Source organism: Callithrix jacchus, chromosome 5 (genome assembly GCF_049354715.1).
Source record: "Callithrix jacchus isolate 240 chromosome 5, calJac240_pri, whole genome shotgun sequence".
Lineage (NCBI taxonomy): Eukaryota > Metazoa > Chordata > Mammalia > Primates > Cebidae > Callithrix > Callithrix jacchus.
The window spans coordinates 32,375,998-32,448,086 of record NC_133506.1 but is presented as its reverse complement, the minus strand read 5'-3'; the positions used below and the strand labels follow the sequence as shown (position 1 = coordinate 32,448,086).

Below are 72,089 nucleotides of genomic sequence, written 5' to 3'. Positions count from 1 at the left end.
CCCCACTTTTTGTCCTGTCCCTTTTCTCCTGATGTCTTTTGGACTCTTTAAATACTTTTAAATTTTAATTTTAAAATATCCATGACTTATTAGATGTAGTGGTTGAATATTCCTTATCTGAATTCCTTGGGACTAGAAGTGTTTTGGATTTTAAATTTTTTTTATATTTTGGAATATTTACATATACATAAAGAGATCTCTTAAAGATATAACTGAAGTCTAAACACAAAATTCACCTATGTTTATGTACACCTCATACACATAACGCAAATAAAATTTTACATATTTTTAGCAATTTTGTGCACGAATCAAAGTTTGTATACATTGAACCATCAGAAAGCACACATGTCGCTATCTCAGCCATCGATGTGGATGAATTTCAGATCTTGGAATATTTTGGATTTTGGGGTTTATGGAGCAGAGATGCTCAACCTCTACCTGTTTTCATTGTTGATTATTTTATGTGTTAAAATATGTAAAAAAGGGTGAAGTTTTCAGCTGAATGAGATTTTTGAGTTTGGAAATTAAACTAAACAGGATTTTTCTTAAGTTCCAGGATACAGGTGCAGAATGTGCAGGTTTATTATATAGGTATATGTGTACCATGGTGCTTTGCTGCACCTATCAACCGTTCATCTAGGTTTTAAGCTTCACATGCACTAGCTATTTGTCCTAATGGTCTGCCCCTCTCACCCTCCCCCGACCCCCAACTGGCCCCAATGTGTGTTGTTCCCTCCCTGTGTCCATGCGTTCTCACTGTTCGACTCCCAATTATGAGTGAGAAAGTGTGGTGCTTGGTTTTCTGCTCCTGTTTTGAACTAGGCAGAATTTCTTAATAGCTTAAATTGCTCAGTGACATAGAAAATATCAAAGATTCTACCCAACAGGTGGGTAAGAATGAGTCCACGTAGCAACTTTGATAAAGTGAAGGGAAATAACAAACCATTTCTGATTGCTCCCTGCCACAGCCAGTGCATTCAACCTTTTTACTGTCCTTTTATTATTTTTTCATTGTTCTTACAGTCATTATTATTTTTCCCCAAGTGAAAAAATAAAAGTGGTGAAATTGATAGTGAGGAAACAAAGACTGACAGCTGCCCCTACACATGTGTTTCACTTTTGAGAAATATAGTCAACATGATGATTTTCACACAGGGCTAGGAGGCCTTCTGCCTCTGTTATAATTCCTGTTATGTTGTGGACAGAAAATAAATTTTTCTCTCCATGGGAACCTGTTAGAGATACTTGAGAACAATGTCAACTGTAGACCAAAACCTAATACAAGTGGAAATATTGTTTCATTTTTTTTTTTTTTTGCAGTATTCCTTTTCTAAGACCTGAGATAGGAGGATAAAAAAGGAAAGAACTATTGACATGTGCAACAACATGGCTGAATATCAAAAACATTTTCTTGACTAAAAGAAACCTTACATATGGAGTGATCACAATATGATTCTATTTCTATCAAACTTTAAAATCTGTGCTGAAAAAATATTTAAAAGTATATTTGGGTTCGGGACCGACTAAGAGGAGGCAAAACTGAACTTTCTAGTCTCTGCTGTGATCCAAAACCCATGCTATAAACTTTGTACACAGTATCTCATTTAATCCTCAAAATCACCCTAACAGGTAGTTACTGTCACTTCCCCTGCTTCAAACAGAACACAAAGCTCAGAGAATCTAGGTACTGTGTTCTTTTTTTTTTTTTGAGACGGAGTTTTGCTCATGCCACCCAGGCTGGAGTGCAATGGCGTGATCTCGGCTCACTGCAAACTCCGCCTTCTGGGTTCAGGCAATTCTCGTGCCTCAGCCTCCCAAGTAGCTGGGACTACAGGAACGCACCACCATGCCCAGCTAATTTTTTGTATCTTTAGTAGAGATGGGGTTTCACCATGTTGACCAGGATGGTCTCGATCTCTTGACTCGTGATCCACCTGCCTCAGCCTCCCAAAGTGCTGGGATTACAGGAGTGAGCCACCATGCCTGGCCTGGTACTGTGTTTTACACCTACTTAGAAGTCACCAATTCCTAAAGTACTTTAAAATGTTCTAAATAAAAATTAATAAAGTAGGCAAAAAAATAGCATGTAAATAGCATTTCTACAAATATCTCCTAAGACAATTTTCACATTGATGTCCAAAGACATTTACAAGAATATTTTCCACAACATTGTTTAAAATAATAGAAAACTGCAAGCAACCTAAATGTCCATGGAAGAGTTAGATTCTTTCTCTTATTTCCGTATAATGCAATTCTGTGCTGATGTAGAATTATAATATTCATTTATAAAAATTACATTCACCTTGTTCTCATGGATCCAAGGAGATATGTTAGAGAATATTTATTGCATTTGGGCATAAACATAAATACAAAGGAAATAGTAGGGGCTCTCTACAAGTAGTTATATATTGGAAGAGGAAGAAGAGAAAAATAAAAGAAATCATGAATTTTGTATATGCTTTGGTAGTGTCTGGTTTTGTATATAACTTGAATTTTTTCATAAATATATTTTACAGTCTGCATAATTACTAGGTAAGAAGACAAGTAAGTCCTTTAATAAAAGTCCTTCCAATTACTGCAACTGATTTCTACAGCCAGAATGTTCCCAGAACCTGAAAAGAGGAAGCACTATTAACTGGAAGGCAGAAATACTGACACTAGAGGGCCAGAGCTGGAGAGAATGGATCTAATGCAGCAAATCCATCAGCAGTTCTGATCGCCATCTTTGAGAAACCTGGCAATTTTCCGTGCTTAATAAATGAGTTAAATTGAAAACAAATCCATGACAGTTGTGCATGAAAAAGGTTACATGTGTCCTGAATAATAAAGTCTGTGCACAATATAAATTAAAACATACCATTTTACATTCATAAGATTGGCAAACAAAAAGTAAAAGCCTAGGAATATCAAGTGAAGCCAAACACAAAACAAGTTTCCCCACATTTCCTGTGGGAATACAAATTGTTACAACTACTTTAAACAATTGGAAATGCATAATGTAAAAATGAAGACAAGCCTCCCTACAATTTACCAATCCCTCTTCTGGGAACACAGTAAGAGAGATTCTTCCCAAGAAACCTGTAAACAAATGTATATGGCACTATGCATGTAATTGTACATCGTGTTATTTCCATATGATAAAGTATTATTCGGCAGGGAAAGTAAGTAGACCAGAGGTAGACATTTCAATATCAATAAGTTTTAGAAAAATAAAATTGAGTATAGGAAGCTGCAACTATAACTGTAATGCTTTCTTTTTCCAGGTAAATAAAGGGACACGTGGGGAGGGCAAGGGACAACAAAAACTAAACAATCTGAAACACGTGCAGAAAAATGCCCATATTTTAAAATTTTCCATTGCTTCTCATATTATTTTCTGTCTTTTCTATACGCTTGAAGTACTTGATAATAAAGAAAAATATAAAAGGCATAGGAAAAAGTATTCTGAGAAAATACATCGAAAGGTTTATGGTCATTAGATTTGGTAAGATTTTAAATGACCTTAATTTTCTTTGTTATATCTCTCTATATGTCCTAGTCAGACCATATTAAATGTGTATTTCATTTATGACAATAAAAATGTATTATTTTAAAACTCATATATATGCAGTTTTTTCTGACATATGATGAAACTCTACGAAACATAGATTCAGCAAAAATACTGAGAACAAGAACAAAAATAATGATACTAAGAGTTGTTGACTTTTGGATGGAGCTATGAGTGACTTTATATTTATCTCTATACTCGATTTTTCTATAGTGGGAAAATGAAATATTTGTGAAAGCTAGATTAAATAAAAAGCTATAGGTTTTAAATGAAAAGGAATTCAAATAATTTTCCAACATTATAAAATGTTCATATTCCTAAATATGAACTACTTTACAAAAGCACCAGTGATTTTAAAGAAACATTAGATGATTTTTAAAGGAAGTCAGTTATGGTACTGCAGTTTATAGTGATACTGAGTGTTTGCTAGCTCCACTAATCAGGATACTAAGTTAAATAGTATATAATATGCCATAAAGAAATTATATGAGCAGAGGTTACTGCAAAAGGAGCACACAACGATTTTAAGTGGGCTGGTGACCTGAATTTCTTCCAGTGAAAGGAAACATCAGAGTCATTTGATCAATGAAGTGCCTTTTTTTTTAAAGGGTATCCTTTTTAATTTTATTATTATTATGCTTTAAGTTTTGAGATACATGTGTAGAACATGTAGGTTTGTTACCCAGGTATACACATGCCATGGTGGTTTGCTGCACTCATAAAACCGTCATCTGCATTAGTTATTTCTCCTAATGCTATCCTTATCCTTCCCTTAGCCCCTGACCCCATGCCAGGTCCCGGTGTGTGATGTTCCCCTTCCTGTGTCCATGTATTCTCATTATTCAACTCTCACTTATGAGTGAGGACATGCAGTGTTTTGTTTTCTGTTCTTGTGTCAGTTTGCTGAGAATGATGGTTACCAGCTTCATCCATTACCTTCAAAAGACACGAACTCATACTTTTATGGCTACATAGTATTTCATGGTGCATATGTGCCACATTTTCTTCATCCAGTCTATTATTGATGGGCATTTGGGTTGGTCTCAAGTCTTTGCTATTGTGAACAGTGCTGCAATAAACATACATGTGCATGTATCTTTATAGTAGAATGATTTGTAATCAAAGGGTATTCTCTGTTTTTTTATCAAGAACAAAAATAAGTATCAACATCATTTCTTCAAGAATCCTAAAAAGTGTTATTAAACCATTTAACACAGATACTTGAGTTATGTGAATTCTTAAAGGAGAGTGGAAGGGAAGGGAGGTAATATGAGTCGGTTTAGTGCTTGGCGTGATCAAGCAAATATAGACCCCGCAGAGGTATATAACTTCTTTTTTATTATTTTTTTATTACATTTTAGGTTTTGGGGTCCATGAGCAGAACATGCAAGACAGTTGCGTAGGTACACACATGGCAGTGTGTTTTGCTTCCTTTCTCCCCTTCACCCACATTTGGCATTTCTCCCCAGGCTATCCCTCCCCACCTCCCCCTCCCACTGGCCCTCCCCTTTTCCCCCCAATAGACCCCAGTGTTTAGTACTCCCCTCCCTGTGTCCATGTGTTCTCATTTTTCATCACCCGCCTATGAGTGAGAATACGCGGTGTTTCATTTTCTGTTCTTGTGTCAGTTTGCTGAGGATGATGTTCTCCAGATTCATCCATGTCCCTACAAACGACACAAACTCATCATTTCTGATTGCTGCATAATATTCCATGGTGTGTATGTGCCACATTTTTCCAATCCAGTCTATTTTCAATGGGCATTTGGGTTGATTCCAGGTCTTTGCTATTGTAAACAGTGCTGCAATGAACATTCGTGTACATGTGTCCTTATAGTAGAATAATTTATAGTCTTTTGGATATATACCCAGTAATGGGATTGCTGGGTCAAATGGAATTTCTATTTCTAAGACCTTGAGGAATCGCCACACTGTCTTCCACAATGATTGAACTAATTTACACTCCCACCAACAGTGTAAAAGTGTTCCTTTTTCTCCACATCCTCTCCAGCATCTGTTGTCTCCAGATTTTTTAATGATCGCCATTCTAACTAGCGTGAGGTGGTATCTCAATGTGGTTTTGATTTGCATCTCTCTGATGACCAGTGACGATGAGCATTTTTTTATATGATTGTTGGCCTCATATATGTCTTCTTTCATAAAGTGTCTGTTCATATCCTTTGCCCACTTTTGAATGGGATTGTTTTTTTTTTTGTTTTGTTTTTTTTTTCTGTAAATCTGTATGAGTTCTTTGTAAATTCTGGATATCAGCCCTTTGTCAGATGGGTAAACTGCAAAAATGTTTTCCCATTCTGTTGGTTGCCGATTCACTCTAGTGACTGTTTCTTTTGCCGTGCAGAAGCTGTGGAGTTTCATTAGGTCCCATTTGTCTATTTTGGCTTTTGTTGCCAATGCTTTTGGTGTTTTGTTCATGAAGTCCTTGCCTACTCCTATGTCCTGGATAGTTTTGCCTAGATTTCCTTCTAGGGTTTTTATGGTGCCAGGTCTTATGTTTAAGTCTTTAATCCATCTGGAGTTAATTTTAGTGTAAGGTGTCAGGAAGGGGTCCAGTTTCTGCTTCCTGCACATGGCTAGCCAGTTTTCCCAACACCATTTGTTAAACAGGGAATCCTTTCCCCATTGCTGGTTTTTGTCAGGTTTATCAAAGATTGTATAGTTGTAGATATGTTGTGTTGCCTCCGGTGCCTCTGTTTTGTTCCATTGGTCTATATCTCTGTTTTGGTACCAGTAACATGCTGTTTTGATTACTCTAGCCTTGTAGTATAGTTTGAAATCCGGTAGTGTGATGCCCTCTGCTGTGTTCTTTTTGCTTAGAATTGACTTGGCTATGCGGGCTCTCTTTTGGTTCCATATGAAGTTCATGGTGGGTTTTTCCAGTTCTGTGAAGAAAGTCAATGGTAGCTTAATGGGGATAGCATTGATTCTGTAAATTACTTTGGGCTGTATAGCCATTTTCACGATATTAATTCTTCCTAACCATGAACATGGAATGTTTCTCCATCTGTTTGTGTCCTCTCTGATTTCGTTGAGCAGTGGTTTGTAGTTCTCCTTGAAGAGGTCCCTTACGTTCCTTGTGAGTTGTATTCCAAGTTATTTTATTCTTTTTGTAGCAATTGTGAATGGCAGTTCGTTCTTGATTTCGCTTTCTTTAAGTCTGTTATTGGTGTAGACGAACGCTTGTGATTTTTGCACATTGATTTTATATCCTGAGACTTTGCTGAAGTTGCTTATCAGTTTCAGGAGTTTTTGGGCTGAGGCAATGGGGTCTTCTAGGTATACTATCATGTCGTCTGCAAATAGAGACAATTTGGCTTCCACCTTTCCTATTTGAATACCCTTTATTTCTTTTTCTTGCCTGATTGCTCTGGCTAGAACTTCCAGTACTATATTGAATAGGAGTGGTGAAAGAGGGCATCCTTGTCTAGTGCCGGATTTCAAAGGGAATGCTTCCAGTTTTTGCCCATTCAGTATAATATTGACTGTTGGTTTGTCATAAATAGCTTTTATTACTTTGAGATACGTTCCATCGATACCGAGTTTATTGAGGGTTTTTAGCATAAAGGGCTGTTGAATTTTGTCAAATGCATTCTCTGCGTCAATTGAGATAATCATGTGGTTTTTGTTTTTGGTTCTGTTTATGTGGTGAATTACATTTATAGACTTGCGTATGTTGAATCAGCCTTGCATCCCTGGGATAAATCCTACTTGATCATGATGAATAAGTTTTTTGATTTGCTGTTGCAATCGGCTTGCCAATATTTTATTGAAGATTTTTGCATCTATGTTCATCATGGATATTGGCCTGAAGTTTTCTTTTCTTGTTGGGTCTCTGCCGGGTTTTGGTATCAGGATGATGTTGGTCTCATAAAATGATTTGGGAAGGATTCCCTCTTTTTGAATAATTTTGAATAGTTTTATAAGAAATGGTACCAGCTCCTCTTTGTGTGTCTGGTAGAATTCGGCTGTGAACCAATCTGGACCTGGGCTTTTTTGTGTGTGGTAGGCTCTTAATTGCTGCCTCGACTTCTGCCCTTGTTATTGGTCTATTCATAGTTTCAGCTTCCTCCTGATTTAGGCTTGGGAGGACACAGGAGTCCAGGAATTTATCCATTTCTTCCAGGTTTATTAGTTGATGTGCATAGAGTTGTTTGTAATATTCTCTGATGATGGTTTGAATCTCTGTGGAATCTGTGGTGATTTCCCCTTTATCATTTTTTATTGCATCTATTTGGTTGTTCTCTCTTTTCTTTTTTATTAATCTGGCTAGTGGTCTATTTTGTTGATCTTTTCAGAATACCAGCTCTTGGATTTATTGATTTTTTGAAGCATTTTTTGTGTCTCAATCTCCTTCAGTTCAACTCTGATCTTAGTTATTTCTTTTTCTGCTGGGTTTTGAGTTTTTTTGATCTTGCTTTTCTAGCTCTTTCAATTTTGATGATAGAGTGTCAATTTTGGATCTCTCCATTCTCCTCATATGGGCAATTATTGCTATATACTTTCCTCTAGAGACTGCTTTAAATGTGTCCCAGAGATTCTGGCATGTTGTGTCTTCATTCTCATTGGTTTCGAAGAACTTCTTTATTTCTGCCTTCATTTCATTGTTTACCCAGTCAACATTCAAGAGCCAGCTGCTCAGTTTCCATGAAGCTGTGCAGTTCTGGGTTAGTTTCTGAATTCTGAGTTCTAACTTGATTGCACTATGGTCTGAGAGGCTGTTTGTTATGATTTCAGTTGTTTTGCATTTGTTGAGCAGTGCTTTACTTCCAATTATGTGGTCAGTTTTTGAGTAGGTGTGATGTGGTGCTGAGAAGAATGTATATTCTGTGGATTTGGGGTGGAGAGTTCTGTAAATGTCTATCAGGTTTGCTTGCTCCAGGTCTGAGTTCAAGCCCTGGATATCCTTGTTGATTTTCTGTCTGGTTGATCTGTCTAATATTGACAGTGGAGTGTTAAAGCCTCCCACTATTATTGTGTGGGAGTCTAAGTCTCTTTGTAGGTCATTGAGAACTTGCCTTATGTATCTGGGTGCTCCTGCATTGGGTCCATATATGTTTAGGATCGTTAGCTCTTCTTGTTGTATCGATCCTTTTACCATTATGTAATGGCCTTCTTTGTCTCTTTTGATCTTTGTTGCTTTAAAGTCTATTTTATCAGAGATGAGAATTGCAACTCCTGCTTTTTTTTGCTCTCCATTTGCTTGGTAAATCTTCCTCCATCCCTTTATTTTGAGCCTTTGTGTATCCTTGCATGTGAGATTGGTTTCCTGGATACAGCACACTGATGGGTTTTGAATTTTTATCCAATTTGCCAGTCTGTGTCTTTTGATTGGTGCATTTAGTCCATTTACATTTAGGGTTAATATTGTTATGTGTGAATTTGATACTGCCATTTTGATGCTAAGTGGCCGTTTTGCCCATTAGTTGTTGTAGATTCTTCATTATGTTGATGCTCTTTAGCATTTAGTGTGATTTTAGAATGGCTGGTACTGTTTGTTCCTTTCTATGTGTAGTGCCTCTTTTAGGAGCTCTTGTAAAGCAGGCCTGGTGGTGACAAAATCTCTGAGTACTTGCTTGTTCGCAAAGGATTTTATTTTTCCTTCACTTCTGAAGCTCAGTTTGGCTGGATATGAAATTCTGGGTTGAAAGTTCTTTTCTTTAAGAATGTTGAATATTGGCCCCGACTCTCTTCTGGCTTGTACAGTTTCTGCCGAGAGATATGCTGTGAGTCTGATGGGCTTCTTTTTCTGGGTGACCCGACCTTTCTGTCTGACTGCCCTTAGTATTTTCTCTTTCATTTCAACCTTGTTGAATCTGATGATTATGTGCCTTGGGGTTGCTCTTCTTGCAGAATATCTTTGTGGGGTTCTCCGTATTTCCTGCATTTGAGTGTTGGCCTGTCTTGCTAGGTGGGGGAAATTTTCCTGGATGATGTCCTGAAGAGTATTTTCCAGCTTGGATTCATTCTCTTCGTCCCCTTCTGGTACACCTATCAAATGTAGGTTCGGTCTTTTCACATAGTCCCATATTTCTTGGAGACTTTGTTCATTCCTTTTTGCGCTTTTTTCTCTGATCTTGGTTTCTCGTTTTATTTCATTGAGTTGATCTTCGACTTCAAATATTCTTTCTTCTGCTTGGTTAATTCGGCTATTGAAACTTGTGCATGCTTCACGGAGTTCTTGTATTGTGTTTTTCAGCTCCTTTAATTCATTCATATTCCTCTCTAAGTTATCCATTCTTGTTATCATTTTCTCAAATCTTTTTTCATATCTTTTTTCAAGGTTCTTAGTTTATTTGCATTGATTTAATACATGTTCTTTTAGCTCACAAAAGTTTCTCATTATCCACCTTCTGAAGTCTAATTCTGTCATTTCGTCACAGTCATTCTCTGTCCAGCTTTGTTCCCTTGCTGGTGAGGAGTTTTGGTCCTTTCTAGGAGGTGAGGTGTTCTGGTTTCAGGTGTTTTCCTCCTTTTTGCACTGGTTTCTTTCCATCTTTGTGGATTTATCCACTTGTCGTCTGCGTAGTTGCTGACTTTTCGATTGGGTCTCTGAGTGGACATCCAGATTTTTGGTGATGAAATATTTCTGTTATTTGGTTTTTCTTCTACCAGTCTAGCCCCTTTGCTGTACGACTGCTGAGGTCCACTCCAGGCCCTGCTTGTCTGGTGTGCACCTATAGCAGCTGCAGAACAGCGAGGGATGCTACCAGTTTCTTTTTCTGCTATCTTTGTCCCAGGATGATGCCTGCCAAATGTCCATCTTTTGGATATGGAGGGGTCAGGGAGCTGCTTGAGGAGACAATCTGTACTTTATAGGAGCTCAATTGCTGAGCTGTGAGCTCTGTTGTTCATTCAAGGCTGTTGGGCTGCTATGTTTGATTCTGCTGCAACAGAGCTCATTAAAAAACCCTTTTTTTCTCAAATGCTCTGTCTTGGGGGGTTGGGACTTTAATTTTGGATGTCCGTTGGGGTGTCCTGGCCAGGTAGGAGGCAGTCTGGTCACTATTTGCCTGCCGAGGCTCCACCCTGTTGTTGTGAGTTTCGCCCTGTTGCTGCAGGCTCTGCTCTTCTGCTGCGGTCTCCGCCACAGGCTACGCCCTCCGGCGGAGTCTCTCTGTTGTAGCGGGTTGCCTCGGCAATGGCAGGCTGCATCAGCAGTGGGCGTGTATCTCAGTAGGGGCAAGTTGCCTCAGCAACAGCAGGCTGCGCAAGCAGTGGGCGTGTATCTCAGTAGGGGCAGGTTGCCTCGGTAATGGTGGACGCCCCTCCCCCACAGAGCGTCTCAGGGACCATCTCCACGGGGAGTGTTTGAAATCGCCGTTTTTTTCATCCCACTGCGCTACCCCAAACACTGTGTCCCTGAAATCCCCTGGGCTGGCCCACTGTCCAAGTCCCGTTCAGTCTCAAGTTCAGCCCTCTCAAGTCCTCTCAAGTCTCAGGTTGCTGGTTCAACAGGGCACCCAGACAAGCACACCCTGTGGAGAGCGCTGGGTAGGGCCAGCTGCCGCTAACCCGGCTGCCGGCTTCCCCAGGCTGAGCCTCAGCCTGGCGTCCCACATCTCCTTTATACTTGGGAATTTCCCCGTTCTGTGGGCAACAAAGATCAGTCTGAAAATGCAGCTCCAACTCACCTCTCCGCGGATTGACCGAAAGCTTCAATCCTGGGTTGTTCTCACAGCACCATCTTGAGTCCTCCAGTCAATGAAGTGCCTTTTATAAATCTTCAGGAAATCTCCTATGAAGCCTTTAAGAAGATGGATTTCTTATTACTTCTGATGTATGTTCCCACGAAATTTTTACCATTGCCACCATGGGCCTGCCCAGCCTAAGAGATGGAAACCGTGAGTCCAGCCCACTGATGCCCACCATCAGTAAGAAGATTCTTGCAGGCTGAGGAGGCCATGACCAGCCTGCTGACTGAAATCTATACTGTAAAAGGATGATGCTGCTCCAGCAATCCTGAAACCCTGCCCTAGGATCAATGCAAAGTGGTGTCAACCTTAGAATTTCAATATGCCTAGGCAGATAGTTATCTTTAAATATAAGAACAGTATCATTTTCTGGAGAAACCAAAAGAATCCAGAAAAATTCTACAGTTGTCTACTCTGCCCTTCCTCCCCATTCCGTCTTGTTAGTAACAGCCATATCCAGGCACAAAGATGTCCTAACTTCTACACCTGAGGTTGCCCACAATGCGTGCTAGGTGATGCATCTTATAGAGCACATATGCAAACAATTATGGGATCTGAACAACAATAACTCAGGCAGAAAAATCAGGAATTAGTGCCCATAAGTGAATCAGTGGGAAAAAAGGAGGCTTAGAGATTTTAAACAACTTTCCCCAGTAGCTGATAAGTTATGGTGGCCTTAGACAACCTGACAAGAGTGGTAGCAAAAAGGCTTCAAGGATTACTAATTGTTCTACTATAAGGTTTTAAAAAGGTTTCAAAGGCAAAGAAGAGCAAATGAAGCCATGAATTTTACAATCTACATATTTTTAGCCCTTTCTCTTTTTTGCTTTTCTTGGGTAAACTAATTAGACCCTGAAAACACATTCCCACCCACAATGTTGTCTCCATTGCTCTAGGGCCTCACCTCTGAGTACCCAGAGGAAATGCAGCTGACTCCTTATCTAGTTATTTAACCACCTTTTATACTCTGCCCTTTCGCTTTGCTTTCTCCATGCCAACATAAGACATACAAAGATTTTTCTGCCTCCAAGATTCTGCAGCTTTCTTCTCAGCTAGTTACCCCCAGCTAAAAATAACTGTTCCACATACTCAGAGATATATGGCAATCAAGCAACCAAGTTCCCCTTTTGCCAATGACATGTTTTTTAAAAAATATGTTCAATAAGAGGCTCTTTAAAAATTATTCACTTTTTTCTGACTTGCAAACGAAAACGAAAGGCAAATTATGGCTATATAAGCAACTGTTTGCACAGATCCCATTAATTTTCCATCCACAGGGCTATTGACCACTAGCTCTTTTCTCTTGTCATTTCGCTTACCAGGCAGAAATGATTACAAACTTAATTTCTTTGAGGGGTTATTTAGGTTAGAGAGGGCCTTTTCATTATGCAGAAGTCATAACGGCCACCAGAGACAGGAGAACAATAGCTCCCAGTGCTTCCACAATAGAGAGAGAGATAACTCAATGTCATATTCTGAAGAAATTCAAACCATCATTGATTTTTTCAGATGAAAAAATTGAGGCTCAAAGAGGTTAGGGGGTTAACCAAAGTCAGTCAGTGTTTTAGTTTGTAGCAGAGCTGAAAGCAGGCGCTAAGCATTGCAACACCTGGTGTCTCCCTTCTCCCCTCCATCCTGCTGTTAGTAGTGTCAGTGGCAAATACAAGCCAGTTCAAGGAAATGTGGCCTCAGGGAGGAGTACTAAGGACCAAGCACCAATGCATCTTGCCATTTACAACAAATTCCTTAATTACAAGGCTTCATTTATTCACAGAAGCTGCCTCTTTTGTACATAGCCAAACACACACATACACACACAAACACACACAGTGTGACAGAGATAATTTATCATTATCTGAACGCACTCAGGGTGGTCAATTTCAGCCAGAGTGAAGAACAGAGAAAGGCAGGGTCAAGGGCACTATAGAAATAGCTGTTCCTGCTTCACTTTTCAGCCCTCCGCCCCCTCCCATCAGCCCACTTTCATTACTTTTCTCTTTGATGCAAAATCTGGAAATCTTGATCAGGCAGCTCTGCTTATCAGTGGGTTCTTAATAACCCGCTTTTATCAAACTTCATCTGATGGACCCAAAATAATTTGATCTTAGCAAAAAGTACCCTTATCAGTCCTAAAATGACACTGCCCAAAAGTGAATAGTGTTAGCAGCCAACTCTCTAGAACCAGAAAGAAGTATGTTTAAATCCTCAATCCATCACTTTCTAGTCATGCTGTCATGTCCAACTCATTCTTATTAAACAATATCCCACTAAGCACACTAGACTGTAGAAATGCACACAGATAGGGCCTTATCTTTTCTGGCTTTATTCCTGCAAGGCAGCAGTGGACACTAACATATCTGTCACTTCAGTTAATGTAAAGGTTTAACTGGTATAAGTGCTGTGCAGGCAGGTCTCTGGAACAATGAGAGCACCCAGGAGAAGGCTTTGCTTTAGTTACGAAGGTCAGGAAAGGTTTCCCCTAGGGAGGGACTGAGATCAGAAGCATGAGTGGACAAAAGTTGTTAAAGAGACTGGATAAAGAAAAGGTGGCACATATACACTATGGAATACTATGCAGCCATAAAATGGATGAGTTAATGTCCTTTGCAGGGACATGGATGAAGCTGGAAACCATCATTCTCAGCAAACTAACACAAGAACAGAAAATCAAACACAGCATGTTCTCACTCATAATTGGGAGCTGAACAATGAGAACACATGGACACCAGGAGGGGAACATCACTTACCAGGGTCTGTCAGGAGGTAGGGGACTAGGGGAGGGTTAGCATTAGGAGAAATAGTTAATGTAGATGACAGGGCCATGGATGCAGCAAACCACCATTGCACGTGTATACCTATGTAAAAAACCTGCACCACACATGTACCCCAGAACTTAAAGTATAATAAAAATAAATTTTAATAATGCCATTTGTAGGTACATTTTCAGAGAAAATGGAAATGTTCATTTCCAGGGTGAATTCTCTGGAAACTTTCCAGCATGTGTCTTGTTCCTGTAGAAGAAAACCAAGGAAGGCAAACATAAAACTTGCTTCTACACGTGGTTTCTGTTTTCTCCCAAGTTGGTAATTAATTTCTCCCTCTTGTTTTATTTCTATTTCCACTCCTTCTCTTTCTTTTATATTTTATTTTACTTTCATTTCTGTGGTACCTAGTAGATATATGTATTATGGGGTACATGAGACGTTTTGATACAGGCATGCAATGTGGCATACTCTCCTTATTCTTGACTCTTTTGTTTCCACCCTTTTCCATTCTTATCTTTTAGAGGGAAAAAATGGTGAAATAATTTAAGAAAGAAAAAAATAATAATTTAAGAAAAGGAAGTCTACTATTTTGAAAAACACCAGAGGAAGAGAGTTTTGAATCCTAAATTCTTATCCCAGGAACTTCTTTGAAGAGTATATCCAACTTCTCATCTTTCTCTTCTGTCATTAATTATAATTTGAAGTTATTTTTAACCTATTATCCATTTTCCTCCCAAGGAATTGCTATAGAATACATGAATCTTAATCTTATATATTACAGTACGTTCCTGTCATGGAGGAAACAGCCTCTAGCTAGCTCCAGAACTTTCCATAGCAGAATGCCCAAAAGGAAATGTGCACTTGACGAGTCTCAAATTTTATTAATTGTTCTGAAGAGGTCTCAGTTGCCCAGTCTATGTGGTTTATTCCCACATTGAAAAACAAGGATCAGCCCCAGAGCTTAGAGTCTGTGGAGATACGTAGGCATTCCTGAGAGAAAAGGGAAGTGAAGACTTAACTGAGGAGATTTAGTAAATAAAGAATTAATTCTTCCTTCCAAGTTATTACATGGAGAGACTTTCTCCTACACTTCAAGCTCCTCCTTCGATCTTACCAAATCATGGGCCTGGTACTTTGAGAGGGAGAAGAACGGCTCTTTTATTATCTCCAAAATTAACATTTTCTTTTTTGTTTTTTCTTTAGAAAGGAAAGAAGAAAAGAAAGAGAAAAAAGTGAAGGAGAGGAAGAAAGAGGAAGAAAAAGAGGGAGAGAGAACGGGAATATTGCTTTATTCTAAAAGTGGGTCTTAATAATGGCAGATCAATATTTTGTGTATTTAAATTGGAGAATGTATATTTTGTGTATTTAAAATGGAGAGCTTTATAAATATTTATTAAGTTTACTTGTTCTGGATCTGAGTTCAAGTCCTGGTTGTCCTCATCAATTTTTTGTCTCGTTGAGTCTAAATCTCTTTATGGGTCTTATGTATCTGGGTGTTAAGATTGTTAGCTCTTATTGTTGCATTGATCCTTTTACCACTATATCTTTGTTGCTTTGAAATCTATTTTATCAGATGTGAGAATTGCAACTCCTGCTTTTTATTTATTTAATTTTGCTCTCCATTTGGTTGGTAAGTCTTTCTCCATCTCTTTGTTTTGAGTCTTTGTGTATCTTTGGATGTGAAATGGGTCTGGATGCAGCATACCATTAGGTTTTGGCTGTATCTTTTGATTGGGGGGTTTAGTTGACTTAAATTTAGGGTTACTGCCATTTGATGTTAACTGGCTATTTTATCTATTCATAGATATAAATTCTTCTTTATGTTGATGCTCTTTACTTTTTGGTATATTTTTAGAAAGGCTAATACTGGTTGTTCCTTTCTATGTATAATGCTTCTTTCAGAAGCTCTTGCAAAGCAGGCCTGGTGGTAATAAAATCTCTGAGTACTTGCTTGTTCATAAAATATTTTATTTTTCCTTCAATTTTGATGCTTAGTTTGGCAGGATATGAAATTCTGGGCTGAAAGTTCTGTTCTTTAAGGATGTTGAATATTGGCCCCCACTCTCTTCTGGCTTGTAGGGTTTCTGCTGAGAGATCTACTGTAAGTCTAATAGGCTTCCCTTTGTTGGTAACCTGACCTTTCTCTCTGGCTGCCCTTAGTATTTTCTCCTTCGTTTCAACCCTGGTGAATCTGATGATTATGTGCCTTGGGGTTGCTCTTCTTGAGGAATATCTTTGTGGTGTTCTCTGTATTACCAGTGGTTGAATATTGTCCTGCTTTGCTAGATTGGGATAGTTTTCCTGAATAATATCCTGAAGAGTATTTTCCAGCTTGGATTCATTCTCTCCATAACATTCAGGTACACCTATCAAACGTAAATTTGGTCTTTTCACATAGTCCCATATTTCTTGGAGACTTTGCTCATTTCTTTTTATCCTTTTTTCTCTATTTTTGTCTTCTCATTTTATTTCATTAAGTTAGTCTTCAAACTCTGATATCCTTTCTTCTGCTTGATCAATTCAGCTATTCAAACTTGTGCATATTTCACTAAGTTCTCATGTTGTGTTTTTCAACTCCGTTAGTTCATTTATATTCCTCTCTATATTGTCTATTCTTGTTAGCATTTCCTCAAACCTTTTTTTCAAAATTCTTAGTTTCTTTACATTGGGTTAGAACAAGTTCTTTTAACTCCCAGAACTTTCTTATCATCCACCTTCTGAAGCGTACTTCTGTTAATGAAACACAGTTCTTCTCCATCAGGGCTTGTTCTGTTGCTGATGAGGAACTGTAATCCCTTGTAGAGAAAGAAGGGTTCTGATTTTGGGTATTCTCAGCCGTTTTAGGCTAGTTTCTTCCCTTTGTTATAAATTTATCCATCTGTCATCTTTACAATTACCGTCTTTCTAATTAGGTTTCTGAGTGGACATCCAGTTTATTGATTCCCAGCACTGGAATCCGAGCAACCCACTTCACCGGCCAAAACAGCAGCGATAAGACTGATGATGCTCTTCTGCTTGGGAATCTCCAGTCTGGTTTCCTTCTTGAGTCTGTAATAAGTGACTCTGCCTTCTCGGAGCTCCAAACATCAGTCAGAAGGGGGACCAATTCTGTTTACTCTGCATGAAGAGCTGCAGCACTGAGGCACTGGCAAAACCACTGCGCTGGCCAAAAGAGTCACCCTGGTGACCCATGGGGCTCCTCCACTGGGAATCTTCTGGTCCATGAGCAACAAAAATTCGTCTGAAAGTGTGGCGTCCTCTCTTTCTCTGTGCTTTCACTGGGAGCTACAATCCCAAGCTGTTAGTGATCAGCCATCTTGGATCCTCTCTCCAAAATTAACATTTTCTACATGGAATTGTGAATGCTGGTTAATGACAAGGAAGGTCTTAGGCTGTAGGAGCACACAAAGGCAGCATTCAAAGTACAGGCATCAGAATGGATTTGCCAATTGCTTAGGTTATCCATACAGCATTACTTTTAAATTTTAAACCTAATAATACCTATCATTGTTGCATGTGGCCAAGAAGTTAGCACTTTACATTCTGCCTTATTTTGTATTTCCCCATAAACAGAACCTGAGTGAGGAATTTAGGAGGCTGTGACTGTGTGCAGGAGTGAAGGAACAGAGTGAGACAGGAAAGAGGAAAGGCCAGTAGAGGGCACATTTTCAAAGTTGCTGCAGAAAGCAAGCGACACAGATGAAGCTGGAAACCATCATTCTCAGCGAACTAACACACGAACAGAAAACCAAACACCGCATGTTCTCACTCATTAGTGGTAGTGGAACTATGAGAACACATGGACACAGGGAGGGGAACATCACACACCAGGGCCTGTTGGCAGTGGGGAGGAGGGTTAGGGAGGGAGAGGGGAAGGATAGCATTAGGAGAAATATCTAATATAGATGACAGTGTGATGAATGCAGCAAACCACCATGGCACGTGTATACCTATGTAACAAACCTGCACGTTCTGCACATGTACCCTAGAACTTAAAGTATAATAATTTTTTAAAAATAGAAGCTCAAAGAGGCTCTCAGTGGATGAGAAGTAGGATGCAGAATTCATCAATCCAAGTGTTGGATAGTTGTGCTATCCAGCATAGCCACAGCTGAGACCAGAGATGCACCTCAAGGATGGGAAGAACTGAAACGAAAGGGTCTGCTGCACATTGATACGTATCATAACACCCTTTGCTCCTTCCACCTCATGACTTCAGTGCAATCTCTACGGAGAGTAATTTACCACTACCTTTCAAAATTAAAAATACACTTGATCAAGAAGCTCAAAGTAGAGAGATTTGCCTAATGAATATTCTTGCACATATGTGAAATTCTACATGTACAATATTTATTGATGTGTGATTCATAAGGGCAAACAACTGGAAAAACACTGTTAATGAATATAGCACAGATCAAATAAATGATGATGTATTCATGGGACAATGGAGTTTGGGTGACAATTAGCTATACTTAACAACATGCATGAAAGTGTCACAAACAAATCAGAATGCACACAACTAAAAAGAAGTCTGCTGTAGAACATCTATCAAGCCCATAACAGTGACTGACAGCCATGAGTGGCAAACCACTTGGCAGTTATAAACAGTGAGACCTCTTTGAAGGCATACTGTTGATTCTACTTCCTACAGGTTTATTATAGATCATTGTTCCGTCAAGAAGTTCAAGCTGAAAGTTCAAGCACCATGCCCTTAATTCCTGCTAAAATCCTCTGCCCCAAGGATAAGGCAGCACACCTATAGCACAGGATACCATACTGATTTAAAGGATGTGCAGAAGGATAGACTCAACACATTAGGCTTATTATGCAGTTATTAGAAGAGTTGGGGTTTTTTTCCCTGTTCCAAACTCCATTTTATTGTAGGTAGTTCAGCAGTTGATTGAATTATAAAGCCAGAGTCCTGCATATGAATGGCCAGACCTCACAGAGTTAAACTAATTCCACAGCAGGATTGCTTCATCAAGCAAATGGATAAATCACACTCAGCAAGGTTTTGTCTTCCTCCTAATGACTTTCCTTGAGCTTTAATAGTCAAAGGAAAATCATGTACCAGCCAGAAGAAAAAGCTTCCAGAACCTGGAATCCTCCCTCATTAGAACCAAGAGCCTGGAGATCTGTGTCCAGATCCATCTGAAACAAACATCCCCATCTGGCCTCCTAGATTCTCTGCCTCTGAAGACAGAAAACTCACCAGCTCAAACAAGACACACTATATGCACCCAGGATTCCATGCCTAAAACCATGGCTTCCATTCAAGGTGAAAAAGCCCTTCCAGACATGGAGTGGCCTCTGCTCTCCAGGATAAGTGATTGATGCTGCAGGTCTCTCCTGCACCCACTCATGCAGCCCACTCTCTTTTGGCCTCCGCATGTGCTCAGTTTGGCAGGATGTCAACACAATGGGGTGCACCCAAAGCAATCACCATACTTTAGACTGTCAAATAAACAAAAAACAGGACGCTACCCAGCATCCAGTGAGAAATTCTGCATTTTTTTTTCCAGTGGAAAGAAGTATCTGCAGATAAAAGGAAAATCTCCCCTAACAGGGTTCATTCCAGAAATGAGGAGGATTCAGCACAGTGTAGGGGTGAGTCTCTGTTCATTAAAAGCATCCTTCTTCACATCCAAACACAGTGGCTTACACCTGTAATCCCAGTACTTTGGGAGGCTGAGGAGGCGGATCACCTGAGGTCAGGAATTCAAAATGAGCCTGGCCAACATGGAAAAACCCCATCTCTACTAAAAATATAAAAATTAGCCGGGCATGGCGGCAGGCACCTGTAATCCCAGCTACTCAGGAGGCCGAGGAAGGAGAATCCCTTGAACCCAGGCGGTGGAGTTCGCAGTGAGCCAAGATTGTGCCACTGCACTCCAGCCTGAGCAACAGAGTGAGATTCTGTCTGAAAAATATATACATCCTTTTTCAACTGGATATTTTGTGGACTGTGAACAACCCCATAAAGTTAATGTATTTGCCCCTGTCTTTTTCCAAACTAGCGTTTGGATCCGTGGTAGCTTAAAACCAAGCATATGATAAGAAGACTCATTAATCACAGGGGCAAGGACTAAGGGAAACTTTCAAAGAATTGGGCATCATTCAGCTCTGTTGGCAGGGGTTGAATTTGATGATAAAAATTGTTGCTGTCTTAGTCCCTAGTGATCGTGGAGATCAGAGAGTTATGGGGAGTTCAGGGGCTCCCAAGGAAGGTGAAGGAGTTTATGGGGAAATAACGATTCAGTGGCTGGAGCAGACAGGAGAGGTAGATGTGCTGTACCTCTGTACAGCTGTACCTCCAAACAGGTACAGCTGTTTGGAGCATCAGTCTTCAGATAGGCTCCTCCTGTTTTCTTGGTTTGTCATTGAACTTTGCTCATGGCTGAAACAGCCACAGGAATCCTGAGAAAAGTCCAAGGTGAAGAAACACCAGGTTTGTCATTTCTTGGTTAGGTTTTGTAGCTAATGGAATGACAAACCTAAGAAGCTCTTTTTAAATGGTATTTTTATTTTATAAATAAAATGCTCTCTAAATTGGAAGAGTCATATTTCTCTTGCATTACCATTCTTATTTTCTGTTTTTCATTAATAAATATTTCAGATGGGCAAAATACCCCCATCCTAACCCCCTTATCATCCCTTCCTTTTCTACATTCTCCAAGAAAAACAGTCCTTGTTCGTTTTACCCACTAATGTTTCTTTTTATACTTTAGTTACAGATAAAGAGATACCATTAATATAAATACATATATATGCTAAACATACCTAGTATTTTTGCATGCTCTTAACTTTTTAAAATGTACATTATTTCTGAATTTGCTATTTATCCATATGGATGTAAGGCCCTAATTTAATTCAGCTGCCATTTAATAATCCATGTTATGAATCTGCCACCATTATGGATCAAGTCTCCTGTCAGCAGATATTTGTTTCCAATTCTGCACAATTTTAATACTGGTGCAGTAAACATCCATGAACATCCTTGGACTTGTGTCCTTATGCACATGTGAAAAGGTTGTGACATGCTCTTAATAAAACAGAACATCTTAGAGATATTTTTGGTGCTGATACATGTTGTTAGAGCTCATTCTTCTAACATTTGAACAGATTGTAGCTTGAAAAAAAAACGAAAATATATTGAACCAAGTTTCTTGCTGGACATTTAGATTGGCTTCTCTCTTGGTATTGTGTTGTTAATAACAGGCTCACAGGCCTCCTTGGACACGTGTGAGTTTCTCCAGAGTATGCACCTAAAATCGTGACTGCTCCATGAAAGGGTGGGTGTGCCTCCAACTTTCCACTTACTGCCTGACTGCTCTTCAGCTGCGCTGATTTGACAACCACCAGCAGTGCCTGGGGAACTCCATTTCTCTACCGCTTCATGATCTTTCAATATGGTCACTCATAAGATTTTGCAAACTTATGGATTCCAAAATGATATCTCATTTGTTTTCACTTGCATAATTCTTATGAAATTCAGCACCTTTTAATATATTTATTGACCATTTGGCTTTTATCTTCCATCAATTGTGTGCTCATAGCCTTTGTTCTTTTTTCTTCTGGGTGACCATTCAGAGAATATGGTTCCAGTCATTTTCATATTCTTTTTTTTTTTTTTTTTTGAGACAGAGTCTTGCTTTGTTGCCAATGCTGGAATGCAATGGCATAATCTTGGCTCACTGCAACTGCTGCCTCCTGGGTTCAAGCAATTCTGCTGTCTCAGCCTTCCAAGTAGCTGGAATTACAGGCATGCGCTATCACATCCAGCTACTTTTTGTATTTTTAGTAGAGATGGGGTTTCTCCAAGTTAGCCAGGCTGGTTTTGAACTCCTGACACTCAGGAGATCCACCCATCTTGGTCTACCAACGTGCTGGGATTATAGGCATGAGCCTCCACCCCTGGCCCCATATTCTATTTATTTTAGGAGAAGACAGTTCATTGAAAGTTTAACTAGCAAAAGGCTAATATGTAAATGATAAATAAATTGTCTTGCAAGTAAAATAATTTTTAAAACCCAGTAGATAAATAAAATGAATTTACGCCTGCTTCTCAAAGCTTTGGAGACTCTGTCATGATGACTACATTATAGGTGAGAGATATCCCCAAGGGATGTGGACTCAGCTTGCATTGGAAATCCAGGACTGCTTCATGACCCCTGAGCTAAGGAAAGAAGGAGGGAACTGACATTAGCCAATATTGACCTTTCATCTGAAGTTTAATGAATATCACCTCATTTAGTCCTTGCAATGAAACTGTAAGATAGGTATGATTTTCCCTTTCTCTCCTTGAGGATAAGGAAATATAGACTCAAGGAGATTAAATGTCTAGCCTGAGGTTAAGGAGCTTGAAATTAATGAGAGAGACAGAATTTGGAGGTTTGTCTGTCACCAAAACGCAGGAACTCTCTACCACACAAGAGAAGCACAGTTCTCACTGATAAAGTAGTTTGAAGAGAAGATTCATATTGGGGGAAGTTTATAAACCTTAACCGGAAGAGGGCAGGGGTGGTGACTCATGCCTGTCATTTCAGCACTTTGGGAGGCCGAAGCAGGCAGATCACCTGAGGCCAGGAGTTCAAGACCAACCTGGCCAACTTGGCAAAACTCCATCTCTACTAAAAATACAAAATTTAGCTGGGTGTGGTGGTGCATGCCTGTAATCGTAGCTATTAAGGAGGCTGAGGCAGGAGAATTGCTTGAATCTGGGAGGCAGAGGTTGCAGTGAACCGAGATCACATCATTGAACCTGCAACAGAGCGAGACTCCATTAAAAAAAAAAAGTTAGCCATTCTTTTGGAAATAATTATTTGTGGAGGTTAGAGTTTTGTTCAATCTCTTCTGAAACCTAAGCAGTAGGGATCTTCAGAGGCACACTTTCTTCTCTATACATCTCCAGGAGGAAACTGTGGCAACCAAATATTATGCATCCTTCAGATAATTTAGATGCATCCTATTTTTCCCCCCCTTAGACTACTTGTTCTCCTGCTAAGTAAAGAGTGGTTATTTTTTCAGGAAGCAATATCAGTTGCTTCCTCAGGGGTCTGATGATTTGACAAGGCATGGTAAGAGGCAGAGATAAATCAGGCTTTGAGAGAATATAAAACACGTTTTAGTTTCTAAAGTCCTAGAGCTTATTCTGAAAAAGTTTAAATGAAACACATTCCATGAATATATTATACATTTATTTTACTAATGCTTTATTTCCCAATTATAATTGTCAGGTAATTACAGAAGGAACCCACACTTAGCCCTGACAGTTCACAGTTGTGGGAGCCTGCGGGAATTTCTAAGACGGTTTTCATAGCTCTTAAGATGTCTTGAATCCAGAAAGTCTGCCCATGAGTTTTAGGGGCAAGGTAGATTTTTTTTAAGACAGAGTCTCGCTCTGTTGCCAGGCTGGAGTGCAGTGAAGCAATATCAGCCCACTGCAACCTCTGCTTCCCGGGTTCAAGCTATTCTCCTGCCTCAGCCTGAGTAGCTGGGACTACAGGCAAACACCATCATGCCCTGCTGATTTTTGTGTTTAGTACAAACGGGGTTTCACTATGTTGGCCAGGCTGGTCTTGAACTCCTGACCTCGTGACCCACCCAACTCAGCCTCCCAAGACAGTTTTTTTTTTTAACGGAATTGGGGGATGGCCAAGGTCCTCATCATTGCACATGATCAGCTTGAAGTGATTTCAGCCAAAGCTCTGCTGGACAGTTCCCACAGCACCCTCTCTCCTTCCACACATATTCCCCCACTTTCTGGCTTGAATTGTTTCTGAAGCCAAGGCAGCCTGCTCAGCCTTTGTATGGAGCCAGGAATACAAGAGGGTTAATGCCTCTGGAAGTGACTCTCCTCCAGCAGAGGAGTCAGTCAGTAGATAAATGCCCCAATCTTTGGGGATTCGAAGAAAAAATGTAAAGGGTGCTCTACCTCCCATTTGCCAACAGAAGTACCCAGTTCAACAATGCATCTTTTCCTGGCTTTTCTTCCGTTCCTCCCTCACTCTCCTCACTCTTAATTCTTCTTCATGTGAGCACCTCCCAAATAAATTACTTACACCCAAATCCTTACCTCGGGTTCTGTTTTTGAAAAAAATTAGAGCAATATCCTCAAGATCTCATAGATACCTATGTATTATTTTAAATTTACTTTTTCCTCCAGGAAGTCTTCTCTGACCTTTTCTAAATATAAAAAAAAAGAATTAAGTAAACCCCTCTTTTATTACACTCTATTTATATTGGCTGTTTATCCATATCCATCACTAGACTGTGGGCTTCTTAAAGATAGGATCTGTCCTCATCATAGGCCTGGTTCTAGCACAGTATTTGGCCATGGCAAGCACTCAGTAAATATCTCAGGAGCAAACAGAAGCAGTACGTGTAGGTATTGGGCTAGGTACTTCTTAGTCGCATACCAAGGTGAACAATATTCACAACATTCCCTATGGTCAAAAGAATTCGGTGTACTGAAAAATGACAGACAAGGAAGTAGACAAATTGCAAAGCAGTATGTTTTGAGCTCCAATGAAGGCATGAAATCAGCATTGCCTAAGCTCTGTCTTTATGATCAGGAAAAAATTCTCTGAAAAGATATCTGAGCAAAAACTTGAAAAAAACCAGGTATATCATAATTTTTTTAAAAACATGGCTGGGTGCAGTGGCTCACGTCTGTAATCACAACATTTTGGAAGGCCAAGGCAGGTGTGTCATCTGAGGTCAAGAGTGTGAGAACAGCCTGGACAAAATGACAAAATCCATCTCTACTAAAAATACAAAATAATAATAATAATAATAGCCAGGCATGGTGACCATGCCTGTAGTCCCAGCTACTCAGGAGCTGAGTCAGGGGAATTACTTGAACCTGGAGGAAGAGGTTGCAGTGAACTGAGATTGCGCCACTACACTGCAGTCTGGGCGACAGGCCAAGACTGTCTCAAAAAATAATAATAAAATAAAATAAGGTAAAACAAAATTCAATTCATTTTTTTTAAAAAATTGATTAAAATAAAATAGACAACTCACATTTATTAAGCCCTTCTTTAGTGTCTGGTATTTGTACAAAGGAATTTTGGGGCACCATTTTATTTACTTTCCATATATAGATACTGAGCAGCCTCATTTCCCAGATGCAGAGACTGAGGCTTATGAGATTAAGAATTTTCCTGGATTTGCACAGCCAGCAAGAGGTAAAACCAGAATTTCAGTTTCTCCAATGCCCAGGAACTTAAAGATTCACTTGCCAAAAACTGTCTACCTCACTGAGCCACCACAGGGCTCCTGGATGCAACTTCAAAACAAAGCCCTAAAAGGATAACGCATTTTCATCAATGAAAAATTATGACTTTATTAGAACAACAAAAACAAAGACTGTCTGAGTTCAAAGGAAAGGAACAGAGAAGATGGCTGATGCTGAGTAGGGTGAATCAAAAAAAAAAAAAAGAAAGAAAAAGAATTGTGCTCCAGCCTCCTTCCTCACTCTCTCAGTCCCTTCACACATTTTTTAAAGAGAAAAAATAAATTATAGTTCTCCTTAAAATCACTTCTGAATTCTTCAAGTGCTTTGCAGTTATTCTAAATCAGTCCCTGGGATGAATCCTACTTGATCATGATGGATAAGTTTTTTGATTTGCTGTTGCAATCGGCTTGCCAATATTTTATTGAAGATTTTTGCATCTATGTTCATCATGGATATTGGCCTGAAGTTTTCTTTTCTTGTTGGGTCTCTGCCGGGTTTTGGTATCAGGATGATGTTGGTCTCATAAAATGATTTGAAAAGGATTCCCTCTTTTTGGATTATTTGGCATAGTTTCAGAAGAAATGGTACCAGCTCCTCTTTGTGTGTCTGGTAGAATTCGGCTGTGAACCCGTCTGGACCTGGGCTTTTTTTGTGTGGTAGGCTCTTAATTGCTGCCTCGACTTCAGCCCTTGTTATTGGTCTATTCATAGTTTCAGCTTCCTCCTTGTTTAGGCTTGGGAGGACACAGGAGTCCAGGAATTTATCCATTTCTTCCAGGTTTACTAGTTGATGTGCATAGAGTTGTCTGTAATCTTCTCTGATGATGGTTTGAATTTCTGTGGGATCTGTGGTGATTTCCCCTTTATCGTTTTTTATTGCATCTATTTGGTTATTCCCTCTTTTCTTTTTATTCATCTCGCTAGTGGTCTGTCTATTTTGTTGATTTTTTCGAAAACCTCCTCCTGGATTTACTGATTTTTTGAAGGGTTTTTCGTGTCTCTATCTCCTTCAGTTCTGCTCTGATCTTAGTAATTTCTTGTCTTCTGCTAGGTTTTGATTTTTCATTTTGCTCCTCCAGCTCTTTCAATTTTGACGTCAGGGTGTCAATTTTGGATCTCTCTACTCTTCTCATGTGGGTACTTATTGCTATATATTTTCCTCTAGAGACTGCTTTAAATGTGTCCCAGAGATTCTGGTATGTTTTGTCTCCGTTCTCATTGGTTTTGAAGAACTTCTTTATTTCTGCCTTCATTTCATTGATTATCCAGTCAACATTCAAGAGCCAGTTGTTCAGTTTCCATAAAGCTGTGCAGTTCTGAGTTAGTTTCTGAATTCTGAGTTCTAACTTGATTGCACTGTGGTCTGAGAGACTGTTATGATTTCTGTTCTGTTGCATTTGCTGAGGAATGATTTACTTTCAATTACGTGGTCAATTTTAGAGTAGGTGTGATGTGGTGCTGAGAAGAATGTATATTCTGTGGATTTGGGGTGGAGAGCTCTGTAAATGTCTATCAGATTTGCTTGTTCCAGGTCTGAGTTCAAGTCCTGGATATCTTTGTTAATTTTCTGTCTGGTTGATCTGTCTAGTATTGACAGTGGAGTGTTAAAGTCTCCCACTATTATTGTGTGAAAGTCTGAGTCTCTTTGTAAGTCATTAAGAACTTGCCTTATGTATTTGGGTGCTCCTGTATTGGTTCCATATATATTTAGGATCGTCAGCTCTTCTTGTTGTATCGATCCTTTTACCATTATGTAATGGCCTTTGTCTCTTTTGGTCTTTGTTGCTTTAAAGTCTATTTTATCAGAGACAAGAATTGCAACTCCTGCTTTTATTTGCTCTCCATTTCCTTGGTAAATCTTCCTCCATTCCTTTATTTTGAGCGTTTGTGTATCCTTGCATGTGAGATGGATTTCCTGGATACAGCTTTTTGTTTTGGCTTTTTATCCAATTTGCCAGTCTGTGTCTTTTGATTGGTGCATTTAGCCCACTTACATTTAGGGGTCATATTGTTATGTGTGAATTTTCTACTGCCATTTTGATGCCAGCTGGCTTTTTTGCCCATTAGTTGATGCAGATTCTTCATTTTGTTGATGCTTTTTAGCATTTGGTATGTTTTTGGAATGGCTGGTACTGATTGTTCCTTTCTAAGGGTAGTGCATCTTTCAGAAGCTCTTGTAAAGCATGCCTGGTGGTGACAAAATCTCTGAGTACTTGCTTGTTCACAAAGGATTTTATTTTCCTTCACTTATGAAGCTTAGTTTGGCTGGATGTGAAATTCTGGGTTGAAAGTTCTTTTCTTTAAGGATTGGCCCCCACTCTCTTCTGGCTTGCAGGGTTTCTGCCGAGAGATCTGCTGTGAGTCTGATGGGCTTCCCTTTTTGGGTGACCCAACCTTTCTCTCTGGGTGCCCTTAGCATTTTCTCCTTCATTTCAACCCTGGTGAATCTGAAGATTATGTGCCTTGGGGTTGCTCTTCTTGAGGAATATCTTTGTGGTGTTCTCTGTGTTTCCTGGACTTGAATGTTGGCCTGCCTTGCTAGGTTGGGGAAGTTTTTCTGGATAATATCCTGAACTGTGTTTTCCAGCTTGGATTCATTCTCTTTGTCACATTCAGGTACACCTATCAAATGTAGATTAGGTCTCTTCACATAGTCCCACATTTCTTGGAGACTTTTTTCATTTTTTTTTGTGCTTTTTTCTCTAATCTTACCTTCTCATTTTATTTCATTGAGTTGATATTCGACCTCTGATATCCTTCCCTCTGCTTGGTCAATTTGGCTGTTGAAACTTGTGCATGCTGCACGAAGTTCTCGTGTTGTGTTTTTCAGCTCCATCAATTCACTCATATTCCTCTCTCAGTTGTCCATTCTTGTTATCATTTCGTCAAATCTTTTTTCAAGGTTCTTAGTTTCTTTGCATTGAGTTAGAACACATTGTTTTAGCTCACGGAAGTTTCTCATTACCCACCTTTTGAAGTCTGATTCTGTCATTTCATCACACTCATTCTCCATCCAGCTTTGTTCTCTTGCTGGTGAGGAGTTGTGATCCCTTGTAGGAGGAGAGGTGTTCTGGTTTTGGGTGTTTTTCCCCTTTTAGTGTTGGTTTCTTCCCATCTTTGTGGATTTATCCACCTGTCAACTGTGTAGTTGCTGACTTTCAGATTGGGTCTCTGAGTGGACATCCAGATTGTTGATGATTCGTTATTTCTATTTCTTAGTTTTCCTTCTAACAGTCTGTCCCCTCTGCTGTAGGACTGCTGAGGTCCACTCCAGGCCCTGCTTGCCTGGGGATCACCTGCAGCAGCTGCAGAACAATAAGGGTTGCTACCAGTTTCTTCTTCTGCTATCTTTGTCCTAGAATTATGCCCACCAAATGTCAGTCTGATCAGTCCTTTGTAAGGTCACTCTTTGGATATATGGGGGTCAGGGAGCTGCTTGAGGAGACAGTCTGTTCTTTATAGGAGCTCAAGTGCTAAGCTGTGAGCTCTGTTGTTCATTCAGAGCTGCTAGGCAGGTATGTTTAGGTCTGCTGCAACAGAACTCATAAACCCTTTTTTTCCCCCAGGTGCTCTGTCCCGGGGTGTTGGGGCTTTATTTATGAGTATCCATTGTGCTTCTGCCTTTTTCTTTCAGGGCTGCCCTACACAGCAAGGAGGCAGCCTAGTCATTGTCTGCCTACAGAGGTTTTGCTGAGCTGCTATGGGCTCCACCCTGCTACCATGTGAATTTCCCTGCAGTTCTGTTTATATGGGTGTGGTTAGTCCCAGCACTTTGGGAAGCTGAGGCAGGTGGATCACGAGGTCAACAGATCGAGACCATCCTGGTCAACATGGTGAAACCCCGTCTCTGCTAAAAATTACAAAAAATTAGCTGGGCACGGTGGCACGTGCCTGTAATCCCAGCTACTCAGGAGGCTGAGGCAGGAGAATTGCCTGAACCCAGGAGGTGGAGGTTGCGGTGAGCTGAGATCGCGCCATTGCACTCCAGCCTGGGTAACAAGAGTGAAACTCCGTCTCAAAAAAAAAAAAAAAAAAAAAGAACTGCCTCAGCAATGGTGGTCTGCCTCTGTAATGGCGGACTCTCTGTGTTATGGCAGGTTGCCTCAGCAATGGCTCGTTGCCTTGGCAATGTCAGGCTGCCTCAGCAATGGCAGACTACCTCTGTAGGGGTGGATTGCCTCAGTAAAGGTGGACCCCCCTCCCCCACAGAGCTGTGCCATCCCAAGTTCAACTGTGCTTGCCATGAAACTCTCAACCCTTAGTGTTTCCAATTGTGGGTTTTTTTGATTTTGTGGGGGTGGGACCTGCCAAGCCTGTTCACCTGGCTCCCTGCCTCAGAGCCTTCTTTTTTTTTTTTAAGTTGAACAGTTGACTCTCTCCCAAGTGTTCCAGTTACCTGCTGAAATGGTGCCGGGATCTGTGTGATTTCCCATGTGGTGACCCACTGTGCCAGCTGAAACAACAGTGCTGCCCAGGAATCTCCTGGCCTGGCTCCCTGTTTCAGACCCCTGTTTCATCAGATGAATGAGCGAATATGCCTTCTCTGATCTTTAACTCTCAACTTAAAGGGGCAACCAGACCAACGCATTTTGTACAGAGAACTGCCATGCTGGGGCATCGGCAAAACAGCTGCACCAGCCAAAACAGCCACACTGGTGGCACGTGGGGCTCCTCTGCCTGGGAATCTCCTGGTCTGTGGGCAATAAAGATCCATCTGGAAATGGAGTGTCCACTCACCCTCTGTGCTTTCACTTGGAGATGCAATCCTGAGCTGCTCCAAAAGGGCCATCTTGGATCTTCCTCCTCAACTTTCTTTTTTATCCATAATCCTGTTGGGTAGCCATGCAAGTGACCAGCTATTTCTGGCTAAGTAAGAGATAGTTGCTTCCTGTTTTGCCAGCTAGGTCCAAATTCTGGTTTAGGAATGTCAGAGGCAAGCAGAAGACAGGGAGGAAAAGTTTTCAGCTGGGAAAACACACTGGAAGCACACTTGTAGAATGAACTGTTGAACAAGGGGCTGGTGAGAATTCTGAGGCCTAAGGGCTTATCCTATGATTCCCTATCTTGGCTTTGCTGCCCAGCTCAATTCCACAGGTGAGTTCTTCCAGAACTTAGGCTGGACTGAAAACATTGGCCTGCCTAAAAACAGCACCAAATCTCCACAAAAGACAAGGCTGTCAATGCTAGGGACTGGTCCTGAGGATTTTCTACCAATTATTCCCAAAACTATCATTCAAAGGATCTCCAGGATGGTTGTCTTCCTTTTGAATTGACCAGAATTACAAGATCTTAGCTAGAAAGATCATTAGGGGTCCTGGATCCTTGCATTTCACTTGGGCAGAGGTACAACTTTAGGGGACTCAGGCAACATCATCAAGTCAATTATACACCACCCCTGGAGTTAGAGCCCCTTGTACATGTGAAAGTCGATCATATAAATTGGGTCATTCTGGTCACACCTGACTAAAGCCAAGGTGAGAAGCCAGAAAGAGAAAGCACTCAGGCCACAAAATATTATTACTCCAAAAATGTAATTCTCTGCAAGCCTGGCAGCTGAAACTGCCTGTGGTAACCTGAAATCAGTGTTACCCAGTGACTCCTGAATGACCTGCTACAACTCTTCGACTAGCTTTGTTCACCATTGAGGAGCTCCCCAGCTCCTCAAAACCTTACTGGTGCCTATTAAATTTCTCACAGAACAATATATATCATTTCTCCTTTTTATAAAACCTTAACCTTCTCTTTGTGTGAAGAGAGCACTTCACACTTTTACTTATACTGGAGCCTATGCCTCTCTCATCTGTAGATTGTTTGTGTTTTTTTGTTTAGAAAATTCAACTCTCCCTTTTCCCTCCATTGATCTTTTGTTAATATATATGATGACATTCATGAAGTTTCAAGCTGTTCTGTCTCAGTGGCTAGTTTATTTTTACCATCCTCATACCTGCCATCATATCATATGTTCTTCTTCCAATTGCTTTTTTATTTTAAGGAATTTATTATTAATATAATTTTAGATTGCCAATCATATTGTATACGTCTGTGAGGTATGATGTGATGTTTCAATACATGTATACAATGTGGCAAAGTTACATCAAGCTAATTAACATATCCACCACCTCAGTTACCTGTCATTTTTTATGGTGGGACATTTCAACTCTCTTACTTATGATGACATATACAATTTATCATTATTGACTGTATTCATTCTGCTTTGAAAAATAACACAATATCAATTCCTCCTGTCTAACTGAAACTTCATACTCTTTAATCAATAACTCCTCACTTCCTCCTCACTAAACTTCCAGCCTCTGGTAATCATCATTCTACTCTCTAATTCTATGAGTTCGACTTTATTAGATTGCACATATGAGAAAGATCATGGAGTATTTGTCTTCTTCTGACTGGCTTATTACATGTAGCACAACGTCCTTCAGATTCATCAATGTTGACACAAATGAAAGGATTTCCCCATTTTTTAAGGCTAAATATTCTGCCTGTGTGCATATTTCTTAATTTTTCTCTTTTTTTAAATTTTTTATTGCATTTTAGGTTTTGGGGTCCATGAGCAGAACATGCAAGACAGTTGCGTAGGTACACACATGGCAGTGTGTTTTGCTTCCTTTCTCCCCTTCACCCACATTTGGCATTTCTCCCCAGGCTATCCCTCCCCACCTCCCCCTCCCACTGGCCCTCCCCTTTTCCCCCCAATAGACCCCAGTGTTTAGTACTCCCCTCCCTGTGTCCGTGTGTTCTCATTTTTCATCACCCGCCTATGAGTGAGAATACGCGGTGTTTCATTTTCTGTTCTTGTGTCAGTTTGCTGAGGATGACGTTCTCCAGATTCATCCATGTCCCTACAAACGACACGAACTCATCATTTCTGATTGCTGCATAATATTCCATGGTGTATATGTGCCACATTTTTCCAATCCAGTCTATTTTCAATGGGCATTTGGGTTGATTCCAGGTCTTTGCTATTGTAAACAGTGCTGCAATGAACATTCGTGTACATGTGTCCTTATAGTAGAACGATTTATAGTCCTTTGGATATATACCCAGGAATGGAATTGCTGGGTCAAATGGAATTTTTATTTCTAAGGCCTTGAGGAATCGCCACACTGTCTTCCACAATGGTTGAACTAATTTACACTCCCACCAACAGTGTAAAAGTGTTCCTTTTTTTCCACATCCTCTCCAGCATCTGTTGTCTCCAGATTTTTTAATGATCGCCATTCTGACTAGCGTGAGGTGGTATCTCAATGTGGTTTTGATTTGCATCTCTCTGATGACCAGTGACGATGAGCATTTTTTCATATGATTGTTGGCCTCATATATGTCTTCTTTCGTGAAGTGTCTGTTCATATCCTTTGCCCACTTTTGAATGGGATTGTTTGTGGGTTTTTTTGTTTGTTTTTTTTTTTTTGTAAATCTGTTTGAGTTCTTTGTAAATTCTGGATATCAGCCCTTTGTCAGATGGGTAAACTGCAAAAATTTTTTCCCGTTCTGTTGGTTGCCGATTCACTCTAGTAACTGTTTCTTTTGCCATGAAGAAGCTGTGGAGTTTCATTAGGTCCCATTTGTCTATTTTGGCTTTTGTTGCCAATGCTTTTGGTGTTTTGTTCATGAAGTCCTTGCCTACTCCTATGTCCTGGATAGTTTTGCCTAGATTTCCTTCTAGGGTTTTTATGGTGCCAGGTCTTATGTTTAAGTCTTTAATCCATCTGGAGTTAATTTTAGTGTAAGGTGTCAGGAAGGGGTCCAGTTTCTGCTTTCTGCACGTGGCTAGCCAGTTTTCCCAACACCATTTGTTAAACAGGGAATCCTTTCCCCATTGCTGGTTTTTGTCAGGTTTATCAAAGATTGTATAGTTGTAGATATGTTGTGTTGCCTTCATTTCATTGTTTACCCAGTCAACATTCAAGAGCCAGTTGTTCAGTTTCCATGAAGCTTTGTAGTTCTGCATTAGTTTCTGAATTCTGAGTTCTAACTTGATTGCACTATGGTCTGAGAGGCTGTTTGTTATGATTTCAGTTGTTTTGCATTTGCTCAGCAGTGCTTTACTTCCAATTATGTGGTCAATTTTTGAGTAGGTGTGATGTGGTGCTGAGAAGAATGTATATTCTGTGGATTTGGGGTGGAGAGTCTGTAAATGTCTATCAGGTTTGCTTGCTCCAGGTCTGAGTTCAAGCCCTGGATATCCTTGTTGATTTTCTGTCTGGTTGATCTGTCTAATATTGACAGTGGAGTGTTAAAGTCTCCCACTATTATTGTGTGGGAGTCTAAGTCTCTTTGTAAGTCATTAAGAACTTGCCTTATGTATCTGGGTGCTCCTGCATTGGGTCCATATATGTTTAGGATCGTTAGCTCTTCTTGTTGTATCGATCCTTTTACCATTATGTAATGGCCTTCTTTGTCTCTTTTGATCTTTGTTGCTTTAAAGTCTATTTTATCAGAGATGAGAATTGCAACTCCTGCTTTTTTTTTTTTTTCTCTCCATTTGCTTGGTAAATCTTCCTCCATCCCTTTATTTTGAGCCTTTGTGTATCCTTGCATGTGAGATGGGTTTCCTGGATACAGCACACTGATGGGTTTTGGATTTTTATCCAATTTGCCAGTTTGTGTCTTTTGATTGGTGCATTTAGTCCATTTACATTTAGGGTTAATATTGTTATGTGTGAATTTGATACTGCCATTTTGATGCTAAGTGGCCGTTTTGCTTGTTAGTTGTTGTAGATTCTTCATTATGTTGATGCTCTTTAGCAATTAGTGTGATTTCGGAATGGCTGGTACTGGTTGTTCCTTTCTATGTGTAGTGCCTCTTTGAGGAGCTCTTGTAAAGCAGGCCTGGTGGTGACAAAATCTCTGAGTACTTGCTTGTTTGCAAAGGATTTTATTTTTCCTTCACTTATGAAGCTCAGTTTGGCTGGATATGAAATTCTGGGTTGAAAGTTCTTTTCTTTAAGAATGTTGAATATTGGCCCCTACTCTCTTCTGGCTTGTAGAGTTTCTGCCGAGAGATCTGCTGTGAGTCTGATGGGCTTCCCTTTGTGGGTGACCCGACCTTTCTCTCTGGCTGCCCTTAGTATTTTCTCCTTCATTTCAACCTTGTTGAATCTGACTATTATGTGCCTTGGGGTTGCTCTTCTTGCAGAATATCTTTGTGGTGTTCTCCGTATTTCCTGCAATTGAGTGTTGGCCTGTCTTGCTAGGTGGGGGAAATTTTCCTGGATGATGTCCTGAAGAGTATTTTCCAGCTTGGATTCATTCTCTTCGTCCCCTTCTGGTACACCTATCAAACGTAGGTTCGGTCTTTTCCCATAGTCCCACATTTCTTGGAGACTTTGTTCATTCTTTTTTGCACTTTTTTCTCTGATCTTGGTTTCTCGTTTTATTTCATTGAGTTGATCTTCGACTTCAAATATTCTTTCTTCTGCTTGGTTAATTCGGCTATTGAAACTTGTGCATGCTTCACGGAGTTCTTGTATTGTGTTTTTCAGCTCCTTTAATTCATTCATATTCCTCTCTAAGTTATCCATTCTTGTTATCATTTCCTCAAATCATTTTTCATATCTTTTTTCAAGGTTCTTAGTTTATTTGCATTGATTTAATACATGTTCTTTTAGCTCACAAAAGTTTCTCATTATCCACCTTCTGAAGTCTAATTCTGTCATTTCGTCACAGTCGTTCTCTGTCCAGCTTTTTTCCCTTGCTGGTGAGGAGTTTTGGTACTTTCTAGGAGGTGAGGTGTTCTGGTTTTGGGTGTTTTCCTCCTTTTTGCGCTGGTTTCTTCCCATCTTTGTGGATTTATCCAATTGTCATCTGCGTAGTTGCTGACTTTTCGTTTGGGTCTCTGAGTGGACACCCAGATTGTTGATGATGAAGTATTTCTGTTACTTGGTTTTCCTTCTACCAGTCTAGCCCCTTCGCTGTACGACTGCTGAGGTCCACTCCAGGCCCTGCTTGTCTGGGGTGCACCTATAGCAGCAGCAGAACAGCAAGGGATGCTACCAGTTTCTTTTTCTGCTATCTTTGTCCCAGGATGATGCCTGCCAAATGTCAGTCTTTTGGATATAGAGGGGTCAGGGAGCTGCTTGAGGAGACAGTCTGTACTTTATAGGAGCTCAATTGCTGAGCTGTGAGCTCTGTTGTTCATTCAGTGCTGTTGGGCTGCTATGTTTGATTCTGCTTCAACAGAGCTCATTAAAAAACCCTTTTTTTCTCAAATGCTCTGTCTTGGGGGGGGTTGGGGCTTTGTTTTTGGATGTCCGTTGAGGTGTCCTGCCCAGCTAGGAGGCAGTCTAGACTCTATTTGCTTGCCGAGGCTCCGCCCTGCTGTTGTGAGGTTCGCCCTGTTGCTGCAGGTTCTGCCCTCCTGCTGCGGTCTCCGCCATGGGCTACGCCCTGCGGCGAAGTCTCTCTGTTGTAGCGGGTTGCCTCAGCAATGGCAGGCTGCGTCAGTAGTTGGCGTGTATCTCAGTAGGGGCGGGTTGCCTCAGCAACTGCAGGCTGCATCCGCAATGGGCGTGTATCTCAGTCGGGGCGGGTTGCCTCGGTAATGGTGGACGCCCCTCCCCCACGGAGTGTCTCAGGGAATGTCTCCACGGTGAGCGTTTGGAATCGCCGTTTTTTCTGTCCCACTGCGCTACCCCAAACGCTGTGTTTCTGCAATCCCCTGGGCTGGCCCACTGTCCAAGTCTCCTTCAGTCTCAAGTTCAGCCCTCTCAATTCTCAGGTTGCCAGTTCAACAGGGCACCCGGACAAGTGCGCCCTGTGGGGAGCGCTGGGTCAGGCTGGCCGCCGCCACCCTGGCTGCCGGCTTCTCCAGGCAGAGCCTCTGCTTGGTGTCCCACGTCTCCTTTATACTTGGGAATTTCCCCGTTCTGTGGGCAACAAAAATGAGTCTGAAAATGCAGCTCTGACTCACCTCTCTGTGGGTTCACCGAAAGCTTCAATCCTGGGTTGTTCTCACAGCGCCATCTTGAGTCCACCTCCCATTTCTTAATTTTTCTTAAACCAGTCGGTGGGGATTGGCAGGTGGTTGATGAGCACTTAGCCTGTTTTCATATCTTGGCTATTGTGAATAAGGCTGTAATAAACATAAGTCCAGATATGCCTCCCATATATTGACTTTAGTTCCTTTAGATATATACTAGTATCCCAGAATTGGGATTACTGGGTTACATGCTAGTACATGCTAGTACTATTTTTAGTTTTTCTTTTTGAGGCAACTCAACACGAAGAGTTTTTCACAATAGCTGTTCTAATTTACATTGCTCTCAACAATGCATAAGAGTTTCCTTTTCTTCCCATCCTTTCCAACACTTGTTTTCTTCATGTTTTTGAAAAAAGTGAGTCTAGCAGATGTGAGGCAATATCAAAATCAAAATACAGGGAATAGTTTTAAACTCATTTAGTAAGCTAGCATTATCATGATATCAAAGTCAGGCAAATACACTACAAGAAAAGAAGAATTAGAAGTCAATATCCCTGAGAAGCATAGATGTAAAAATTCTCAACAAAATATTGGCAAACCTGATGCAAGAACATATTAAAAGAAGCATTGACCAAGAACAGGAGAGATTTGGCCCTTGGATACAAGAATGGTTTGACATATGCAAATCAATAAGTATGATACAACACATTAACAAAATGAAGGATAAAAATTATATAATCATCTCAATAGATACAGGAAAAGCATTCAACAAAACTCAACATCCTTTCATGAGAAAAACTCTCAGTAGTTGAGGCATAGAGGGAATGTCCCTCCATATAATAAAAATATCATTCTTCACCTGAAAAGTTAAAAAAACTTGCCTCTAAGATCAGGACAAGACAAGCATACCCACTCTTGCCACTTCCTTTGAACTCAAAGTTCTAGCCAGAGCAATTAGGCAAGAGAAAGAAAGAAAAGGCATGCTAATAGGAAAGAAAGAAGTGAAATTGTCTGTGTTTGCTGATCACATGATCTTGTATGCAGAAAACCCTAAAGACTTCACACACACACACACACACACACGCACACACACAGCTATTAGAAATGATAAACAAATTTACTAAACTTGCAGGATACAAAATCAACATTTAAAAAATTAGTAGCATTTAATATACTAATAACAAAACTATCTAAAAAGGAAATTAATACAACAAATTCATTTACAATAGCAACAGAAAATAAAATACTTAGGTGTAAATTTAACCAAAGAGATAAAAGACCTATATACTAAAAACTATAAAATGCAGATGAAAAAACTGCAGAAAACACAGATAGATTTCCTGTGTTCATGGACTGGATGAATTAATATTGTGAAAACACCCATAGCACACAAAGTGATCTATAGATTCAATGAAATCCCCATCATTTTCACAGAAATGGAAAAAAATCCATAAATTCATATGAAACTACAAAGACCCGAAATAGCTAAAACAATCTTGGGGGAAAATAACAAATCACACTCCCCGATTTTAAAACATATTATAAAACAATTGTAATTAAAACTGCACAGTACTGGTATAAAAACAGACATGGTTACCAATGAAACAGGATAGAAAATCCAGAAATAAATCCACACACTATGGATAAGTTATTTTTAATAATGATGACAAGTATACACAATGGGAAAAGGACAGCCTCTTCAATAAAAGGTGCTAGGACACATGGTAAACCACATGCATGAGAATGAAATTAGATTCTTATATCACACCATAGACGAAAATCAACTGAAAATGAATTAAAGACTTAAATGTAAGACTTGAAACTATAAAATGATTAAAAGAAAATGTAGGGGGCAGCTCCATGAGATTGGTCTTGGCAATAATTTTTTTGATATAACCCTGTATGCACAGGTTACAAAAGCAAAAATAGATAAATGGGATTAGGCCGGGCATGGTGGATCAAGCCTGTAATCCCAGCACTTTGGGAGGCCAAGATGGGTGGATCATGAGGTCGAGAGATCAAGACCATCCTGGTCAACATGGTGAAACCCCGTCTCTACTTAAAAATACAAAAAATTAGCTGGGCATGGTGGCACGTGCCTGTAATCCCAGCTACTCGGGAGGCCGAGGCAGGAGAATTGCCTGAACCCAGGAGGCAGAGGTTGCGCTGAGCTGAGATCGCACCATTGCACTCCAGCCTGGGTAACAAGAGCGAAACTCTGTCTCATAAAAAAAAAAAAAGAAAAGAAATGGGATTAATCAAACTAAAACATTAAACTAAAAAGCTTCTGTGCAGCAAAGAAAACAATTAACAAAGTGACAACCCACGAAATGGGAAAAAAGTATTTGCAAACCATACATCTGATAAGCGATTGATACCCAAAATATATCAGAAACTCAACTCAATAGGAAGAAAACAAATACCTTGATTTTAAAATGTGCAAAGGACGTGACCAGACATTTCTCAAAAGAAGAACCACTAACAGCCAACGGGTACATGAAAAAATGCTCAGCACTGAGCTAATCATTAGGGAAATGCAAATTAAAAGCTTCAATTGGTATTGGTTCTTTTTTCTTTTTTTCAAGAAATGGGGCTCTCCTTAATGTTGCCCAAGATGATCTCGATCTCCTGAGCTAAAGCAGTCCTCCCACCTCGGCCTCTCAACGTGCTGAGATGACAGTAGCCAGCCACTGAGTTCATTCCTTCCATTGGTTTAAAGGAAAGTTTTATTTTAAGGAGTCAGAGTTACTGAGATATTCTTTCCCCCTTGGAAAGATACTCTATTTAAAGACTACCACAAAAAAGTATAAGGCTATATTTTTAATCCCAAAATTTGCAAAAATCTGGCAAAGTAATGCTCCCAAATGTGTTTACATGTGTGAAGTATGAATGGAAGTATATATTTGACTCTTCGCAATTGCATTAGAAAAGCTAGTCACCAGACTTACCTGTGCTAATTCCCTGTACATCCAACTTGCACTTTCCTCACTGTGAGAACAAGTTACAGATCCACACTTCTATTCCCTCTCTGTGTGGCACCAGTGGCCACAGCAGGACTGCCCTAAGTCAGTGAGGACATCCACCAGGGTGGCTGGCTGCTAACTAGAGGCAGAGTCATCCAGATGGTCACCTAATGTGATTTTCTTTCTTTAGAACTGTTTTTTCTATAAGGAAAAACTGGCAGCATAAAGCAGGAATGTATTTTGACAGTATCAAAGTAGAAAAGGCATTGCATTAATGGCGATGCAAACAATACACAGATGCCTGCCCAGGGTGGGATTGAGGACTGCAGTCTGTGTTCGTTAATCTCCTCCATCTGTCCTGACTCTTTCCTTTTTAAATGTCCTTTTACATTCAGTGTATTCAGTGTCCAAATGTTCCCACTGTTCCAGGTGGATGCTGAGGCCATAATCTGGGACTACAGCAGGTCCTTCCCTTGGAACAAAAGATCTTTGTCACAATTTTTCTTTAAATGCATATCCTGACTGATAATTTTGTAGAGACAGGTACAATTGGTGAAAAGAGGGCTGAGTATTAGACAATCTGTCTAGATTTCAGTGAAGTTGGCTAGTATCTCTGGGTAATGAAGGGTGAGTAATTATTTAAGTAAACGAGGGAAAACTCCCAAAGGTTGCCACCACCAGGGCCAGGACTCAGAATCAAGATCCTTAGCTGGCTTTCTCCTCCCTCCTCAACGTGTGTGTGTGTGTGTGTGTGTGTGTGTGTGTGTGTGTGTGTAATAAGAATAAAAAGCCAGGGGTGGTGGTCTTTAATCCCAGCACTTTGGGAAGCTGAGGTGGACAGATCACCCACCTGAGGTCAGGAGTTCGCAACCATCCTGGCCAACATAGTGAAATCCCTTCTCTACTAAAAATACAAAATTAGCCAGGCATGGTGGCACATGCCTGTAATCCCAACTACTGGGGAAGCCAAGACAGGAGAATCGCTTGAACCCAGGAGCAGAGGTTGCAGTGAGCCGAGGTCTAGGCATTGCACTCCAGCCTGGGCAACAAGAGCAAAACTCCATCTCAAAAAAATTAAATTAAATTAAAAAATCATAGCTAGTAAGACTCTGAAATATAAACTCCAGGTCTGACTGGCCTTAAAATATGTCAGCATATTACACATCGTCCGTAATGAAAAGAATGTGGCGTTGAAGTATAATTAGACAGAAAAAAAATAAAGGAAAAGGAGAAAATCTAGGAATTGGCCCATATGCCAGCGTATGATGAAATATAGTGAATTATATAAGTGGAGCCTTGGATTATTGGGTAAAAGACTGTTTTTCAATATACTGATTTAGGAAAATACATAAAAAATTGAGAAAATTTAGAAATGAATCTGTAGGCACACACATTGCTGGAAAAAAATCAAAGAACTCGAGAGCTAAAGGTGAAAAATAAGGCTCAAAAATGTCTTTAAAATATACTGAGAGATTAAATGTATTTACAAAAGAGTATACCATGACCGCAGTCATAAGCCACACTGGGGAAGTTGTTTCCATATATCACAGAAACGGGTACACATTCCTAATGTATGGCTAAAGCCCCTAGAACTCAGTAACCGCCTGTCTGGAAACCCTCCGGACGAACACAGCGCGGCCACGAGGCACGTAGGAGAAGATTCTGGGTAGTTCAGTCCTGGCCGCGCTGAGGATTCTGGGTAGTGTGGTCCCCAACCACGCTGAGGGTTCTGGGTAGCGTAGTCCCGGGCGGCCCCAAGGATTCCCGATCCCCGGGCGTCAGCGAGCCGTGAGGTTCGTGGTCTGCCGCCGGTGACCTCACCGACCCGGTTCGCCCTCTGCGCCCTGGTGAGCCCGGCTCTTGCGGGTCCGCTCTCCAGCGCGCCCTTCTCGCGCGGGAAGGAGGGCCGGGAAGGCCTGGGCCGCTGGGGAGCGCTGCTGGGGCCGCAGTGCGCGCTCCCTCGGGCCTGGCGTCTCTGTTCTGGGAGGGTCGGAGACCCCGGTTGTGCCTTGAAGGGGGCGGTGGGGCTGCGGCTCAGTCTGTCACCCGAAGCGTGCAGGGGCGGGGCGGGCAGTGAACGGCCCGGATTTCACTGGGTCGCCGAGCAACCCAGGTCCCCGTGTGCCCGGGTCGCTGCTCCTCGGGTGGAGACGGGGCAGGCGGCCCAGCGAGCTGCCACGGGGGTCTTTTAGTAGAAGGTGGAGAGGGACTTGGCCACAGCCAGGGTCGGCAGGTGGGGTGGGGGTTACAGCAGAGAGTCTGGGGGGGGCGCTGAGTCCGACTCGGCTTCCCTCCAACTCTGATGCTCCAGGCTTCGTTGTGGGAGGTGGGACCCGGGAAGGACCTCGCTCTCGTCTTTTGGGAAAGGGCCACGGCTCTGGGTTGGGTGCCGCCCGCCTCGGGATGATCTTGCGCGGATGGGAGGGTAGGCCGGGACCAAGTGTCCTCGCCCGGGCACTTTCCAGACGTGTCTGGGGACTGCGAGGTGCAGCTTCCAAGGGAGGTGGGGTGGCTGTGGGGACCCAGGGAGCCTCTTCGCCGGTTCCCTGCTGATGACGGCAAAATCCGGGTTCTACCAAATATGTTTAAAGAGATTTATTCTGATTCAGTGTAAGTGACTGTGGTCCAAGTTATTCAGTCTCAAGAGGTCCTGAGAAAGTGAGCTTGAGGCGGTGGGTTGCAGGTTAATTTTATGCAATTCAAGGAGACAGGAATTTCAGGTAAAATCATAAATCGGACCGAGCATGGTGGCTCACACCTGTAATCCCAGCACATTGAGGGGACCAGGAATTCCAGAGCAGCCTGGGCAGCACAGCAAGACCCTCTCTCTACGTGAAATTAGCAAAACAAAAAATTAGCAGGACGTGGTGTCCCACACTTGTGGTCTCAGCTGCTTAGAAGGCCCAATCAGTTGAGTCCGAGAGATGGAGGCTGTAAGGAGCTATGTTGGCTCCACTGCACGCCAGCCTGGGAGACACAGCAAGACCCTGCCTCTAAAAAGAAAATCATAAATCAATATGAGAAAAACATACGTGGGTTCCTCCCAAAATTTCTGAATTTTTTTTTCTTGGCTGAGTTTTTGCTCTTGTCGGCCAGGCTGAAGTGCAATGGCGCAATCTTGGCTCACACAACCTCCGCCTCCCAGGTTCAAGCAATTCTCTTCCCTCAGCCTCCCGAGTAGCTGGGATTACAGGCATGCACAATCACGCCCGGCTAATTTTGTATTTTTAGTAAAGACGGGGTTTCTCCTTGTTGGTCCGGCTGCAGTCGAACTCCTGACCTCAGGAGATCCACCGCCTCGGCCTCCCAAAGTGCTGGGTTTACAGGTGTGAGCCACCATTGCTGGGCCAAGCCAGAATATTTTTAAACAGGTTTACACCTCATGGGGGTACTTAGGGATTCTTTTTTTTTTTTTTTTTTTTGAGACGGAATTTCGCTCTTGTTACCCAGGCTGGAGTGCAATGGCGCGATCTCGGCCCACCGCAACCTCCGCCTCCTGGGCTCAGGCAATTCTCCTGCCTCAGCCTCCTGAGTAGCTTGGATTACAGGCATGCGCCACCCTGCCCAGCTAATTTTTTGTATTTTTAGTAGAGACGGGGTTTCACCATGTTGACCAGGATGGTCTCGATCTCTTGACCTCGTGATCCACCCGCCTCGGCCTCCCAAAGTGCTGGGATTACAGGCATGAGCCACCGCGCCCAGCCAGGGATTCTTTAGTGAACAATTTGTTGAGAGACTTAAGCTATTGTCTAAAGACTAGAATCAGAAGCATGCCAGCATTAAGGGGATTGCATAGATAAAAATTCCTAATATGTAGATGAAGCCTCTTCCTTGGCAGCCCTCAGAATAGATGGTAAATGTGTATTTTGACACCTTTTTTTTGAGATAAAGTCTTGCTCTGTCACCCAGGGTGGAGTGTAGTGGTCCTGCCTTAGTCTCTTAAGTAGCTGGGACTACAGGCACCTACCATCATGCCTGGCTAATTTTTGTATTTTTAGTAGAGACGGGGTTTCAACATTTTGGCCAGTTTGGTCTCTTATCTCCTGACCTCAGGCGATCCTCCCATCTCAGCCTTTCAATGCGCTGGGATTACAGGCGTGAGCCACCCCCTCTTCCAGATCTAGGAAAGGCTTAGAATGAGAGAGGTCTGGTTACATTAATGGAGGTTCTCTACAGATGCAAATATTCCCACCAAAGACAGCTTTGCAGGGCTATCCATTTCGATCTGTTGCCTTTGTGGCAGCCATTTCAACATGTTGAAGAAGTATATTTTGAGGTAAAATAATTTCCTCAGCATCTGCTGTCATGTGATGCTATAGTCGGGTTGGAAAGTGAGCCACATTATATAAGATTAATAAAACTCATCTGATGAGACTTTATGGTTTCTAAGGCAGGACTCCCTAAGCCCCATAGATGGGCATTTGGGCAAGAAAAAAAAAAGGTGAGTTCAGTCTCACCATGTTGGTTGGTCTTCCTTGGTTATTGGAGTGGGAGTAACAGCAACCTTTGGGCCCAGCAGTTCTTTTTATGCCTCTGAGGCTGTGGACTGACCATCCAAATAACTGATTTTAATCGTTTCATTATGGAAAATTGTCAGCAGAACCCCGAAGTAGAGAGACCCCTCAGTCAAGATATACCTCATGACCTTGCAAGCTAATCTAGCTTGACCTGCATCCCCTCCTGACCTGTGCAGATTCATTGAGGAATGTCATATCCATGCCAGCTGGTTAAGACATAGCCCTTTACAGTGAAAGTTGAAACCCAGGCTGTATCACTTGATTGGCTATGCCACTTTGAGAAAGGTATTTAAATGTTTTCTACTGCAGTTTCCTCATCTGAAATTGGTGGGTAATAGTCACTTCATAGGGAAGTTGTGAGGAATGCAGAAAAATTGGTGCCATGCCTAGCATATATTAAATTTTCAGTAAGTGTTAAATATTATAATGAATATCAACACCTTTTTATTCTGGAGGCACAGATGGAATAAGGTGTAATAAGGTGTGTTTGGTGTTAGCCTCACATCAGGACATGCTGTGTTGTGATGCCCACACTCAGGATCTGTTCCCAGGAACCTGCCTACAGTTGTTTTCTTCTCTGGAAGACTTTGGGTCTTTTCTTTTTAACAAGAAGAGGCTCTACCTTGGGACTGGAAATTTCCAAGGCCACCTTTGAGGATCACAGAGCTAATTTTAGAGCTATTTTAGTCCCCAGCTCCTCTTCTCCACTCCCACGTTATCCATGAGAGGATTGTCTGCAGGGTAAGGAAGGACAGCCCAACCTCAGGTGGGGACTCCTTACGTATTGCCTTCCTGCAGTGCCTTCTCTGCCCTAAATTCTGTGGGTTTCCTTTGCACATATCTGATATCTTCTGCCGTACACTGTCCCGTCTGAGGCTCAGAACCTCTCAGCTGCTTCTCCTCATGGGGAAGGTTTCCCAGATCTGATGCCTTCATTCAGGACACTTCCATCATTGTCCCAGCATTCCTTTTCTCAGTGCTTTATTCAGGTTGCTGCATTTGTGGTACAGACCAGGTCTTATAAAAAATGATTCATTTAGCATGTGCTGAGCCATTGTCCTATCCCAGGAACAGGGCTTTGTAGTCATTGCTATATTCATCTCCTCAATCAATGTGCAAATTAGGAATTGGAATCCCCGTTTCACAGACTAAGAAGTGGTGTGTTAATCGGTTGAAATAATTTTTATGGCTGGGCACTGTGGCTCACACCTGTAATCCCAGCCCTTTGGGAGGCTAAGGCAGGCAGATCACCTTAGGTCAGGATTTTGAGACCAGCATGGCCAACATGGTGAAACCTTGTCTCTACTAAAAATACAAAAATTAGCCCAGCATGGTGGCTCACACCTGTAATCCCAACTATTCTGAAAAGTAAAGCAATAGAATCACTTGAACTCAGGAGATAGAGGTTGCAGTGAGCCAAGAACATGCCACTGCACTACAGCCTGGGGGATGGAGTGAGACTCTGTCTCAAAAAAAAATAAAAAATAGTTTTTACTTTATGTAACATATCTGGGATCAAGTAGACTGGGTTGTGGAGCAGGCTGGGATTTGGGGGTTTCTATTAAGAATTAGCTTCATTGAGGTATACGTGAGACAATAAAATTCTCTCCCATTTTAAGTTCTAGTTGAGAGGTTCCAGAAATGTATATAGTGAAGTCTTGATCATCAAATCAACATATGAACATTTTTCATCTCCCCAAAATGTAGGAGCTATTTTTTTATCTTAGAGAATTCTGGTGAAATGTACATGGAGGAGGTAAAGGTTTCAAGTTTGCCTCGTGTTGGTATCTAACTTATTGGTAACTAATTTAAACCACTTTCTTCTGGTTCTCAGTTTCTGTTCCTACAGGATGCTAACTCCCACGGAGGTCAACAGGTGGCAGGAGTGAGACCAAGCAGTTTGCAGTGTTCTCCATTCACACGCTGGAAATGAAAGTTTTCTGTATTTTTCCTCTCCTAATTATCTTGGAAGCGTTATTCAGTTTTTTTCAAATTTACAATGGAAAATATTGAAGTAGGAACTGAAGTAGAGAATATGTAAGAGCCTCTCTGTTCCCTTCTTGCACCTTAACACTTTGCTCTTCTTCTTTCTTCCAACCCACTCCCTGCCCTCCGCTTTCTGATTTCAGACTAGAGCGTCCTGAAGCTAACCCAGGACACCATTAAATTCACTGCAGCAACTTCTCTGAGGACTCCTTTTGTCATTATTGTTTTGTCTTTTAACGTAAGGAGAGTGCCAGAATCATACTCAACAACATTAGCAATTCATTCATTTCACTCATTACCCAGTTCATGTGGAAATTTTCCAGGTCTCAAAAATTTCTCCTTACAATTCAGATTTCATACTCAGGTTCATTACGATGGGAAGCATGAGAGCAGAAACGTCTAGAAGCCAGCTCTGTAGTGCCCCCAGTTTCACTTCTCCTTGTGATCGAGGTAAAGGAAGTTTCTCCACCTTGGCAAACTTCCCATCTGCTTGCTTAGTTGCTGAGCCTTGTTCATTCTTTCCTTGCCAGAGCTTTTCCATTCCCTTCCTTCTTCTGCCTGCCAGGCTCTTCTCCTAATTCTGCTTCTCCACTGTCTTTTGCTGCTCTGCCCATGAGGACAAATAATGATCACACCACTTACCTAATTGCCTGGCCCTAGTTCTGGTTCCTACTATAATGAGAAATGTGGATTCTGGAATGGCAGCGAGGAGCTATGTGGACTATATCTCCAGCAAAACACCATAACTAGTAATTTAGAAAATAAACCAAAAACAACCATTTAAACTCATAGAATTTGTCTTAAGACCACTCAGGAATTTAGAGAAATATTTATTCATAAGAATCAACTGAAAATGAGCCCTTCTGAGAACAGTGAGAGTCTGTAACATTTGACACACAAACTGCTACCCCTACCCCACCCCTACTTTGGTCCACTCTTGAGAGAAACTCCACTATGGGCTGTGAAAATCACAAGATGGAACCCTCTCCCTCTCCAGCTCTCAGTCTGTGGTGACAGTTTTTCCCTGAGAGAGGCAGGATGCCACTGTTCTTAACTTCTCTTCCCCTGGCAGTCCTATGTTCTGAAGTGGGTTTCATGTAAGCATCATTAAGAAGTGTGGTGTTCAGGGTGGATCCCTTTGAATTTATTCTTCTCGGCTTTGTAGATTCATGTTTGCCTTCAAATTTTGAAGTTTTGGCCATTATTTCTTCAGTAGTCTCTATATCTTCTCCTAAACACCCATATATAGGTCCAGCAAATGGTGCCCTGTAACTCTCTTGGGTGTGTTTAGGGTCTGTTTACTTTGTCTCATTCTTTTCTCTTCCTTCTTCTCTGTAATTTCAAATTCTTCTCTTTATGTTTGCTGATTCTTTCTTCTGCCTCCTCATCTGCTGTTAAACACCTCTACTGAAATTTTCAATTCACAGTGTTTTCAGGTCCAACATTTTCATTTGCCTCCTTTTTGCAGTCTCTGTTGATATTCTTATTCTGTTATGTATATTTTCCTGATTTCCTTTTCTCTATCCATGTTCACATAAGCTTTTTGAGAATCTTTTAGACAGTTCTAAAATGTTTCTCATATGCCTGAAGCTTATATTTCTCCAGGGAAAGTTTCCATTACTATTTTCTTTCATTTATTGGGCCATGTTTTCTGAGTAGTAGTAGTAGTTGCTGTTGTTGTTGTTGTTGTTAGAAATTAGTCACTGTGGAAAAAGTAACTTCCTTTTCCAGTCTTTGCAGACTGACTCTTTGCCAGGGAAGATTTTTGTTACTACCTTGGCATTGGTTCTGAGCTTTGGGATCAGCCTGAGGTGGTTTGAGATTTTCTCGGGCCTTTTTGGAGCATAGATCTTACCTAGCCCTGTGGCTTTTTCCATTTTCTCGTAGGCAACTGCTTTTAAATATTTATTTGTTCCAAGAATCTCTCCCCTGGGCCTCTGATGGTCTGTTGTTTGGCTCCACTCATAATATCTTGCCCCAGGCATCTGCTCTTCAGTCTGTCTGCATTTTTGCCACGTAGGATCCAGTGCTTTTTCTCCTTAAGATGTGATATCCTCAAAACAGAGAGAGCAGTCCCTCAGGCTGCCTCCAACAGCTTAGAACCTTGTAAGAAAGGTCTACTGGGCTTTCTCAGGTTTGAGGGAAGGAAGTGGAAACTGGGATGCTGCTTTAGAAGGTCTGTTGTATTCTGCACCTGTAATTTTTTGCCCCAGGCATCTATAGGCAAGTTCACCATGAGATTTTTCCACTAGGCAGCACTTGGACAGGTTAAAACACTGGGAATAAGGTGTATTGAGCTGTAAATATGACTGTCTCATTTTGTTGTTGGTACTGTTTTGTTTTCTTGAGACTGTATCTTGCTCTGTTGCCCAGGCTGGAGTGGAGTGGCATGGTCAAGGCTCATTACAGACACAACTCTTGGGCTCAAGCCAGGAATAGCTAGGACTATAGGCGTATGCTACCATACCTGGCTAATATTTATATTTTTTGTAGAGATGAGCCTTCACTGTGTTCCCCAAGCTGGTCTTGAACTCCTAGGATCAAGCAATCTATTTGCTTCAGCCTCCCTAAGTGCTGAGATCATAGGAATAAGCCACTGTGCCCAGCCAACTGCCTTCTCTTTTTAATGTGGCTTTTTCTTGATTGGGCAGTTGCTTGAATCCTGGGGACTTTTGACTGTTTTCAAATAAAGTTGGCTCATATAAAATTATTTCAGCCAATTTTTTGGCTAAGCATATAATTAAAAATATGACTAATGCTTTTTCTGTAAACTAGTATTGTGAAAAATCTCAAATGGACAGCAAAATTGAGAGAATGATAAAATGAATCCCCATTTTGCCTTCATCCAGTTTCGATAACTTTAAAACCATGAGTAGTTTTGTTCGATTTATCCCTTCTCCCTGTTTATGTGCCAAAGTATTTTAAAACAAATCCAGATGTCTTGCTATTTTACCCATATATACTTGATCTCAGAAAGGATTTTTAATCAATATTGAGGTGTAACTTGTATACCATAAGAAGCACTACTTTTAACTATATAATGAGTTTTGACAAATGTATACACACATCACTTATCACCTCAATCAAGATACGGAACATTTCAACAGGGTTCCTATATGCCCTTGCAAGTAATCACTCCAGAGGAAAGTAGTCAAGAGTTCTCACCAAAATATGGACAAGTACTATCCAGCGATACATGAAAAGGATGATAAATTCTAGCCAAATAGAATTTGTTCTCAAAAACCCAAGACTAGAGTGAACATAGAGTAGCTACCTATGGAGATATTTAACCTTTTATCTGTAGTTCTCTGCTTAGGAACAAAAGGAAAGGCAACTTCTTGCATGAATCAGCTTTCAGCTTAATATTTTTCTTTTGGCAGCGTGGCCTGGGGTCTCATGTTTTTATTTTCCTTTCACTGCTTTCAGGGACCAAAAGAGAAAAACCTACATGACCGTCTTAATGCAGAAAAATACCCATTTAGGGTAAAAATTCTCAGCACATGCGGAATAGAAAGAATTTCCCTTAATATAACAGGTTATGTGTGACAAGCTGACTGCAATCATCATATTTAATGGTGAAGTATGTTCACACTAAGATCAAGAACAAGCATTAATGTTGATTCTCATTGCTCTTATTTAGCATTATCCTAGAATATCTAGCTAATCTGTTAAGGTATTAAAAAGGAATACAAGGCATACATGTTGAAATAGAAAAACTTTTTCTTCACAGAAGATGTGAGTATGTACATGGAAGAATCTGTAGTTAAACAACTAGATACTAGTAACACAGTTTAGGAACTTCAAAAATAAGGTCAGTATTTTTAAAAAGGGCTTATATTTCTATAACCTAGCAGAAAACAGTTAAAAATGAAATACATATTTACACTACCATCAGAAACAAAATGTTTAAACTTCGAGTAAATGCAGGAGACTATCTTTGTGACTTTCGAATAGGTAAAGATAGCACAGATGGGACATGCAATGATGTAAACTATATAAGTATATAGAAATAACAAAAATGTTTTAAGTCACCTTTCAACTGCCATCAGAAAAAGCAATTTCACTGCTTTTCTTCTCCAACTGTGGGTAAACCAAAAAGTATCCAAGTATCAATTTGGATGTTTATTTTGCGGAGGTTGAGAACATGCCCCAGAGAGAGGTTAGTGGCTTTCTCCAAAGATAGACTTTGAGAGCCTCAGTGTTTAAAAGGGAAAAGTGGGCTGGAGGGGAAAAAGGGGGGGTGTGGTAATCCACAGTGGCAAGACAGAAGAAGCAGGTAGGAGAATAGTTCTGTATTCATCTCACCCTCGGTAAATCAGCACTTTACATAACGTAAGGTGCGCATAGAATAGCTACTATTGAGATATTTAACCTTTTATCCGTAGGAACAAAAGGAAAGACAGCTTCTTGCATGATTCAGCTTTCAGTTTAATATTTCCTTTTGGCAGAGTGGACTGGGGTCCGTAGTTTTTATTTTCCTTTCATAACACCATTTGTTCATTTGTGTCTCAAAGTTGCTGGCTGGTGGATGTATGCTGTTTTCCCCATTAGCATCACATGATACCATCTTTGTTCTTCACATTTCCCTCTTATTACCCCTACATTTCTGTGTTTTTACTTTTACTTTTTTATCAAAATATTCACTTAAAAGTATAGCAAATACTCTGATGAAATACTTATACCCACCACTTTAATTTACACTTCTTTGTATTGCTACCTGAATTTTTTTTTCAAAAAATTCAGAGAATAGTAAAATGAACCCAGTACACATTATTCAGTTCTAAAAATTATCAAGTATGGCCAATAATGCTCAATTGACTTTTGAGGGTGAGAAGGGGTGTGTAAGCACACCCAGACATCATTTTCACTCATGAATGTTCTGAAAGTTTGTATACAAGGAAGGGCTTATTTCTTAAAACCCATAATATTTTTATAACAGCAAAACTAATGTTTGGTAATCTAATATCCAATTAGTGTTCCCATTTCACTGGCTGTTAAAACTCTTCACACATTCTTCGTTGCAATCAGGATCTAAAGTGCATTGGATTACTCATTGCCTTGGACTGACCATGTGTTTGAGGACTTGGATTCCTGACAGCTCATATTCCCCATGCTATTAATTTGTTAAAGGCTTTGGTGTTATACAGTACTGAATAATTGCCAGTGCCATCTGCCTATGGCCTACTCAAGTCTGTCTACCTCTGTGGTTATCCTACTTTAAACCCAGGGAGACTGAGGCTAGAAGAAGCAGACAGCTTTCATGTGTTCTTCTGTCCAATGCAAAAAGCACTTGGAACTCTGAGTCCTAACCTTAATCACAAGACCTCACCTGCAGGCGTTCCACATCCTTTCAATCCCTCAGTGATGTAAACAACAAACCTCACCCAGCTCCTGGGGCACAGGGTCTTTACTCCCAGGCAAGCTTGTCCTAGATTTGCAGGGAGTCTGCCTCCCTAGGTCTTTTGGCCAGACTCCCACGTGGGGATTGTGCAGGTGCACTCTCCCCAGCTCCCCAGTTGGTACTGGAATCAGGTCTGTGTCACACCTGGGGAGGGCATCTGTACCCAGCCACCCTCTGACATCTCTCTTTTCACAGATTGGTCATCTGCAAGCTTCTCTTCTCCATGAAGAGCAGGAAGACAGCCATGGAATCCCAGGGAGCCAAGACAGAGGTGAGACTTCCTCCTTGCTATCACAGGATGGGCCCACTTCCTTCACTGGCCCTAGCAGTCACATTGTTAGCACAAGACCAAGGTCAGCACTGCTCCTGGGGAGTGATCTGTCTTTCCTGACATCTTCCAGCGGGTGACTGGCCTGTGGGTATCATTCATCAATCAGTGATCTGTGCACAACACCCAGGGAGCATTTCCAGCAAAAAACAGAGATGTCCACATTCGAGTGTCAGTGATGATGTTGAGTTGGTGTCAGTGAAGTAGGCACAGAGAGAGGTCACAAAGGCCTTCAGCAGGAGGGGCTCACTGGGCAGCCATGAGGGATGTGGCAATTACAGGAAGTGGGGAAGAGGCAGAAGTGTGCTCAGTCTCAGGCTGCCACTGGGCAGACTGCTCAACTGCAAGGGAGACAGGGTTTAGCAGCCAACATTCTCACAGACTGGTGGTGGATGAATCCAAGTCCTAGGAGAAGCAGATGCCAAGATGCAATGAGATGGGCTGGGCTTACAGAGGAAACACCTACAAGAGAGAAAAGGACACCTGGAGCCTCATCAGACTTCAGTGAGGAGGAGGAGGGGGAGAAAACTGGAATTGTCAGAGACCAAGTACAGCTTCCAGAGGTTTGACCAGGGCAGCAGTCTTCAGGCCATAGTGGGCCATCAGAGGAGCGCCTGGAGTGAAATGGGCTTGCCTCAGTACCCTCACAATGTGTGGCCACTGACTGGAACAGCTGCAAGAAGCACGGAGTTGCAGGAGTGGGCTGTGGTCCCTTAGGCCCCCAACTCAGAAGTCTGTCAGGTGCTGGCTTGGGGTGGCCACAGCTGATCACACCACGTGATGGTTAAGGTGCAGAGTCACTTGGGGCACCTGAATATCCCTGGTTTGGCAGACAGCATGTTGGATGGTTAGATGGGCTTTCAGCATTACCAAACTGAAAGATTGCACCTACAGCCATGGGTCAGCTGTGTCTCTGAAGAGCAGTCCCTGCCCTGTACTGAGCCTGTATTGTCTGAGTTGGCCACAGATGCCCAAGCTCACCAGGGTCCTCACGGTGTGACACTGTAGCACTGCCACCTCCCACAGCTCTGCCTCTTCCTGCAGACCCCTCACAGCGTGGCCTAAGCTGCTGAGATAGCTCCCACCTACCTCATTGGCCCCTATCATCTGACTGTTCCTGAAAGTTTCTGTGCTGGCTACCTCTCACCCTCCTGAGGACGGAGGCCTGGATGCCAGTGTGAGGAGCCCAACTTGGTCTTTAAGCTGTCTGGGGTTTTCTTGTTTTTTTTGGTGGGGGGGATGGTGGTCAGAGTCTCACTGTTGCCCAAGCTGAGTGCAGTGCCACAGCAATAGCTCACTGCCACCTTGACCTCCCAGACTCAAGCCTCACATCTCAGCCTCCCAACTAGCTTGGACTACAGGCACCTACCACCATGCTTGGCTAATTTTTTATTTTGTGCATGTGTGGAGTTGGGGGTCTCGCTATGCTGCCCAGGTTGGTCTCAAACTCCTGGATGCAAGCAATCCTGCATCAGCCTCCCAAAGTGCTGGCATTACAAGCATGAGCTACCATGCCTCACCTGCCTGGATTTTGAGTATCTTTGCAGTAAGTATGACATGACAGATCAGTGATGGGGGAAATAGGGACTGACAGTTAAGGGTCAAAGGAGAAGCTTTCTGACTCATGAGTCTAGTAGTCCTGATGAGCTTCACAAATGGAATATTTATTTATTTATTTATTTATTTATTTATTTTTGAGACAGAGTCTCGCTCTGTCACCCAGGCTGGAGTACAGTGGTACAATCTCAGCTCACTGTAACCTCCACCTTCCAGGTTCAAGCAATTTTCCTGCCTCAGCCTCCTAAGTAGCTGAGATTACAGGCATGTACCACCACACCCAGCTAATTTTTGTATTTTTAGTAGAGACAGGGTTTCATATTGTTGGCCAGGCTTGTCTTGAACTCCTGACCTCAAATGATCCTCCTGCCTCTGCCTCCCAAAGTGCTATGATTATAGGCACAAACCACTGCGATTGGCCATGAATGGAATTTAAATTCATCAAGCACCTGCAGAGATGCCAGACTGGTCACATGTATAGTTGCAGAACAGACGTACGGTGAGAAGGGCTCTTTCAAAAGTGCTCCATCCACTAATTCAGATGTGCTCAGACTGCCCTATATGGCATTGGATTTTCGGTAGGAATCAGATCTAGGCTGGATCCAAATTCTGTGATCCTGCAGTGGAGATTTACAGTGTTCCAGGGCTGGTCCCAAATGATCACTTTTCATTTTGTCAGAAGATCCATGAGAGCTGTATCTTCCTCATTTATAAATTCATGGAGTTCTAACTCAGAACATGGCCCAGGGTACCATAAAACTTTAGTAGTGTGTTATTTACTGTTCATATGTTTGTAGGAAACACTGTCATTTAATTTTTGAGGTTTCCTCTTCTCCCTGCCTAGGTTTAAAGCTCCACGCAGGTTTGAACTCTCTGTGCTTCTAGGAAGCCCCATGAAAAGTACCTAGCACCATAAATACTGGGGCCAGGCAGAGATGGAGGTCTTGGAACTCCAGGCACAGGTGGCAGATCCTGGAATCCTCCAGTTACCAGTCTTGCAGAGTGCAATGCTGTCCCTGGTGAGCTGGCCTGGGTTTTGTGTTACAGTCTTTCATGGCATTTGGGGATGTGACTGTGGATTTCACCCAGAAGGAATGGAGGCTGCTGAGCCCTGCTCAGAGGGCCCTGTACAGGGAGGTGACATTGGAGAACTACAGCCACCTGATCTCACTAGGTAAGTGTGGCTTCCCCTAGGTTTAACATTTGGCCTGTGGTGCCTCTGATGTTGCCATAGGATTAGTTTCAGGGACAAGGATGTTGTTTTCTCTATTCTCCTTGGGAGGGTCTGGCTTTGGTAGAGTTTCATACTGGCTGTCACTGGGCACCTGCAGGCTTCTCTCCCCAAGCTGGGGCTCTCCTGGGGGCTTGTATATAAGCATGGTAGACAGGATCCTTCTGAGCTTTCCCCCTCTCAGACTCACTCCCTTCCCGCCGTGGGTGGCTCCAGCAAATGGCCCTTAGAGCCTACAACTAGGAATCACCTCATGGTTTTTTTCCCTGTGAGCAGGAATTCTCCATTCTAAACCAGAACTCATCAGGCGGCTAGAGCAAGGGGAAGCACCCTGGGGAGAAGAGAGAAGACACCAGCCGGGCCCCCATGCAGGTGAGGGGAAGGACAGGGTAGACAGCACAAACACAGCCTTTTGGGAGGGAGGAGGCTTCTCTGAAGCCAGGGTACCTGGAAGCTGTTCTGGCCTCCTTGGCTGCTCTTCAGACCACCTGGCCCTGCCTTCCTTCCAGTCCTTGCTGAGTGAGGGGTTCTCCTGGGGTCCCTGGACTCCTCCCAGGAAGCCTCCTCTCCCCCCATTTTCTAGTTTTCTTTCTCCCACTCAGTCTCCCCATTTGTGACTTTCCTCGTCACCACCCTACCGCAAGACTAAGTCTATTGCCCCTTCCTAATCCTGTCCGGGTATTCTTAAAACCTCTGGCCATTATTCTTCTTCAATTCCCATAGCTTTTTTTCTTCTGGTTTAATGTTTTAAGCAGTATTACTCTTGCCAGAGGTCACTTCATCTTCCTCCTTCCCCCATTTCCTCCAGACGTACTGCCTGAGTGGGGCTGTGGTCTCGAATTGTGCACCCTCTTAAGTCCTAGTAGTCACTGCTGTGGTTCTTCAGGACCCTGATGATGATGTTTCTTACCTCTAGGATGGACTTGTTCTCTCTTGAAGCAGTTTTAGTTCATAATTAGGCCTTGGGCTCCTCTCTTCTCTTTTCATGCTATTTTACAGGCTTCCCTCACTCCTCAGTGGGACTGCAGAAGAGTGCTGAAAAGTGGTGTTAAGTTTTCTGCTTATGACAATGATAAATTTGTAGTTTTCTCTGTCTTGCTATGTGTCAGTTTCCAGGGTCATCTGTTTCTCTTGATCTTTATATCCTATTTGGAAAATGTGTAGACAGATTTTGATTACTCAGCTGCAGTTCTCCTTGAGTAATTGGAAGTTTCTTTTATGTCTTCTTTAAGAAATCCTTCCTAAGTTGAACTTGCAAGGCAGAGATTGCAGTGAGCCAAGATCATGCCGCTGCACTCCAGCCTGGCAACAGAGCGAGACTCTTGTCTCCAAAAAAAAAGAAATCCATACTAGGCTGAAGTTATAAAGATACAAAGTTGTGTGTTTTTTTGTTTTGTTTTTGTTTTTCAGACAGGGTCTTGCTCTGTTGCCAGGCTGGAGTACAGTGGTACCATCTCAGCTCACTGCAACCTCTGCCTCCTGGGGTCAAGTGATTCTCCTGTCTTGGCCTCCCAAGTAGCTGGGACTTCAGGCATGTGCCACCACGCTCAGCTAATTTTTGTATTTTTAGTAGAGACAGAGTTTCACCATGTTGGCCACTATGGCCTCCATCTCTTGACCTCGTGATCTGCCCACCTCAGGCTCCCAATGTGCTGGGATTACAGGCATGAGCCAACATGCTCGGCCATTGTTGTTTTTTTTGGTTTTTTTTTTTTGAGACAGAGTTCCACTCTTGTCGCCTGAGCTGGAGTGCAATGGCGCCATCTTGGCTCCCTGCAACCTCCACCTCCCAGGTTGAAGTGATTCTCCTGTCTCAGCCTCCTGAGTAGCTGGGATTACATGTGCCTGCCACCATGCCTGGCTTGTTTTTTGTTTTTTTGCATTTTTAGTAGAGATGGGGTTTCACCATGTTGGCCAGGCTGGTTTTGAACTTCTGACCTCAGGTGATCTGCCCTCCTCGGCCTCCCAGAATGCTGGGATTACACAATTGAGCCACCATGCCTGGCCAAAATATAAAGATTTGTGTTGTTGTTAACTCTTCTGAGTCTTTATAGATTTTTTTTTTAAGGAGGGCAGTTTGAACTATCTGTCCAATACTTGGAGGTGGTTTTTACATCTTCTGTATTCATAGTGGATTGTTCCATACCTACTAAGTTTTGCAGCACTTTCTATATTTTAGCCTACTAAAATACATTCAAGGTTAGAATTTTTATAATTGTATCAGTTCACAGGGAAACTCTCACCCTCATCTCCAATTCCTAGATTATTTTGAAGCAAATCTTGGTCATCATATTTCATCTGTAAAACTTAATAGTTACTATATTTTAATCTATTTTGTTTAATAATAATATTCCTAAGAGTTTTTTTGGTAACCGTAACCCTCATTTAACTTTTCTTATTTCATGGCATGTATATTTTGAGTTTACATCCTATAATACTTTATTCCCTCCAGCATTTTTTTGTGAAGCAAATGTTGAACAATTATATTTTTGTGCATACTAAGAAGTTGAAAGGCTTATGGAATGAATACCTGTCACCCTACCACCTACAGTCAGCATGTAGCTTTGTGCTCCTTCTTCTTTATTGCTTATTTACCCAGCTGTGTATTGCTCTCTCTGTCCTCGAGTCCGTCTTCCTTTTGATGCTCTTTAATATTGCAGACGTCATTACCCTTTACTCATAAACACTCCAGCATGCTCATCAATAAGTAGTAGTATAATGTTTCTTTGTGGTTCTTTTTAGGATTTATATATTGTAAGATGCATAAATCTTAAGTGTAACATTTGATGAGCTTTGATGGATGCATAACTTAATGTAATCTGGACCCCTATGACAACACAGAACAATTACTCTCACCCTAGAAGTGTTTTGTGCCTTTTTCCAGTCATTTCCTGCTCCTGGTCCACCAGAGAAAATTACTATTCTGATTTTGTTCCATATGCCTTAATTTCACCTGTCTTAGAACTTCATGTAAGTGGAATTACACAGTATACTCTCTGTCAGAAGATTAACAGGTTAATTTTTTATGTGGTTGTTGTTGACTTTGTCCCATTGTCTGCAAAAAAAGCAGGTTCATGTAGACTGGGAGTTCTTTGCCATTCCGTGCTTCCCATCACCCCATAAAAAATGTGGGCACATCCACTGAGAAATTTGGAGCTGGTCTCACTGAGTTTTCACATGCATGAGGTCTCTGCTTTTGGATTGATGATTGGTGCTACACCCTCAGTTTGCATAGGTTGTAAGACACTCCTTTCCTAATCATCTCAAGTATCATAGAAATGATAAAATACCATGGACTTGGAGGCTCAAATGGCAGACATTTATTTCTTACAGTTCTAGAGTCTGGAAATTCCAAGATGAAGATGCTGGCACCTTTGCTTCATTGTGAGGGTCCTCATCCTGGCTCCTGTGAGCCCTGTGTCCTCACATGGGCTCGCCCCATGATGTCAACTAAACATATTTATCTCCCAACAACTCTACCTCCAAATACCATCACATTGGAGGTTAAGGCATCAACATATGAATTTTGGGGGGATGCTAACATACAGTCCATATTAACTTCCCTTCTCTCACCCCCCATATCAATTGCTTGCTGATATGTCTGTCAGTGAATTAAAATAAGAGGCTTCTTGTCTACCACTGACTTCTGAAAGTGGGAATGTTTAATGTAATGGGAATATATGTTAGGATTTTATTTAACTCATAAGTGAAGGTACTGGCAGAATGACAAAGCTGGTTCAGTGCAGGTATGAGAAGCTGGGATATATGTGGGTAGGCCCGAAATAACATTACTGTAAGTTACCCTGTAACTTTACAGAATCAGCAAACTTAACTCTCATTATCTGAGTGACCAGAAAAATTAGAAATTATATAAATGATGTAGGAAAGCTCATATAATCATATATCTGATGTTTTGGAATATTTTTCCTGAATAATAACCACATTGACTGTCATATGTACCAGCAGTATCTTCTAATGGTTTGCTATTTTCTCTTTTCACTTTAATTTTTCCTTTCTTAATGTGAATATTTATTTTTATGTATTAAAAAAGAATTATTTATTCTCCATTTTTATAGAAATATTTCCCCTTCATAGATGGCTCCTATTAATGTTTGTATTAGTTTTGGGGGGATTCTTTTCTTGCTGATATATAATAATCGTATATTATTTATGGGGTAGGTGGGATATTTTCATACATGCATACCATATGTAATGATCAAATCAGGATATCCATAACCTCAAATATTTATCATTTCTCTACGTTGTCAATTTTTTTCTATTTTGAAATATAAATTACTGTTAACTATAGTCACCCTACTGTGCTATCAAATACTTATTTCTTCTAACTGTATTTTTGCACCCAAAATCAACTGCTCTTTGTTCTCCCTTCCCTCTCTTTTTCCTAGCCTCTCCTCCCACGTATGAGTGACAACATGCAATATTTGGCTTTCTGTGCATGGGTGATTTCACCTAACATAGTGAACTCCAGTTCTAATGATATCGCTGTAAATGATAGAATTTTATTTTTCTCTATTGTTGACTAGCATTCTATTTTATATATATATACTACATTTTCTTTATCCATTCAACCATTGGTGGGCATTTAGGTTAATTCCATTATCTAGGCCATTATGAATACTAATGTTAACATGGTGGTACAGGTATCCTTTTGGCATACTGACTTCCTTTCCCTGGGATAATTATGAAGTAGTGGCATTACTGGATTGCATCATAGTTCTATTTGTAAGTTTTTGTTTGTTTGTTTGTTTATTTTGCATTTGTGTTTTCTTTTTTATTATTATTATTATACTTTAAGTTCTGGGGTACATGTGAAAATGGGAGGAAATTTTTGCAATCTACTTATCTGACAAAGGGATAATATCCAGAATCTACTAAGAACTTAAACAAATTTACAAGAAAAAAGCAACACCATCAAAAAGTGGCCAAAGGATATAAACAGACACATCTCAAAAGAAGACATTCATGCAGTCAACAAACATGAAAAAAAGCTCATTATCACTGGTCATTAGAGAAATGCAAATCAAAACCATGATGAGATACTATCTTGCACCAGTTAGAATGGTGATCATTAAAAAGTTAGGAGACAGCAGATGCTGAAGATGATGTGGAAAAATAGGAACGTTTTTACACTGTTGGTGGGAGTATGAATTAGTTCAACCATTGTGGAAGACAGTGGGATGATTCCTCAAGGATCTAGAAATAGAAATACCATTTGACCCAGCAATCCCATTACTAGGTATATATCCAAAGGATTATACATCATTCTGTTATGAAGACATATGCACACCTATGTTTACTACAGCACTGTTCTCAGTATGAAAGACTTGGAACCAACCCAAGTGCCCATCAATGATAGACTGGATAAGGAAAATGTGGCAGGGGGACAGACTCAAGATGGCACGGTGAGAACAACCCAGGATTGAAGCTCTCGGTGAACGCATGGAGGGTGAGTCAGGGCCGCATTTCCAGATGGAGCTTTGTTGCCCACGGAACGGGGAAATTCCCAGGTATAAAAGAGACGCGGGGCACCAGCGCATCACAGCTGGTGGCCGGTGCAGCTGGCGGCCGGCACTACAGCGCAGCAGCGGCACTCCACAGCGCTCCGCACAAAGCACATTGGTCCGGGTGTCCTGTTGAACCAGCAATCTGAGACCTTAGAGGGCAGATTGGCATATCCATCTGATTGAATGGGACTTGGACAGTGAGCCAGGTCAGGAGATTCCAGGGAAACGGCATTTGGGCCAGCACAGTGGGACAAACAAAACGGTGATTCCAAAGGCTCCAGGTGCAGAGTTTCACTGTGGGCACAGCTAAACCCAGGATGGTGCAGCTCAGTGGGGGAGGGGCGTCCGTCATTACCGAGGCAATCCGCCCCTACTAAGGTAAACTCCCATTGCTGACACAGCCTGCCATTGCCGAGGCAACCTGCCACAACGGAGAGACTCCACTGCAGGGCGTAACCCATGGCAGCAGGGCGGAGACCGCAGCAGCAGGGCAGAGCATGCAGCAACAGGGCAGACCACACACCAGCAGGGTGGAGCCTCAGCACACAAGTAGTGACTAGACTGCCTCCTAGCTGGGCAGGACAGAGCAACGGACACTCATAAAGAAAGCCCCAAGCCCCCCCCAAGACAGAGCACCTGAGTTCTGCTGTAGCAGAATTAAATGTAGCAGCCTAACAGCCCTGAATGAACAACAGAGCTCACAGCTCAGCACTTGAGCTCCTATAAAGTACACACTGTCTCCTCAAGCAGTTCCCTGACCCCTCTATATCCAGAAGACTGACATTTGGCAAGCATCATTCTGGGACAAAGATAGCAAAAAAAGAAGCTGGTAGCATCCCTCACTGTTCTGCAGCTGCTATAGGTGCACCCCAGACTAGCAGGGCCTGGAGTGGACCTCAGCAGTCGTACAGTGGAGGGGCTAGACTGGTAGAAGAAAAACGAAGTAACAGAAATACTTCATCATCAACAATCTGGGCATCCACTCAGAGACCCAATCAAAAAGTCAGCAACTACTCAGACAACAGCTGGATAAATCCACAAAGAGGGGGGAAACCAGCACAAAAAGGAGGAAAACACCTGAAACCAGAACACCTCGCCTCCTACAAAGGACCAAAACTCACCAGCAAGGGAACAAAGCTGGATGGAGAATGACTGTGACGAAATGACGGAATTAGACTTCAGAAGATGGATAATGAGAAACTTTTGTGAGCTAAAAGACCATGTTTTAAATCAATGCAAAGAAACTAAGAACCTTGAAAAAGATTTGAAAAAAAGATTCGAGGAAATGATAACAAGAATGGATAATTTAGAGAGGAATATGAATGAACTGAAGGAGATGAAAAACACAATACGAGAACTTCACGAAGCATGCACAAGTTTCAACAGCCACATTGACCAAGCAGAAGAAAGAATATCAGAAGTCGAAGATCAACTCAATGAAATAAAATGAGAAACCAAGATTAGAGAAAAAAGCACAAAAAGGAATGAACAAAGTCTCCAAGAAATGTGGGACTATGTGAAGAGACCTAACCTACATTTCATAGGTGTACCAGAATGTGACGAAGAGAATGAATCCAAGCTGGAAAATACTCCTCAGGATATTATCCAGGAAAATTTCCCCCACCTAGCAAGGCAGGCCAACACTCAATTGCAGGAAATACAGAGAACACCACAAAGATATTCCTCAAGAAGAGCAACCCCAAGGCACATAATCGTCAGATTCACCAGGGTTGAAATAAAGGAAAAAATACTAAGGACAGGCAGAGAGAAACGTCAGGTCACCCACAAAGGGAAGCCCATCAGACTCACAGCAGATCTCTCGGCAGAAACTCTACAAGCCAGAAGAGTGTGGGGGCCAATATTCAAAATCCTTAAAGAAAAGAATTTTCAACCCAGAATTTCATATCCAGCTAAACTGAGCTTCAGAAGTGAAGGAAAAATAAACTCCTTTGTGAATAAGCAAGTACTCAGAGATTTTTTCACCACCAGGCCTGCTTTACAAGAGCTCCCGAAAGAGGCACTACACGTAGAAAGGAACAACCAGTACCAGCCATTCCAAAATCACACTAAATGCTAAAGAGCATCAACATAATGAAGAATCTACATCAACTAACAAGCAAAAGAGCCAGCTAGCATCAAAATGGCAGTATCAAATTCACACATAACAATACTAACCCTAAATGTAAATGGACTAAATACACCAATCAAAAGACACAGACTGGCAAATTGGATAAAAAAACCAAAACCCATCAGTGTGCTGTATCCAGGAAACCCATCTCACATGCAAGGATACACAAAGGCTCAAAATAAAGGAGTGGAGGAAGATTTACCAAGCCAATGGAGAGCAAAAAAAAAAGCAGGAGTTGCAGTTCTCATCTCTGATAAAATAGAGTTTAAAGCAACAAAGGTCAAAACAGACAAAGAAGGCCATTACATAATGGTAAAAGGATCAATACAACAAGAAGAGCTAACAATCCTAAATATATATGGACCCAGTACAGGAGCACCCAGATATATAAGGCAAGTTCTTAATGACTTACAAAGAGACTTAGACTCCCACACAATAATAGTGGGAGACTTTAACACTCCACTGTCAATATTAGACAGATCAACCAGACAGAAAATCAACAAGAATATCCAGGGCTTGAACTCAGACCTGGAGCAAGCAAACCTGATAGACATCTACAGAACTTTCCACCCCAAATCCACAGAATATACATTCTTCTCAGCACCACATAACACCTACTCTAAAATTGACCACATAATCGGTAGTAAAGCACTCCTCAGCAGATGTAAAACAACTGAAATCATAACATATGTCTCTCAGACCATAGTGCAATCAAGTTAGAACTCAGAATTCAGAAACCAACCCAGAACCGCACAGCTTCATGGAAACTGAACAATGGCTCTTGAATGTTGACTGGATAAACAATGAAATGAAGGCAGAAATAAAGAAGTTCTTTGAAACCAATGAGAACGAAGACACAACATGCCAGAATCCCTGGGACACATTTAAAGCAATCTCTAGAGGAAAATATATAGCAATAAGTGCCCATATGAGGAGAATGGAGAGATCCAAAATTGACACCCTATCATCAAAATTGAAAGAGCTAGAGAAGCAAGATCAAAAAAACTCAAAACCTAGCAGAAGACAAGAAATAACTAAGATCAGAGCTGAACTGAAGGAGATAGAGACACAAAAACCCCTCCAAAAAATCAATAAATACAAGAGCTGGATTTTTTAAAAGATCAACAAAATAGACAAACCACTAGCCAGATTGATAAAAAAGAAAAGAGAGAACAACCAAATAGATGCAATAAAAAATGATAAAGGGGAAATCACCACAGATTCCACAGAAATTCAAACCATCATCAGAGAATATTACAAACAACTCTATGCACATCAACTAGTAAACCTGGAAGAAATGGATAAATTCCTGGACTCCTGTGTCCTCCCAAGCCTAAACAAGGAGGAAGCTGAAACTATGAATAGACCAATAACAAGGGCAGAAGTCGAGGCAGCAATTAAGAGCCTACCACACAAAAAAAGCCCAGGTCCAGATGGGTTCACAGCCAAATTCTACCAGACAAACAAAGAGGAGCTGGTACCATTTCTTCTGAAACTATGCCAAATAATCCAAAAAGAGGGAATCCTTTTCAAATCATTTTATGAGACCAATATCATCCTGATACCAAAACCCAGCAGAGACCCAACAAGAAAAGAAAACTTCAGGCCAATATCCATGATGAACATATATGCAAAAATATTTAATAAAATATTGGCAAGCCGATTGCAACAGCAAATCAAAAAACTTATCCATCATGATCAAGTAGGATTCATCCCGGGGATGCAAGGCTGGTTCAACATATGCAAGTCTATAAACATAATTCACCACATAAACAGAACCAAACACAAAAACCACATGATTATCTCAATTGATGCAGAGAAGGCATTCGACAAAATTCAACAGCCCTTTATGCTAAAAACCCTCAATAAACTCAGTATCGATGGAACATATCTTAAAGTAATAAAAGCTATTTATGACAAAGCAACAGCCAATATCATACTGAATGACCAAAAACTGGAAGCATTCCCTTTGAAATCCAGCACTAGACATGGATGCCCACTTTCACCACTCCTATTCAATATAGTACTGGAAGTTCTAGCCAAAGCAATCAGACAAGAAAAAGAAATGAAGGACATTCAAATAGGAAAGGTGGAAGCCAAATTGTCTCTATTTGCAGACGACATGATGGTATACCTAGAAGACCCCATCGCCTCAGCCCAAAAACTCCTGAAATTGATAAGCAACTTAAGCAAAGTCTCAGGATATAAAATCAATGTGCAAAAATCACAAGCATTCCTCTCCACCAATAACAGACTTAAAGAAAGCGAAATTAAGAACGAACTGCCATTCACAATTGCTACAAAAAGAATAAAATACCTTGGAATACAACTCACAAGGAACGTAAGGGACCTCTTCAAGGAAAACTACAAACCACTGCTCAATGAAATCAGAGAGGACACAAACAGATGGAGAAATATTCCATGTTCATGGTTAGGAAGAATTAATATCATGAAAATGGCTATATTGCCCAAAGTAATTTACAGAATCAATGCTATCCCCATCAAGCTACCATTGACTTTCTTCACAGAACTGGAAAAAACCACCATGAACTTCATATGGAACCAAAAGAGAGCCCGCATACCCAAGTCGATTCTAAGCAAAAAGAACACAGCGGGGGGCATCACACTACCGGATTTCAAACTATACTACAAGGCTACAGTAATCAAAACAGCATGGTACTGGTACCAAAACAGAGATATAGACCAATGGAACAGAACAGAGGCATCGGAGGCAACACAACATATCTATAACCAGGTTTATCTTTGATAAACCTAACAAAAACAAGCAATGGGGAAAGGATTCCCTGTTTAACAAATGGTGTTGGGAAAACTGGCTAGCCATGTGCAGAAAGCAGAAACTGGACCCCTTCCTAACACCTTACACTTAAATTAACTCCAGATGGATTAAAGACTTAAACATAAGACCTGGCACCATAAAAACCCTAGAAGAAAATCTAGGCAAAACCATTCAGGACATAGGAGTAGGCAAGGACTTCATGAACAAAACACCAAAAGCATTGGCAACAAAAGCCAAAATAGACAAATGGGACCTAATGAAACTCCACAGCTTCTGCACGGCAAAAGAAACAGTCACTAGAGTGAATCGGCAACCAACAGAATGGGAAAACATTTTTGCAGTTTACCCATCTGACAAAGGGCTGATATCCAGAATTTACAAAGAACTCAAACAGATTTACAGGAAAAAAGCCCATTCAAAATTGGGCAAAGGATATAAATAGACACTTTACAAAAGAAGACATACATGAGGCCAACAAACATGAAAAAATGCTCATCATCACTGGTCATCAGAGAGATGCAAATCAAAACCACATTGAGATACCGTCTCACGCCAGTTAGAATGGTGATTATTAAAATATCTGGAGACAACAGATGCTGGAGAGGATGTGGAGAAATAGGAACACTTTTACACTGTTGGTGGGAGTGTAAATTAGTTCAACCATTGTGGAAGACAGTGTGGCGATTCCTCAAGGACCTAGAAATAGAAATTCCATTTGACCCAGCAATCCCATTACCGGGTATATATCCAAAGGACTATAAATCGTTCTACTATAAGGACACATGCACACGAATGTTCATCGCAGCACTGTTTACAATAGCAAAGACCTGGAACCAACCCAAATGCCCATTGATGATAGACTGGATTGGGAAAATGTGGCACATATACACCATGGAATATTATGCAGCAATCAGAAATGATGAGTTCGTGTCGTTTGTAGGGACATGGATGAATCTGGAGAACATCATTCTCAGCAAACTGACACAAGAACAGAAAATGAAATATCGCATATTCTCACTCATAGGCGGGTGATGAAAAATGAGAACACATGGACACAGGGTGGAAGTACTAAACACTGGGGTCTATTCTGGGGAAAAGGGGAGGGCCAGCATGGGGTGGGGGAGCTGGGGAGGGATAGCCTGGGGAGAAATGCCAAATGTGGGTGAAGGGGAGAAAGGAAGCAAAACACTGCCATGTGTGTACCTATGCAACTGTCTTGCATGTTCTGCATATGTACCTCAAAACCTAAAATGCATTAAAAAAATAAAAAGAAAATGTGGCACATATACACCATGGACTACTATGCAGCCATAGAAAAGGATTAGTTCCTGTCCTTTACAGGGTCATGGATAAAGCTGGAAACCATCATTCTCAACAAACTAACACAAGAACAGAAAACCAAACCCTACACGTTCTCACCCATAAGTGGAAACTTAACAATGAGAATACATGGACACAGGGAGGGGAACTATTTGTAGTTTTTTAAGGAACCTGCATACCATTTTCCCTAATGGCTATACTAATTATATACCAATAGTGTATAGTTATTGCTTTTTTTCTTTATCTTTGCCATTATTTGTTATTTTTTGTCTTTTTTATAATAGCCATCTTAATTGGGGTAAGAGGATCTCTCAATGTGATTTGCATTTTTTCATATACCTGTTGCCCATTTGTATGTCTTCTTTTGTGAAATGTCCATTCAGATCCTTTTCGCACTTTTTAGTTGGATTATTTTGTTGTTGTTATGTCAAAGCTGCAGAAGCTTTTTAGTTTGATGTAGTCTGGTGTGTATTTTTGCCTTTGTTTCCTGTGATTTTGAAGTCTTAGCCATAAAACATGGCTAGTCTAGGCCAGTATCCTAAAGCAGTTCTCCTGTGTTTCTTCAAGTTGTTTTATGATTTTGCAACTCATGTTTAAGTATTTAATCTATTTTGAGTTTATTTTTGTATATTATGAGAGACAAGCATCTAATTTTATTCTTATTCATTTTAGAGTTCACTTTTCCTAACACCATTTAAAGATACTGTCCCTTCCCGAAGGTGTGTTTTTAGTGCCTTTGTCAAAAATCAGTTGGCTGTAGATACATGGATTTATTTCTAGGTTATCTATTCTCTTCTATTGGTGTATGTGTATTTCCTTTTTGTTTTTATGGACAGGGTCTTGCTCTGTCCACCTGGGCAGGAGTGCAGTGGTGCCATCATAGCTTACTGCAGCCTCTAACTCCTTGGCTCAAGTGATCCTCCTGTCTGAAATTCCAAGTAGCTAGGACTACAGGCATGTGCCACCATGCTCAGCTAATTTGTTTAAATCTTTTGTAATGATGGGGTCTTGCCATGTTGCCCAAACTTGACTCAAACTCCTAGCCTCAAGCAATTCACCTTCCTTAGTCTCTCAGAGCACTGGGATTACAGGTGTGAGCCACTGTGCCTGGCCAGTGTCTGTTTTAGACCCGTACCATAACCAGGGGACAGGAGAAGGTTGCAGGGGTGTCCCAAAGATGCTCATGGTTCTGTGATCAGATGTGATTTTTTCCAGGTCCTTGGGCTCTCACTTACCTAAGAATGGGAGGAGACCCTGGCAGTGCAGTGATATTGCCCCTTGTGGACCCAGGAAGAGAAGTTAACATAGTCCCTCAATACCATGCTCTTTTGGTGACACTAGTTTTGTATTATATTTTGAAGTGAGTTAGTATGATGCCTCCTACTTTGTTCCTTATACTCACTATTGTTTTCCCTATTGGAGGTCTTTTCAGTTCCTTATGAATTCTAGGAGTTTTTTTTTTTTTTCTATTTTTATAAAGAACGTCATTGGTATTTTATTAGGTATTGCAGTGAAACTTTAGATTGCTTTGGGCACTATGGTCATCTCAACAGGGCAGTGTGGTCATCTCAACAGTATTTTCTCCATGAACATGGGATTTCTTTTCATTTGTTTGTGTCCTTATCTATTTCTTCCATCACTATTTTGTTTTTATTATAGAGAACATTGAATTTGGGGTTAAGTTTATTCATATACTTTTTTGTACCAATTATAAATGAGATTGCTTTCTTGATTTCTTTTTCAGCTAGTTATTATTGGCATATAGAAACACTACTGATTTTTCTTCTGATTTCATATTGTGCAGCTTTATTGAATTCATTCATCATTTCAAAGAGTGTTTAGGTTTTCTACATATAAGATCATGTCATCTGCAAAAAGAAACAATTTGACTTCAGTTTTCCAGTTCAGATGCCTTTTTTTTCTTTTTCTTGCCTTATTTCTTTCTCTTACCATAGTTCTGACTAGGACTTCCAGAACTATGGTAATAAGAGTGGTGAAAGTAGACATTCAAATCTGCCAGTTCTTAGAGGAAAGGCTTTTATCTTTTCCTCATTCACTAAGATGTTTGCTGTGGGTTTGGAACATATAATTTATATTATGTTGAGATATGTTTCCTGTACACCTGATTTGCTAAGAGTTTTTATCATAGGCTGGGTGCAGTGGCTCATGCCTCTAATCTCAGCACTTTAGGAGGGCAAGGTGATCAGATTGCTTGAGCTCAAGAATTTGAGACCAGCCTGGACATCATGAAACCCCATCTCTACAAAAAATACAAAAATCAGCCAGGCAATGGCAACTGTGGCTTAACTACAGGCAGGCACCTGTAGTACAGCTTCCTACATTCAGGAAGCTGAGGTGGGAGGATCATTTAAGCCTGGCAGGTAAAAGCTGCAGTGAGCCATAATCGCGCCGCTGCACTCCAGCCTGAGAAACAGAGTGAGACCCTGTCTCAAAAAAACAAAAGTTTTTATCCTAGTTGGATTTCGAATTGTATCAAATCTTTTTCTGTATCTGTTGAGATGATCGTCTATCTTTTGCTCCTTCACTGTGTTGATGTGATGTATCACAAGTGTTGATCTGTGTATGTTGAATCATTATTGCATACCTGGGATGAATCTCACTTGATTGTGGTGTATTGTCTTTTCTGTTTTGTTGGATTTGGTTTGCTAGTATTTTGTTGAGAATTTTTCCATTAAAGGTCATCAGGGATATTGGCTAGTAGTTCTCTGTTTTTGCTATGTCCTTGTCTGGTTTTGGTATCAGGATAATGCTAGCCTTGTAGAATGAGTTAGAAAGAATTCCGCCCCTTCTCAATTTTTTGGAATAGTTTGAGAAGAACTGGTGTTTGTTGTTCTTAAGAGTTTGCTAGAAGCAAGCAGTAAAGCAATTTGTTCCTAGGCTTTTCTTTGATTGAAGATTTTTCATTACTGATTCTGTCTCATTATTGGTATCTTCTCCAGGAATATATGCAGAATGTGTCCTGCCACCCAAGAATCTTGGACTTGCACATCAGAGGCAACACCAACTACAATTTTCTAATCAAAGCTGCCAGACTGACACAGCTGAAGGTCAAGAGAAAGAAAAAGGCTCTAAGCCCATGGCATTTTCCAGCCCACCGCTAAGGCATGCAGTAAGCTCAAGGAGGAGGAACAGTGTAGTGGAAATAGAGTCTAGTCCAGGCCAGAGGGAAAATCCTACAGAAATAGAGAAAGTATTGAAAGGAATAGAAAATTCAAGATGGGGAGCATTCAAGTGTGCAGAGGGTGGGCAAGACTTCAGCCAGAAGATAATAGTAATCATACACAAAAAATCACATTCCCGGCAGAAGCTTTTTACATGCAGGGAGTGTAACCAGGGCTTTAGAGATGAGTCAGCATTGCTCTTGCACCAGAATACACACACAGGAGAGAAGTCCTATTTGTGCAGTGAGTGCGGGCGAGGCTTCAGCCTCAAGGCAAATCTCCTCAGACACCAGAGGACACACTCAGGAGAGAAGCCTTTTCTGTGCAAGGTGTGTGGACGAGGCTATACCAGTAAGTCATACCTCACTGTGCATGAGAGAACACACACAGGAGAGAAGCCTTATGGGTGCCAGGAGTGTGGGCGACGGTTTAATGATAAGTCCTCATACAACAAGCACTTGAAGGCGCATTCAGGGGAGAAGCCTTTTGTGTGCAAGGAGTGTGGGCGAGGCTATACCAATAAGTCATACTTCGTTGTGCACAAGAGAATACACTCAGGAGAGAAGCCTTACAGATGCCAGGAGTGTGGCCGAGGCTTTAGCAATAAGTCACACCTCATCACACACCAGAGGACACACTCAGGGGAGAAGCCCTTTGCGTGCAGGCAGTGTGAGCAAAGTTTTAGCGTGAAAGGAAGTCTCCTCAGACACCAGAGAACACACTCAGGGGAGAAGCCTTTTGTATGCAAGGATTGTGGGCGAAGCTTTAGCCAAAAGTCAACTCTCGTCTACCACCAGAGAACACATTCAGGGGAGAAACCTTTTGTTTGTAGAGAATGTGGGCAAGGATTTATTCAGAAATCAACTCTTGTGAAACATCAGATCACACACTCAGAGCAAAAACCTTTTGTGTGCAAGGACTGTGGGCGAGGCTTTATCCAAAAGTCAACCTTCACTTTACACCAGAGGACACACTCAGAGGAGAAGCCTTATGGATGTCGGGAGTGTGGGCGAAGGTTTCGAGATAAGTCCTCCTATAACAAACACCTGAGGGCACACTTGGGTGAGAAACGTTTCTTCTGCAGGGATTGTGGGCGAGGCTTTACTTTGAAGCCAAATCTCACCATACATCAGAGGACACACTCAGGAGAGAAGCCCTTCGTGTGCAAGCAGTGTGAGAAAAGTTTTAGTTTGAAGGCAAATCTTCTTAGACATCAGTGGACACACTCAGGGGAAAGGCCATTTAATTGCAAGGATTGCGGGCGAGGCTTCATCCTAAAATCAACTCTTCTCTTCCACCAGAAGACGCACTCGGGGGAGAAGCCTTTCATCTGTAGTGAATGTGGGCAAGGATTTATCTGGAAGTCAAACCTTGTGAAACACCAGCTTGCACATTCTGGCAAGCAGCCTTTTGTATGCGAGGAGTGTGGGCGAGGCTTCAACTGGAAGGGAAACCTCCTCACACACCAGAGGACTCACTCAGGGGAGAAGCCCTTCATGTGTAATGTGTGTGGGCAAGGCTTCAGCTGGAAGAGGAGTCTCACCAGACATCACTGGCGGATACACTCAAAGGAGAAGCCTTTTGTGTGCAAGGAGTGTAAGCGAGGCTATACCAGTAAGTCAGACCTCACTGTGCATGAGAGAATACACACAGGAGAGAGGCCTTACGAATGCCAGGAGTGTGGACGAAAGTTTAGCAATAAGTCATACTATAGTAAGCACTTGAAGAGACACTTACATGAGAAGCGTTTTTGTACAGGGAGTGCGGGTGAGGCTTCATCTTGAAGTCATATCTCACCAGCCAGTGAGGCCACACTCAGGAGAGTAACATTACTTTGTTACATGCTTTAGTCATGGCTGCATAACTTGTTCCTGAAGATAAAACAAAGGCAGACATAATCTAGAAGGCTACAGATAACCTGAACTCAAGCCACATGTCCCCAAGAGATTCAGAGAAAAGAGGTCCATGTTTGGGGAACAGAGATGCTAGCTGAGGGGAGGGCATTGCTATTGAGGAAATGTGGTCTCCTTCCTACTGAGAACATATTATTGTGTTTGTGCCAGGCTTTCCAAGGACTGCTCTTAGCCAGTGACTGCAGAGCAGAGATACCAAGGGAGGCCTGTTACTGACACCCTCCCCAACCTCCTTAGACTGCAAGCAATCTAAGCCTCCACCAAACCTCCTCTTGTACTTTCCTTTCCTCTGGCTGCTCTCCCATCCTTCCTTGACACTATGGTTTGAATGTTTTTGTTCCCTCCTTAATTTATGTCAAAACTCTACATAAACTGTTTACTGTTGAAACAGTGTCACAGTATTAGAAGGTGGGGCCTTTGGGAAGTGATTAAGTCAAGTCATGAAGAGAGTGTGAATAGGATCAGGTGCTCTTATGAAAAGCCTTGATAGAGGGAATTTGTCCCTGTGGCCCTTCTATTTTCTGCTCTGTGAGGACCCAATGCTCCTCCCCACCAAAAGATGCAGCGTGAAGGCATCATCTTAGAAACGAACATAATCCCTCAACAGACAGCTGAACCTACCAATGTTATGAAGTTAAACTTCCCAGTCTCCCAAACTCTGGGAAAATAAAGTTCTCTTTATACATTTCCTAGTAAGTGGTATTTTGTTATAACAGCTCAAATAGACTAAGTAACTTGTCCCCTCATTCTCTCACATACAGTCTCTGTACATGAAGTCTCATGTGGTCTTTGCAGAGAACTCCCTCCAATACAACTGATACCCAGAGCAGTCTGACAAAACAGGTGGTAAAATAGGGATCTGGGGACCACTCACCTGCCTGGCAGGAGTAGAGCAGGTTGGCTGGTGGGGCACAGGTAGGTGGTTAGCTGCGAAATATTTCACAGGTGATTTCCTGAGAAAATGCCTCAATGATAGGGAATGCTGTGGAAAGTGATGATGCAGGCCTCTGAAAATGTAGGGAAATGCCTAGAAAGAGCAGAATAGAC

At 41.5% G+C, this 72,089-nt stretch overlaps 1 protein-coding gene across 14 annotated transcripts; it reads left to right on the top strand.

Annotated features, from left to right (window-relative positions):
• The first annotated feature begins 40,897 nt into the window (after positions 1 to 40,897).
• Positions 40,898 to 71,727, top strand: ZNF337 (zinc finger protein 337). Of its 14 annotated transcripts, none has more exons than XM_035298559.3 (6): positions 40,898 to 41,004; positions 46,025 to 46,110; positions 51,257 to 51,332; positions 53,994 to 54,120; positions 54,454 to 54,549; positions 68,908 to 71,727. In XM_035298559.3, exons 3-6 carry the CDS (start codon positions 51,285 to 51,287, stop codon positions 70,911 to 70,913), a joined length of 2,277 nt encoding a protein of 758 aa, XP_035154450.3. In that variant the 5' UTR covers positions 40,898 to 41,004; positions 46,025 to 46,110; positions 51,257 to 51,284; the 3' UTR covers positions 70,914 to 71,727. The 14 variants fall into 14 exon arrangements, with proteins under 14 accessions (XP_035154450.3, XP_035154449.3, XP_017827514.4 ...); XM_035298558.3 differs by having other exon boundaries at positions 46,012 to 46,110; XM_017972025.4 differs by lacking the exon at positions 46,025 to 46,110 and adding an exon at positions 45,509 to 45,711.
• The last annotated feature ends 362 nt before the right edge of the window (positions 71,728 to 72,089 follow it).

What these genes read in the sequence shown, in the direction of transcription:
- ZNF337 (XM_017972025.4), top strand. Translation starts at nt 45,674, where the DNA reads ATGGAAAATATTGAAGTAGGAACTGAAGTAGAGAATAT. An exon ending in GGAACTGAAGTAGAGAATAT is followed by an intron (nt 45,712 to 51,256) that starts GTAAGAGCCTCT and finishes CTCTTTTCACAG; the next exon opens with ATTGGTCATCTGCAAGCTTC. An exon ending in CCAGCCGGGCCCCCATGCAG is followed by an intron (nt 54,550 to 68,907) that starts GTGAGGGGAAGG and finishes TATCTTCTCCAG; the next exon opens with GAATATATGCAGAATGTGTC.